We start from the raw sequence: 72,089 nt of genomic DNA, 5'->3' as shown, positions 1-72,089 counted from the left end.
ACTCATATCTGCATCATATCGTCCATCTGAAAGCAGGTGAAGGTGATTTACTACTCATCAAGGAACCGGCTTTACTGATGAGATGCGCATAACAATATCGTGCAATTAATCGTGCAGCCCTACCCTCAACCAGCACTGGCCTTGGCCAAGGCCACTGTTGGAACAACAACTCCCCCGGAAGAGCACTGCAGTGAGCCGCTCTTGTGTTCCTTCCCCGACTCCCCATACACCTGGTGATTGTTGATTCTGTCTGGGACTTGATCAAGGTTGTCTCCATGGCAACTTGCTGTGTATCGCTATGACAATCCTTCGGACTGAGGCACCTAGATCATGATGCCAGCGACTCTCCAGGCCTACACATACATGAACTCTTCCATATACAGATATGCAATCACCCGCCCGCAATCACCCGCCCGCAATCACCCGCCCCACATGTTTGTAAAATATTTTGTTGATGCAGAATAACATTTCTATTCAGTTTTTCACTGAAATATGCGATTGAAGAGTTCAAACAGCGAACACAGCGAGGCCTGTGTCCCCTCTTCCTGATTTGCGTCAGTATATGATATCAGCACATAACAAAGCTGTACAGCTGTCAACGGACTGCATTTTATATAGCGCTTTCACAGACACAATGGCCACCAAAGCGCTTTACATTTTGCCTCACATTCATCCATTCACTCTCTCATTCATACACCAAGGAACCATCCAGCTCGCCGGGAGCAGCTGGGGTTAGGTGTTTTGCTCATGGACACCTCGACACTTGGTCAGGTGGAACCGGGGATTGAACCACCAACCTTCTGGTTTGTAGACAACCTACATGAACCACTGAGCCACTGCCGCCCAATCATCTCACATGATCCGACATGATCATAAACCAGCCCTTCTGTATGACGCAGGTCCTTGTTTACTTTCTCATTCTAACCTTCGTCATAACAAAGCAAAAATAAAGTCTCTTTACCCTAAACAAGAAACTAATAAATGCACGTTTTTAATATATATGGTTTGTTTGTGATTTTGTGTGCTTTTGGTGTATTTATATATGCATAAGGAATGCTTCCAGTGTGCTTGCTAGGTACGGATAGCCCATAGCTTCATATAAAATGCTAAATATAACATATTTTAAAATCTTTTTTTGACTTGAAACCATTTTAAACCGTGACCAGAATGATACAAATACTCGATGGTGTTTTAAAGTGAGCTTTAAGTAAAAGTGTACTATTAATCAATTAAATTGTGTCATTTAGCTTGATGCTACTTGTTGTGCTAATGCACCTGCTGCAGGAGCTTTCTATTCCATAACATAATTGTTTTTAAAGAATTTACATATTCAAGTTTCAAGGATAGTTTTTTTTTTTTTTTTAAGATAATAGGTGGATTATTCATGTATAGTGGGATGACAGAGGTGTAAGTTAGATGGCCAAGCATAATGCCAGAATAAAGGCTATAATGGCTGAATTTAAACAAAAGAATAAGGACAAAAGAATGATGAAGATTAAGTCTCATACCGGCAGAGGTGTGAAATGTTCACCGATTTACATCAATAGACCATGAATGGGCCAGTTCGCCTCGCCAGACATTAGTCAAAGACGGTAAATCGGTGTTTCCAGGGCAATAAAATATTTGATATATGCATCTAATCAGCCTTCTCTAAAACTTATCCAAAATCAACCCCTGACATGGTTTTAAAATAGGCTTTATAGAACACATAATTTTAGAGATATCATCCTCAGATTTGAAAATGAAGCATGACCACAATTGTGCTACACTTTAGTTCTGGTTATAAGTTGCAATCCTACATTATTTTAATACATTTAATAAATATATTATTCATATTTGTTGTCTTTGTTTTTATGTTTGAGCTTATATATCTCAATATTAATAACAGTCTGATTAATTTTGAATCTTGAACTGGAAACTCTCATGGGTTGGCTTTCTAAATATATGTGTTATGTGTGTCTATTCAGAATGAGTTATGAGCAGAAACCTTTTTATTTTAGGTGTGTCATGAATGCATCACTTGCCAAAATTGGGGCTGACTTGTAAGGGGTTAAACAATCTTCTAAAGCTCAGTTAATTTACAATAAGAAATTATGAATAAGTTAGTTGCATGTATAAGTACGGTCAGTAATAACCCAATTTGTTTTCATTTCAATAATCACTGTTTCATGATGATTTATGTCAGCATCAAGATGGAGCTGATAACAGCTAATCTCGCTCTAGCTTGGCTATCTCTACCACACCAAATGTGTTTAAAACACAGAGTTATAACAGCCAAAGAAAAGCTAACACAAGAAGAAAGGGGATCAAGAGCCCAACTAAAGGAAACACTGATCACCACAATGGTGACTTCAAATGAAAAAATATCAATGATGTAGACAATATGTCCACAATGGCCACATAAAAACAAGTTTTTAACCTTGTACGAAGGTTCCATGAACGTCTATATCAGACGTGCAGAACACGTCAAAAAAAGACGTCATAAAAACTTTCATTCTGGCTCCTCAGTGGACGTCTTTTCAACTTTTGTGACAAAGACGTTGAAAAGACGTCTTAGACATCATTTTGCTTAGTAATAAGTGGAGGTAATGCTGTTTGTGGAGTTGTTTAATCCTCCTCTGCTGAGATTTTGAGAGATTTAATGTAGTCTTTTATCATCAGTTGATTTAAGACTGTGGTTGAAGAAAGTTGTAGTTCTTGTGCTTCTCTTTCCTTCAGTGATTCTGCTTGTTATCATCATCAGCTGTCTTCAATAATGCACAATCATCACTTAATTATATTTATGTATATTTGTGGCCATCTCAGGTTAAACTTAATGACATTTACCTTTAAGGAAGAAGGCCTGTTTTTTTTCAGTGGTCTGAATGTCTGTATTTTAAATTTAAATTTAGCAGTTTTATATAAAACAAAAGGGAAATTATTGTTAAATATTACTGCATTTTCTCTGTAAAAAAATACATATGTTTTACAGTGTAGGATTATATCACTTGTATAGTTCAATTGTAGTTCATTGTATAGTTGTTGACCTCACACACACTAGTTTTGTAAACTAGCTGTGTACTGAAAGTTTACTGCTCAATGTAAACTTAAATGTATAATTTTATAAACTAAAAAAGGGGGCCAATTCTGTCCTGAGAATTATTGAAATAGTAGCCTACACTTATAAATGTACTTGTAAGTGTCCAACATAAAAACAATACATCTCCTAGTTATATCCTTTATTGATTATATAGTTAATGAAATTCCTCAAATAAATTTGTAAATGAATATGTACAATCTACTGTATATTGTCTAAAAAAATCTAAAGTTTTAAATACAATATAAAATCAAATTCACAGACACATACAGAAATGTTAAAGATCCAAATCACCAATGAAAATAGTGCAAAAATCAAATCAGTAATAATAATTATAATCATGTGTGTAGCTGTCATTTGGATAAAAATGATCATCCCTCAAATCTTCCTGATCCCAGAAAATCTTCTTTGTTTCTTTGCAAATTCCTGTTTTTGTGAGAATAATGACAACAATGATGACATAAATTATGTCAATGAACAAAAAAAAACAGAAACAGATTTTGTCCAAGCGGTCAACAAACGCCTCGTTGCTGTTTGCCACTTGCTCTTTTTGGTCCATGTTTTCCAAAAAGTTCACTATTTTTTGGAGGGAAGCCACCTCTGAAGGCAGATCGCTGGATTTTGTTGTAGTAATCACACCAGCATCTGCTAATGGAGACACCACACACACACACACACACACACACACACAAACATATACATATATATATATATATATATATATATATATATATATATATATATATATATATATATATATATATATACACACATACATATACATACATATATACACATACATACATATATATATATATATATATATATATATATATATATAGATATCAGTGGTGAAGTCTAGTTTTTTGTATAGTGAGAATACTGTGATGTTAAAAAAATGATGTTTATTCACTGTTTAAATTAAATGTATGAAAACTTGTATAATATTCATTTAAAATTATGTTTTATAAATTTGATTATTATTATTTTAAAAAGTACATCTTACTATGCAATTTCTTTCATAATTTCTTCAAGTTACTTACTTTCTCTCTATTACAACCCACTAAAATAAAAGTTTGTAAATACATTTGAGTTTCTGTGTTTTAATAAACTATTATTATTATTATTAGGCCTACTTGAAGTATACTCTATGACAGAAATAGCTATATTACTATTGCACAGTAATTTCTTCAAGTTATACCAAACTTTTATTTTGACAGGTTGTCATGAAGACTTTAAAGTTTGTGAGTGTAGATGATATGAATGAATGATGATAGTTTTATCAAATGAAATGGTAAAATTCTTGTGAAGTGAGTCTCATAAAAGATTTGCGATGAAGTTCAAATGTGTGCATGTCCTCATAGACGCTGAAAACACCACGAGTGTCACGCGCACTTCAGTGTGTCCAGCAAAATCCTCAGTGTTAAATTAACACTGAGAGTGTGAATTATATAAACTCAGAGCAGAGTGTTAAATGAACACTGAAGCAGTGTTAAAGTTAATGAGACAATTAAGTGAATAATTGAGTGATGATTGAGCATTATTGAAGACACCTGATGTTCACAAGCAGAATCACTGAAGGAGAAAACCGGATTTTTAAGTCACCAATATGGTGATCAGTGTTTATTTTAGTTGGGCTCTTGACACTTAAATAGTTAACTTTACATTTTATTTGGTTGCTGTACCTGAGTTATAACAGCCAGATGAACAAATAGAAAAGGTGATCTGATGGTGTTGGTTGTGTTTTAAGATAATCATTATTTGACCTGAATCACTGATCTCATTGAGAATATAATTATAGTCAAGTTTACCTTATGAATTATAGAGGAACTGTCATTGTAGAGCATACCGTTTTTATCCTTATCAATGAAATCCAAATGATCAAATCAATAAAAATAAAAAAAACTTCCTAAAAATATTTTATGTAGGCACACACAGACATAAAGAACTAGCGTATGAATCTCAGCAATGGTGTCAAACAGATCACCTCTAAACAGAAGCTCATTATTTATTCATACCGCAATGCATGATGGGTGCCATGAATGAGTTTTGATTGGTGCCACCCAGAATGCACTGCAACATGCTTTTTAATTGTCACCATTGTTGAGATTCACAGTCTGATTCTTGATGCCTGTGTCTAAAAATTTTTTTTTTAATATGCAAAATTTAAAAAAAAAGGATTTATTTGGATTACATTGTAAAAGTTAAAAACATTATGTTGTACAAGGACAGTGCTGCTTCAATTATTAAAGTAAACCGAATTCAGAAATTGTTCTTTATATGAATTCAGTGATTCAGATCAAAGATAGAGAAATAACAATTACGTTAAAACACAACCAACACCATCAGATCACCTTGTGTATGTGTTCATCTGGCTGTTAGAACTCATGTACAGCAGCCAGACAAAATCTAAAGTTATTGATTTAAGGGTCAAGAGCCCAACTAAAACAAACACTGATCACCATAACGGTGACTCAAAATTCCGGTTTTCTCCTTCAGTGATTCTGCTTGTTGACATCAGGGGTCTTCTGTCATGATTCTGCCATCATGTTATTGATTATTCCTAGTCTTGTTGCAGGATCATGACAGAACCATGTTTTGTGTACAAGCGCATGGCCAATTGTTTGGCCTTTGGGCATGTGCTTGTGGTGTCTCGTTACGTTACCCCACCCCCTTGTTATCCTCGTCTTGTGATTATTGTCTAGTCAGTTTCACCTGTCCTCGTCATTAGTGTTCCCTTTTTAATCCCTGTGTATTTGCTGTCCTGTGCCGGTTCATTGTTTGATGTTGTGTGATTCTCTGTGAGTATCTCTGTTGAGTATAGTTATACCCTGTGAGTATTTGCCTACTGATTTGTCCTGAGAGAAAGTCATATTCTTTGTTTACCGTTTGTTCTAGTCTAGTTGTTCATTAGTCCTAGTCTAGTTTTGTCATTACGTTTTCTGTTCATGTTTTGCCCCCTTGTGGGTTTTGTTTTCTCCGTTTTCTGTTTATAATAAACTTCATGTCACTGCATCCTGTCTGCGCTTGGGTTCACCTTCCACCCTCATAACAGAATGAACCGGCCAGAACCGAACCCAGCAGACGTGCAGTCCTTGTCTGCTTTTCTTCAGCCTTCCGACCCGGAACTGTGGTGGCGCTCGGCTATCGCTGACAGTTCCAAAGGCAAGCTTCCTTTCCCCCCCCAGGGTGAGTTGACCCTGAGGAGGTACGCACAGGTCGTTGAGGAGAGGAGGTTCTTCCTGCCGGAGACCCTGGTCAACCGCTACCTCGTCGCGGGTCTCAAAGTCCTCCCTCCCCTTGCTGAACGAGAGAGTTTGGTCCGCCGTCCGTTTCGCAACATGGTGGACTGCTTGTCTCGGAAGGAGCAGCCGGGTCCCCCTGTGTCTTCACCTCCTGCCACACTTCCAGTCATCCCTGAGGGTCACATGTTAGCCGTCATGACGCATGAGGACCAAGCTTCTTCCACCCTGACTCCCGATCCACCACCCGTGTCCGTCAGCCCCCGTGGAAAGCGAGGAAGACGTTTGTCGTGGGAGTCAGTGTCGGAGTCGTCCTCCACGGAATCCCCCTTGTCTGTGGTGGTCTCCCCAGTACCTGCTTCGTCTCCCTCTACGCCCCCCTTACCGGTCTCAAGCCTGGCTACGGACTCAGCTCCTCGACCCAGGAGGAAGAGGAGGAGAAAGGGAGCCTCTTGTCCTCCATCTCTGTCTTCCCCTCAGTTCGCTAAGGCTCTCCAACCCGCCGCTGTTTCTGAGAGCGCTGTTCCTGAGCCTGCTGCTGTAAGCACAGTTCCGGACTTTGCTACAGGAGATCCTGTTCCTGTACCTGCTGTAGAGAGCGCTGCGCCCAGGTCTGCGTTGGAGAAGGCTATTCCTGAACCTGCTTCAAGGAGAGCAGTATCTGAATCTGCAGTCGTGAGTGCTGATGATAGAGCCGCGGCTGATTCTGCTGCCAAAGCAGTGTTACAGTCTGTTTCTGCTCGTCAGGAGATGCCCATCTTCATTGCTGCCAAGACCCTGTCAGATTACCTGTCTCATCTCGCCAAGATCCTTGAGGTCCCTGTCTGTCCTGCCTTGTCCTCAGCTCCCAAGCCTGTCCCTGTGAGCGCTGCACCCACGCATGTCTCTGTGAGCGCTGCACCTGATCCTGTCCCTGTGAGCGCTCCACCCGATCCGGCCCCTGTGAGCGTTGCACCCAAGTCTGCCACTGAGAGCGCTGCACCCAGTCCTGCCCCTTCGCCTGCCATGTCCCCCGTCAGGAGTCCCGTTTCCTCACCCTATGTGTCTGAATCTGTTGCTGCCGCCACCAATGCAGTACCCCGGACTGTTTCCCCGTTTGTCCCTGTCACCACTAGTTCTCGGACTGTTTTCCCTGTTTCCACTAAGCCCCGGACTGTTTCCCCCAAGACCTCTCCTCGTGTGTCTCCGTCTAAGCCTGCCCAGAGTCCTCGTCCTCAGCCCTCATCCCGTGGACCCAAGACCCCCAGTCTTCCCATCTTCCCTGGACCTCCCCCCATGAACTTTGTGTTTCCTCCACCCCCTCTACCTTGCATGTTGTTTTTGATGCTTCACCCGAACCCTGTTATAGTTTATTCATGTATGCCATTATTGATGTTCACGTCTGGAAGCCGCTCCTTAAGGTGGGGGTTCTGTCATGATTCTGCCATCATGTTATTGATTATTCCTAGTCTTGTGGCAGGATCATGACAGAACCATGTTTTGTGTACAAGCGCATGGCCAATTGTTTGGCCTTTGGGCATGTGCTTGTGGTGTCTCGTTACGTTACCCCGCCCCCTTGTTATCCTCGTCTTGTGATTATTGTCTAGTCAGTTTCACCTGTCCTCGTCATTAGTGTTCCCTTTTTAATCCCTGTGTATTTGCTGTCCTGTGCCGGTTCATTGTTTGATGTTGTGTGATTCTCTGTGAGTATCTCTGTTGAGCATAGTTATACCCTGTGAGTATTTGCCTACTGATTTGTCCTGAGAGAAAGTCATATTCTTTGTTTACCGTTTGTTCTAGTCTAGTTGTTCATTAGTCCTAGTCTAGTTTTGTCATTACGTTTGCTGTTCATGTTTTGCCCCCTCGTGGGTTTTGTTTTCTCCGTTTTCTGTTTATAATAAACTTCATGTCACTGCATCCTGTCTGCGCTTGGGTTCACCTTCCACCCTCATAACATCTTCAATTATGCTCAATCATCACTCAATTATTCACTTAATTATCTCATTAACTTTAACACTGCTTCAGTGTTCATTTAACACTCTGCTCAGAGTTTATATAATTCACACTTTTCAGTGTTAATTTAACACTGAGGAATTTGCTGTGTAGAGCAGTGGTTCCCAAACCTGTCCTGGCGACCCACCAACACTGCACGTTTTCTTTCTCTCCCTAATCAAACAAACCTGATTCAACTCATCAGCTCATTATCACATGGGTTAATGAGCTAATGAGTTGAATCTAGAGCTGGGCTATATCGCATGACATTGTTATGCGCATCTCTTCAGTAAAGCCGGTTCCTTGATTAGTAGTAAATCACCTTCACCTGCTTTCAGGTGGAAGATATGATGCAGATATTAGTGTTAAATTAACATTCAAGAGTGTTAAAGTTAATGAGATAATTAAGTGATTAATTGAGTGATAATTGAGCATTATTGAAGACACCTGATGTTATCAAGCAGAATCACTAAAGGAGAAAATCGTAATTGGTATGTTACCGTTATGGCGATCAGTGTTTGCTTTAGTTGGACTCTTGACCCTTATACTTTCACTTTAAATTTTGTTTGTCTGCTGTTATTGATGTATAACAGCCAAATGAACAAGGAAAAGTGTGATCTGATAGTGTTGGTTATGTTTTGGCATAATCATGCTTTGATCTGAAAAATGAGATGATTTGGTTTAACTTATTAGCAACAGCTTTGTGATTCTACAGAATATGATTATCAGTATTTTTCTTATAATCCAAAATATTTAATTAACATTGTTCTGATCAAAACACTTTCAAATGAATTTCTTTAGAAACACAGACATCAATAATCAGCCTGTGAATCTCATCAATGGTGACAATAATAATGCATGTTACAGTGGGTGGCACCAATCACAACTCATTAATGGCTCCCATCATGCATTGCGGTACGAATAAATAATAATCTGAATTGTCTATGTAATTTATTCTGCTTGTCACCATTGTTGAGATGCATTGACTGAATCTTGTCGTCTGTGTGTGCCTAAAAGACAGACTTTTTTTTAAACAACTTTTAAGAAATCCTTTATATTATATCTAAAATTCTGGATATTTATGCAGAATCACAGTTATACTGAAACCAACAGCATAAATCACGAACATAAAGTTCAAATGATGATTGTCATAATACAGCCATCACCATTAGATCACTTTTGTTCTTTGTTCATCTGGCAGTTATAACTCAGATACAACACACAAACTAAATCTAAAGTTAATAATATAAGGGTCAAGAGCCCAAATAAAGCAAACAATGATCGCCATAACGGTGGCTTACAATTTTAGATTTTCTCCTTCAGTGATTCTGCTTTAGGTGTCTTCAATAATGCTCAATCATCACTCAATTAATCACTTAATTATCTCATTAACTTCAACACTCTTGAGTGTGGACTCATATACACTCCCAGGAGTGTTAATTTAACACTGGAGTTTTTGCTGTGTACAAAGAGCCGTAGTTAACTGACAAGCTGAGCCATATCGCATCAATTATCGCTGGCGATACGTCCGCGATATTAATGCGATATGGCTCAGCTTGTCAGTTAACCAGAGTTGTATAAAGTAGAAGTAGAAGTACAGAAAAAGTAGAAATCCTGCCATGTGTTTATTCCAGCCATGAACTGATTGACAGTTGATTTCAGCTGATTTCTGTCTCCTGACTGAAAAACTGCTAATAAGCAAATCCAGGTGATTGGAACAAAATACTGAGGCGGACTTTTACTTTCTGAACCTGGACTTTACTCCTCTGAAGAGAACAGAAAAAGAAACGAGCAGAAACACAAGAACTACAACTACACAGTCTTGAAAAGACAGAAAAGAAGACATTCAATCTCTGAAGATCTCAGCAGAGGAGGATTAAACAACTCCACAAACAGCATTACCAGCTTCACTTATTACTAACCAGACTGACTTTATTTCTGTCAGACTTCTACAGAAGATTTTATTGAGAATTAACAGAGGTTTCATTTCAACAGAGGAATCACTGAAGGAGAAAATCGTAATTGTTATGTTACCGTTATAGAGATCAGTGTTTGCTTTAGTTGGTCTCTTGACCCTTACATGATTAACTTCAGATCTTTGATTGGCTGCTGTACCTGAATTTCAACAGCCAGATGAACAAAGAGAAAAGTTCGTATAATGGTGTTTGATGTTTTGAACGAGCCTAATTAGCGAGTTAAATTTATTTGATTGATTATAGCAGCACGGTCCTTGATAATCATAATATTTGTAACTTTTACAATGTAAATCAAATTTTTTCTTAAAATTTAATCACATATAAAGTTTTTTTTTTTTTAATTTTAAGACATGAAGAATCAGCCTGTGAATCTCAATAATGGTGACAATTATAAAGCATTTTGCAGTGTATTCTGGATGCCATCAATCAAAACTCATTCATGGCTCCCATCATGCATTGCTGTATAAATAAATAATGAGCTTATGTTCAGCCGTTGTTAAGATTCATACGCTGATTGTTGATGTCTGTGTGTATCATCATACATTTTTTTTTTTTTGTTCTCATGTTTGTTAAAGTCTACTAACTTATTGTTATAATATTGCTGGATCTCATGATGCAGTTACAGGTTTTGTTTTTTGATAATAATTTGTCAAAATAATTATTAAATTCAAATACCACAGTGAATCAGGCTTTTTCATGATGATTACAAAACCATCACCAGGTAACCTTCATCACCTGATCCCGTTCAATTTTGTTACTGTAAATGTGTTTGACAAACACACTGTCACAGCAGTCAAAAGAGATCAAATATCTAATATGAGTAAAGAGCCTGGCTAATGGAAACACTAATCACTGTTATGGTGACTTCAAATGAAACTGAGTTAAACCTCTGTTAATTCTCAATAAAAACTTCTGTAGAAGTCTGACAGAAATAAACTCAGTCTGGTTAGTAATAAGTGAAGCTGGTAATGCTGTTTGTGGAGTTGTTTAATCCTCCTCTGCTGAGATCTTCAGATTTAATGTCTTCTCTTCAGTTGATTTCATCTAAGACTGTGTTGTCTCTTTTTCTGTTCTCTTCAGAGGAGTAAAGTCCAGGTTCAGAAAGTAAAAGTCCGCCTCAGTATTTTGTTCCAATCACCTGGATTTGCTTATTAGCAGTTTTTCAGTCAGGAGACAGAAATCAACTGAAATCAACTGTCAATCAGTTCATGGCTGGAAGTAAGACATGGCAGAATTTCTACTTTCTACTTCTACTTTATACAACTCTGCAGTTAACTACGGCTCTTTGTAGTAAATGCCGCTCCATCTGAAAGCAGGTGAAGGTGATTTACTACTAATCAAGGAACCGGCTTTACTGACGAGATGCGCACAGCAATGTCATGCTATCTTGCCCAGCCCTAGTTGAATCAGGTGTGTTTGATTAGGGAGACAAAGAAAACGTGCAGTGTTGGTGGGTCGCCAGGACGCGATTTTTTTTTTTGCAGGGTGGTAGGGGAAGACTCGTTAATATTCATTGGGGAACTCGTCCCTGATTGGCTCGCCGTGACGCATCTCTAATGAGATGTGATAGAGAAAACAGACATCGTCTCCTTCGTGACAACAGACACTTTCACGAAGGTAAGTCATACCTGTCAACATTTGGTTATCCAAATCCGGGAGATTTGTGCGGAGACCGCTCACGAACTTCGCGAACTTCTGTATCTTTGCGGGGACACCGTCTTGACCTGCCATGTCAATCTGAGTGACGTGTGACAGCGAACCAATTGCGGATGAGTTCCCCAATGAATATTAATGATTCTTCCCCTACCACCCTGCAAAAAAAAAATTCGCCGCCAGGACAGGTTTGGGAACCACTGGCTTAAATCACCTTTCTTTTTTATTCTGACATTCAGTTTGGAGTTCAGGAGATTGTCTTGACCAGGACCACACCCCTAAATGCATTGAAGCAACTGCCATGTGATTGGTTGATTAGATAATTGCATTAATGAGAAATTGAACAGGTGTTCCTAATAATCATTTAGAGTAGTGTATATATATATATATATATACAGTATATATATATATATATATATATATATATATTAGGGGTGGAACGGTACATGTATTCGTATTGAACTGAAACGGTAAGGGCGTCACGGTTCGGTGCACAAATTTACACATGGTAAATTTAGTTTTTAGTTTACACTTTATTGTCCCCTTAGGGAAATTTGTCTTGGGCTCAGTGTATATGCTGCATTTCCAGAATAAAAAAAATAAAAATAAAAATAATAATAATCTAAATCCATCACAGAATTAGTCGATCACATGATATAGTTCACGAAAACAATCTGTACAGTAGAGCAAAACATGTAGACCATGCAAACGGTCATCATACTGCACATCTACAAAGACCACTATTATCACCCAAATACCGGTACATGAACCTAGGACCAGCAGTGAGTAGGCTACCAACAAATAAAAAAAAAAAAAAAAAAAAATATATATATATATATAATATAAAACAGTAAATAATGTTAAGTAATCAATCCAAACCAGAGACATCATAGGCCTTTGTCCTTGTCATTCAAAAGTCCAATGGAAACAGGCACAAAAGAGTTTTTAAACCGGTTCAATCGACATTTGGGCACTCTGTACCTTCTTCCCGAAGGCAAGAGCACATATTCAGGATGAAGGGTGTGAGAAGGATCAGCTAGTATCCTTTGTGCACCTCTGTACACAGACTGCTCATATAATGATTGGAGCGATGAATGGTCTTTCCACCCCACAATTTTCATGGCAGTCTTGATAATGTTGGAAAGTCTGTTTTTTAATTTTACAGAGAGATTACCATACCAGGCTTGGATCCCATACCTGATTAGACTCTCCAGAACAGGCTGATAAAACACAGTCATGATTTTTTTGTTGACACCACACACTCGTAGTACCCCAGAGTGCAGTCTGGACGATGGGGCGGGGTGACACTTTTAGGCGGGGCGACACGTGTCGCTCCGCCCACCCCCAATTTAATTGGTTTATAATACCGCAATTTTATTGGTGTAAACGATTCAGGTCTGAGCATGCGCATTCCTTTATGTACGATTTTGTGAATGATTTGGCCGTATCAAAGAATTATTAAATGCTAACTGTAATCGTATCTTATTATCAGATTACCATGGTAATTTTTGTTAATATCTATTGGCTAATACTTCATATACTTAAGACACAGTATAGATTAAGTTATTGTTTAAAAACGAACGCTTGGTGACGTTACTTGTAGCCTACTTCAGGGAGATGTTTTACATTAGATTAGTGCGTCATTCACTTCCCACTAAACACAATGATGTCCAAAAGACGTCTTTTCAACGTCTTTGTCACAAAAGTCGGACGTTGAAAAGACGTCCACTGAAGAGCCAGAATAAAAGTTTTTATGACGTCTTTTTTTGACGTGTTCTGCACGTCCGATATAGACGTTCATGGACCCTCTTCGTACAAGGTTAAAAACTAGTTCAAATGTGGCCATTGTGGACATATTTTTTACATAATTTATGGTCTCATTTAGACATAATTACTTTGACTATTGCTGTCAGATGATCTTAGTGAGAATTAGCAGAGGTTTAGATGTTGATATTTGTTTCATTTGAAGTGTCACCATTGTGGTGATCAGTATTTGCTTTAGTTGGGCTCTTGGTCCCCTTTATTTTTACTTTAGCTTTTCTTTGGCTGCTGTAACTGTGTGTTTGTATGACACAAAAGTTGTGGCAGAGAAAGCCAAGAAAAAGTAAGATCAGGTGTTTTCAGCTCAATGTTGATGATGACATAATCATCACAAAACAAGCATCAAATGTTGAGTTTGAAATTGTGTTTATATTTTGGGATTCTCAACCACCAACCTTGTGGAACTGCAATATTGGTGCCAATAGAATAAAAAATATTTTTAAAGTATAAAAAGCATGTGCACATGTTTTGAGCAAATGCATCATGTAGTCACACACAGACATTAAGATTTTGGCTATGAATCACAACAACGGTGACAATCAAAACAAAAAAGCTTGGGAATCAATGATGAGTTTTGAACTATGAAGGCTACCCATCATGCATTGCAGCATGATGATTTTTTTTGTCACCATTGTTGTGAATCATATGCAAAATCTTGATGTCTGTGTGTTACAACATGATATGTTTGCTCTAAACATCGTATGTACATAATTTTTATCCACCTCTAAATAAGTGATATTATAAATGCTATTGGTGCCAATATTGCAGTTCTACAAGGTAGGCGGCTAGAAATGCCAAAGTATCTGACAACATTATATGCTTGTTTTGTGATGATTTCATCATCATCAACATGAAGCTGATAACACCTGATGTTACTTATTCTTGGCTTTCTTTGCAAATAACAGTGTGTTTAACAAACATACAGTTACAGCAGCCAAAGAAAAGCTAAAGTAAAAATAAAGGGGACCAAGAGCCCAACTAAAGCAAACACTGATCACCACAATGGTGACACTTCAAATGAAACAAATATCAACATCTAAACCTCTGCTAATTCTCACTAATATCATCTGACAGCAATAGTCAAAGTAATTATGTCTAAATGAGACCATAAATTATGTAAAAAATATGTCCACAATGGCCACATTTTAACTTGTTTTTAACCTTGTAGGAAGAGGGTCCATGAACGTCTATATCGGACGTGCAGAAACCGTCAAAAAAAGACGTCATAAAAACTTTCATTCTGGCTCCTCAGTGGACGTCTTTTCAACGTCCGACTTTTGTGACAAAGACGTTGAAAAGACGTCTTTTGGACATCATTGTGTTTAGTGGGTATTGGCTTCTTCATATTTCTATCAGGATCGGTGGTGGATCAGCACAAACTCGGGATTTTACGCAAATGATGATAATTGACTGTATAGAATGTAAGCAGCTGATTTTAAATTCTAAAGCATGACCGTTTTTTTGTTGTCATTTTTTAAACGAGATTGTCCAATGCTTGCATTATTTGGTACAAAGTGCAAATAAAATGTTTAATGGCAAACACGTTTCCTGGTTGATTACCTGTTCATACAATATGAGGACCTATTGGTTCTGTAAAGCCTTATGTTATATTTTTTAAAGATTCATGTTTTCTAATAAGTGTCAACGGTTATGTACGACTGTCTATCTGTGACTGTGACATCAGATATATTAAAAATCCAATTGTTTATTCATCCACCATCGCATTGCGTGTTCATGTAGGCTACTGGATAAAAATGGTTACAAATATTAACACTCACATATAGGCTAGCTGCATAACCATAAAAAAAACACACTGCTACAAATCTGTGCAATTATAATAGGCTGTAATAAAATAAATAAAACACCCAGCAAAGAAGTGATATGAACATGTAGGCCAATTGCTTAAATACGCTCTTGAGCACATAGCCTACATTATAATATTTGCTATAGATCAACATAACATCTGTTTTAGTAAAAAAAATTATAATTTTCTTTTTTATATATATATATACATTTATTTTCACATTGCAGCGCTGCACGGATTTTATTCCCATTGTACGCACATAACCCAATGGGCAGGGCTTGCTATTTGGTAGCCTGTCTTATTTGTCACCGTGATTTTGCTTTAAAATAAAATAAAACACACTTTCGGATTTATCCTTGTTTTACTGAAATACAGGGAATTATCATAATTTGTGTAAAATCCCGAGTTTGTGTTTATTCACTGATCCTAATGGAAAAACGAAGAAGCATAAACGAATGATGTAAAATTAAGGAGCTCTGCATGACATGCGGACAAATATTGTCTAAATCAGCCCACATAGAAATTATCTCTCCTTTGATCTGCCAGTAATTTCATGCAGTCATGCTCATTGCCCACCAAAAGTGGGCAGGGTAAATTAATATAGTATAGCTAGGCTAAATCTCAAACAGTGTATTATTTATCAGCAACATATTTAGTGATATCGCCAAGCCATAAAACTGCTCAATATTAAAGCTTACAATATTACTTTTTGTAAAGCTGCTTTGAAACGATGTGAATTGTGAATACATTTTGACAGTAACTTCATCTAACTTGATTCGTAAGTTCATCAAAACATTATCCGTTACTGAAATCGCAATGGTTATCACTTAATACGGCCAAACAGCGTCATAGATAATTCATAAACTCGTACATAAAGGAATGCGCATGCTCGTGCCTCAAGCGTCTATGCCAATAAGATTGCTGTATTATAAACCAATAAAATCGGGTGTGGGCGGAGCGACACGTGTCGCCCCACCTAAAAGTGTCGCCCCGCCCCATCGTCCAGACTGCACTCTGGGGCTACTCTGTGAGCATGTTATCAATGTAGATTCCGAGGTATTTATAAGAACACACCTGTTTGATTTGGGTATCATGAATGACAACAGGGCTGTGAGCACCGACTGCTGGGGTCAAACACCATCTCTTCCGGTTTTTTTTTTTTTTACATTTAAAATCAATTTGTTGGCATCACACCACTGTTCAAAGATAAGGATCTTTGAACAGTGGTGTGATGCCAACAAATTGATTTTAAATGTTAAAAAACGGAAGAGATGGTGTTTGACCCCAGAGCAGTCGGTGCTCACAGCCCGACTACACGTAATTACACGGAGAATACATGGTATAAAAATAAATAAAACTCGCGTGCAAATTAATTAATGTAATGCGGAACTTCTGTTAGATACGCGGGTTCTTTAGGGACACATAATCTGTACCATCGGCTGAGCTCTGAACGCGCGTTCACTTCAAACGCTGGCTTTATACGCGCGTCCTATTCGCTTTGGACTAGCGTCGAACTAGACGCGATAGACGCGAATTTGACGCTCTATTCGCGTTTGGTGTGACCGCATAATGAACAGGCTGCGATGTCAAGATTGCAATGCTGGTGTGTGTGTGTGTGTGTGTGTGTGTGTGTGTGTGTGTGTGTGTGTGTGTGTGTGTGTGTGCGTGCGTGCGTGCGTGCGTGCGTGCGTGCGTGCGTGCGAGAGAGAGAGAGAGAGAGAGAGAGAGAGAGAGAGAGAGAGAGAGAGAGAGAGAGAGAGAGAGAGAGAGAGAGAGAGAGAGAGAGAGAGAGAGAGAGAGAGAGAGGCGCGGGCGCGATCGAACAGTGGAAACATAAAAAACATACTCCGTCATTTTGTTCATACAGATCATTAAACCTGCAAAGTGTTTACTTATATTTGTGTATACTCGCAATAAAACACAAAATTGTGCTTTTGTCACACTCTAAACTCTTGTCAAACTGTAACCTACAACTGTCACCCAACCAAATCACACACACACACACACACACACACACACACACACACACACACACACACACACACACACACACTGTTTTAAAAGCAAAACATATTTATCCAACTCCATTTCAAAACAGTCTGTGGGTCCCATCTTTTGGACATTCATCATATTGCATTGGTTTTCATCTCTTGTCCTCGTGGCACTAATCTTACACATTCTACATTGATTAAAAAAGAAAATCGAATGTGTTTTTAATGGTAGTATTATTTTATACAGAAATCAATTATTTATAATTCAGATGAGAATAATGTTATATTGTTAATTAATAATGTTAATTAAAATTAAGGAAAACAAATATTGATCTGAAATATAGCAAAATAATTTAAAATTAATTCAGGTACAATTACCAAACATATCGCAAGGTCTTTTTGTCTTTTTATTAATTTAATTAATAAACTAATTATATTAAACTATTGTCAGTGCTCTACAAATAAACTGGTTCTATGCCTTTATTAATAAAACTTATTTAAAAAATACAATGCCTTCTGCATTTTTGTTTTGCTTTTCCCTCTATTGTACCGAAATCGTACCGAACCGTCTGAACCGAGGTATGAACCGAACCGTGACTTCTGTGTACCGTCACCCCTAATATATATATATATATATGCATGAACACACAAGCTATTTATTCTTTATGTTTGCTGTATTTAGTATTCTCTTACCTTCATCCTGACCAAGGCTGGCAGTTTTTTGGGTTTTTTTGATGTTTTTTGAAGGCAGGAATCTGTTATCTAATGTCAGACGTGTCAACACAATAGACACCACCATGCTCAACACCAGATTGACCAGACAGAAGCAGAAGTGATAATCTTTGGAACAAAATCCAGAGCAAACAATAATTTACCTATGCAGAGCATAATTGTAGATGAATAAAAAATAAACTGTACAGTATTATAAGTTATGTAAAAATCAGTGTCACATCAGCTAACCATCAGCTAACCACTGGGGTACCTCAATATGTACATGTAGCACATAAGACCTATCATCTGTTCACAAAGTTCTTACCACTGTTATGCTAACAACAGTACCACCACTGATTCCAGAGTGCACACATTTATGAACGCCTTTATGAAACAAGACAAAGCTCCTCATCGTTCCAACAACTAGTTCAGGAATTCATCACAACAGTTCAGCAAGACTTGTAAACCATACAGGTCAGCCAAGAACATCGTATGGAAGCTTGTTTCCGCCACAGAATATATATATATATATATATAAATTCTCACAATTGTTTACATCTCGCAATTCTGACTTTTTTTTAATCTCAGAATTGCGTGATCTACAGTCGCAATTGTGTGTTATAAATTCAGAATTAAGAAATAAACTCACAATTCTGACTTTTTTTCTTGTAATTATGAGATCTAAACTCGCAATTGCGAATTATAAAGTCATATTTCACTAATTGTGCTCACCTGGTCCTCGTGTGCTTTCCTCCCTATTCACTGTTTTCTCTTCCCACATATCTTTGCCGGCTCGTTTTGTGCCACATATCCGTAGACGGTTTGTTGAGCTACATGCTATAGTCGTGTCTAACTCTTTGTTGCAGTTACCTGTCTATCCCTAAAAAAGTTTTGCTCTTTTTTCTCTGTTAATCTGTTTATTCTAGGATAATTTAGCATTTGTAGTAACTTTAACCATCCTAAATGTGTCCTAGACAGCAATAAAATGTTATTTCAGTTGTACTGCATCAGCTGACTGTTGCCCATGGCTACACTAACATGTGTGCAAGAGGCCTGTTGTTTTGTTCTTTCACTTACGAAGGATAGGGCTACATTGTCCACCACTGCTTAGGTGATCATTGAGGATGAGGAGGAACATGGTGAAGCTCAGGACTAAGGTGACCTTAAGGCTGTTGCGTTCTCCTCCTTGAACGGGCAGAGAAAAGGTCACCAGGTCAACCAGCATTATTAACACACTGGGCAGGATCAGGGTCACAATAGCACTGAAAGGACTGATGGATAAAGAGACCTGTTAACAGATGACAGAAGTAAGAATACGTATCAGTTTAATATTTAATTCTTCACTACACAGATGAACACCAATATTCTTTAAGAATGTGGTCCTTCTCTGCTTTAAATGGTAGCGCAGAGAACATTTTTAATTGTATACATATGTATAATATTTGTTCAAAACATTTAAAAGTCCTTGTCACAGATAGACTGTGACCTCTTATTTTGAAAGGACTGCTGAAGTGCATGTCCACCCATGAACAGTTTACACCAATATACATACACACACACAGTCTAGATGCCAGCAAAATAACATCATATATACTAGATGTGTGGTTATTTTTCTGTTTAGGTGGTGTAATAGGCCCTCTGCTTAATTCCATGGTTTTGTTTATATAATTTTCTTTTCTTTTGTTGGTTGTTTGTTTTTCTCTCAATGCTTAAAGTTTTGTTTTGTTATATAATTTAACATTCAAAGAAACCACACCAAACTCTTTTACAAATGTTAACAGTTTATTTCCCCGTAACAAACTAACATATACACATAATATACTCTTGTACTCACATTGTGGGTCACTTCTCAACTGGCAAACGTACTCGGTTACTAGCATAACCTCGGTTCCCTGAGAGTAGGGAATGAGTATTACCTAGCTAATACGCAGTGGGGAAACTCCTTTTCCTCGAAATATTGAAGCTTTAATTTAAAACGCATTTCAGCTGCACAGTGAAACCCAGCAGAGCATCTAGCTCGCTCATTGACTGTGCTGCGGCAACTGTACCTCAATGGCCGAGCGCCTCTGAACGCGCGACCAATAGACTGACTTGGTGCCGAATACATCAGAGTGCGCCTAAATGGGCGTATAAATATCGCGGGAGCATAAGTCGGGACGAAGGTGCCAAATTGTCCCGTTCGCCTGTGTGAGGAGGTCTTTCCTCATTGCCACTGGCCAGGGAACAGTGTCCGTCATCTGAGCCAGCTCTGGAAACCATGCTTGGGTTTTCCAGAGGGGGGCTACTAGGAGGACTGAGCATCCACTTTCTCTGACACGTCTGATGACCTGAGGGATCACAGAGACTGGTGGGAACGGATACAGTGGTAGACTGGGCCATGGGTGGGCCAGCGCATCCTTGTTCTTGCATTGCGCAGTGACCGTTGTTCCTGGAGGCGAAGAGGTCGACCTCTGCCCTGCCGATCACACTCCATATCAGACGAACCGTCTTTGTGCTGAGAGACCACTCGCCTGGGGGAGTGTTGTCTTGTGATAGCATGTCCGCACCCACATTTTGGACTCCTGGGACATGCGCAGCTATCAGGGAGTGCAAGTTGGCATGTGACCAAAGGAGAAGCTTTCTGGCCATGACATACAGGCTGTCTGACCTGAGGCCGCCCTGGCGATTTACATAGGATACCACCAACATGTTGTCCGTGCGGACCAAGATGTGGTGTCCCCTGAGGTCTGGCAGAAATTCATTCAGGGCTAACCAAACTGCTATCATTTCCAGGCAGTTGATATGTAAGCTCTACTCCAGGCTCGACCAGAGGCCAGAGACAAGCTTGCCCTCGTGCAGCGCTCCCCATCTTGGTTGGAGGCATCTGTGAAAATCACTTTTCTCCTGGAGGCCACACCCATAATTACACCTGACTGGTACCAGTTCTGGGATTTCCACAGGACCAGAGCCTTCACACAGCACTGGTTCACCATGATGTGCAGGCGGCCTGACTGCCATGCATGGGTTGGCACATGGCGCTTTAGCCAATGCTGAAGAGGGCGCATATGGAGTAGCCCCAGTTTGAGTACTGACGATGCGGCAGCCATGAGACCAAGAAGCCTCTGAAACTTCCTGAGAGGTGCGCGCGTGCCTGCTCTGAAGGAGGTTATCAGCTGTTAGATAGAGAGGACGCGCTCTGGTGTGAGCTGCGCTCCCATTATTACAGAGTCTATAACTGTGCCCAAAAAGATTACATTCTGGCTGGGTGACAGTTTGCTCTCGGAATAATTGATTCTGAGACCCAGACATTCCAAATGGCTGAGTATCATGGATCTGTGTGTTAATAATGCGGTCCTCGACTGAGACATAACGAGCCAATCGTCGAGATAGTTCAGCACGCTGTTGCCTCAGAGGGAGAGAGCGCTGCGTTCATGCACTTCGTAAATGTACGGGGTGCCAGGGACAGACCGAACGGCAGGATAAGCCCGGTTATCGGGAGGGACCGGTTTGATCGCCCTTTTGCTAGTAGATTTTGCACTTCGGTGCGAAGCACGTGAGCCACGCTGCTTCTCACCGAGGTCTCGATGCCTGCCTGAAAACACGGGGGTCTGCGAGCGAACTGGAGCGAGTAGCCTCGCTTTATAATGTTCATAACCCAGTTCGACACATCGGGGATGGCTTGCCAGGCCTGGGACCTTGTGGGGTTGGATCGCCTAACATCGGGGAGCCTAATACCCTTGGGTTGTGTTTTGTGCACATGTTCTCTTTTAAAATAGAGAGATAGAGTGACAACTCGCCTAATGCATGGGGACCGGGTACCCGGGTGTTGTGTGTTTGAAACATACTCTTTTTGTGCTTTACTTGGGTCGCTGTAAAAACAGCGTTTGTTTGTAGGGGCACGTGCAACGCGACGGGCCCATTGACTACATAGTAAAAAACTACAGCCGCCTGAGCTGAACAGGGAGCTGTGAGTTTCAGATGAGCTCTTTTCGAGGGTGATCTGGCATGTGCGAGGCTCAGACCCTCTCTTTTTGCCCCCGCAGCAAGGAGGGCTTCGGCGGCTCAGGGTCCAACACAATGCGGGGTCGGGGGCCCTGGCGCCGGCACAGTGGGTAGCGCTTAGCTGACCTTGAGCGGTTTTGCTGGCTGAGGAGAACGGCATGCTCTTGTGGCGGCTCAAAGCAGATCTGGAGCTTTTTGATAGGAAGTGTCTAATGGCCTGAGAAGACTTTTGTGCCTCAGTGAACCTCTCAGAGAATCCTTTCACCTCCGGGCTGAAGAGACCGGAGCTGGAGATAGGTGAATCGAGGAACGCAGTTCTGTCCGCTTCCTTAATATCAGTGAGGTTCAGCCAGAGGTGGCGCTCGAGCACAAAGAGGTTAGCCATGCCTCTACCGATGGCCTGGGCAGTAAACTTTGTATCACGCAGCGCTAGATCTGTGGCGCTGCGCAGGTCACGGAATCTCTCAGGGTTTGGGCCAGACTTGTCCATTGATTGGAGAAGTTTTGCCTAATACACTTGTAACACCGCCATGGTGTGTAGAGCCGAAGCAGTCTGACAGTCTGAGGCAGTCTGAGATGAGAGCGTATGAGAAGCGGAAGGACTCGTGCGAGCTGAGTATGGCACGCACCACGACTTCGTGAGTTCGTCGTAAACGTCCGAGAAGGAGGACGCTGGTTTGTGGCAGGGGCCTGCTGACTCCCTTGCAGAAACCAACCATCCAGCTGACTCCTGGACGACTTCTCTGGTGAGGTCCATTCAAGACCAAGGTCTGAAACGGCCACAGTGAGGATGCGCAGCATTTCAGCGTTCAAGTCCTCGTGGCGTTAGCTGTAGCGCTAGCACAGGACTGCGAGAGGGCGGGGTCCACCGAGGTTACAGAGGTTATAACAGAGGTTTAGAAGTTGAAGTCGATTTATTGAGTTTCGTTTAAGAAACTCCATTCGTCATCATGATGGAGATCAGTGTTTGCTTTAGGCTCTTGACCCTTGACTTTATAACATTAATTTTTGTCTGGCTGCTGTAACTGAGTGTTTATAAAATTAATTTGTTATGGAACAAAAGCTATGAAAATATATGATCTGTTTTACAGTGTAACTTCTTAAGTCATTATAGTAACCTGCTGCAACAAGAACAACCTCTGAGAGAAAGGGTCATGATCTTCTATATATACCTGTGAAACACTCTCTACCTGATTTAGGTTGCTTTAAAATCATTTTAGTCTGGGACTAGCTTAAGCCTTGTCTGTGAAACTGGGGGTAAAAGCAAGAATCAGAATGAAGTCAGTAGTTACCGAGAGACATTTGCGGTTTTGTTCTTCTGTTATTTTCACATCCACAGTTGTCCACTCTCCTTGAGTGCTTTTAACCACAGATAGGTTTGTAGCTTGATTGATAGAAAGCCCACAACCTAGATCAACACAAACCAAAGAACATTTAGCTGTTTAGCAGTTATTTAGATATCTTTTCCATGTTTTCCATGTGGCAACATTTAATCATTTTTTCTGGAAGAATGGTTAAGAACAAATGATGAACTTAATAAACTGTTCACTTAAAATGTCATCTTACCTCTTTGGCTCCATCCATTGATCGCCACACGACAATCGTCATTCACAAAGGGATAGGTGAAAAGGCTGATATCATCACAGCTCACTGCTATGAACAAGATAAGGGCATAGTCCACAGTTCCATTCCTCGACACCATTACATCATTAGTGTACGGCTTCATGGTTACATCTATCCTGAATTCATAAAGACAGGGAACATGTCATCCAGCTGAACCATTCATGAGTCCCACTAAAGTGAACCATCCAGTAAAGATTTTAATTAACCCAGCTGTCTTATGTTGTCATGTTTAGCTTCAACTGTCCTCATGTCCAGTTCATTTATATACACTCCATATTCTTCATGGTGACAGTCATTTTTATAGCAGTTGTGCAATCAGTGGCTATGCAGGCAGTTAGGGGCAGTTATGATTAAGTAATCTTTAATTAGTTCACCCAAAAGTGAAAACTCATTTTCATCACGTTGTTATGACTTTCTTTATACTGTGGAACACAATAGAAGATGTTTTGAAAAATGACAAAACAACACTGGACCTGTAGTTGTATTTTGCATAATATTTTTTTTTTAGCCACAAAATTTCATTATATGCTTACAGGTTTGGAACAACATATAAACTGTACTGAGAAATTCATACAGCCAAACTATACCCTCAGTTTTGCAGTTTGTATTCACAGATCCATTAAAAAAAAAATCTGTCCAACAAATCTGTTGTTGTTATGTCTGTTTCAGCGATACTAAACAGAAAAAAGCATGCCACAAAAAAATCTGTTCTGAGGTCACTTACGCATTGTCCAAAACTAACACAGGAGTCCAGATTTTGTCAAATGGTAACAAAATGTCTGAAGCATTAGATGTATTTCCATTCCACCTTAGTTCCTGATCATACCACATCTATAGAGAGAAAATATACTTCTAAAACACTTTCACTGAGCTAACATTTTTCCCATTGTAAAATCAAATCATTGCAAACATTTGTTAGAAGTTCAGGATTGCTGCTTTGAGAGTTTTTAGAGAAAAGATTTATTTAATTTTTTTGGAAAGGGAACATAAAAAATGTATCTACTTACCATGTTTACCTTGACACGGCAGCTTAATTGCATGTTTTTCGTATCCTAAACATGGTGACAGAATTCAGTTTTGTGCATGAACATTATTACACTGAAAAAAATTATATTGATAACAAATAAGTTTGTCATATTATCACATTTTGATGTTCGACCATGAAAAAATACAAAGAAATGATAAAAACACTGATACTTACAAAAGACATTGTCTCATACTGCATTGAAGTGATGGTTACATTGACAGAACAATCATTACCCTGTGGTGCGCTCTTCAATTTCTTAGCAATTATCATATTTGCCAGACATCGATTGTTACATTGTGAATCTGTCAAGACTGTTAGACCAGATAAACATGTTAGAAACATTACTTTTTAAATTAAAAGGCATTGCAGACGTCAACAAAACATTTGAAAATTCTCAAAATTACACTAAAACGTCTATAGAAATACACTATTACCAATCAGACATGAAAAGATGATGAACAACAAAGGGATCCTGCGTTGAAGAACCATTTTAGACACTACCAAAAAAAAAGAGAGAAAATCACTTCTCTTATATTCAAACGTCTCTTATATGCATACTGTATGTATATAGTCTAGTTTAAGAAACAATTAAGAAACTGATAAACTTTACCTTTGCTTGCCAATGTGAATTAATTATTCTATTCTATTTCACAAACATCAGCTGCCACCTCTTTATATGAACAAGCATCAGTCGTCTTTTAAAAGGAGCTCTTTGAATACTACGTCAAAGTACAGAAGAACAAACAAAATTGTTTTTGATATGTCAGCTCATATTAAATTTCATCCCACATTTTGTGTAAACTTTAGTTTTTGAGATTCTGATAAGCCCCTGAAAGGGCTTCAGGGCTATGAGAACAAAAGCAGTTTTCAGTGCAGCATCAGTTACTGTACCTCCAGGCCCTTCATTCTCCTCTCAGCCAAACACACCAATTTTCCCTTTAGCTCTGTACAGATCAATCTATTAGCAGCGTCATGAAAGAAAACTCATTCAGAAGAGTCTGTAATCCTCATTTGCAAGCTCTTTGTTTTTGCCGGAGCTTTTAGATGTGCCTGATGTTAACAAAGACAATAATCACGGAGCCAGATACTTGTATATAAATCCAACTGTTTTTAAAAGTCAGGAGAGGTTTAATTACCTGAAGATGCTTAAATTGCCTGATGAACCATGTTACATAGATTGGACAGATGCAGAATCTTATATTTTCAATTCATACATTTGTAACTCTACGGGAATTAATGCAGGACAAATGAGTAGTAGATATTAACTAATCAATTACATCATATTGATGAGTTCACACTTACAACCCCCTTCATTTTTTCATATTTTGTTATGTTGCATCATTATGATTACATGCGTTAATATTCATGTTTCTGTAGCATCAATCTACACACCATAATGACAAAGCAATAACGGCCTTTAATTTATATGAAACCATTTTTTTTACATTTATAAGAGCCACATGTATGAAATCTCTGCATCATTTCAGTGGTCTCATGATTTTTTAGAGGTTAATATTATATCACACAAACATTATTCCCGCAAACGAGTTTAAACATTCTGCACAAAGCTAATCTATGTGAAGCATGATCAACTTAAAGTTAGAGTTAAATTTACTCTGCTCAGAGTACATATGGCCCCACTGTAGCTCCTCAGACCTGGTTGTCCACATACGTGGACATCACAAAGTCCAGGGGTCAGAAAGTAAAAGTCCTGCCACATTTTTATTCCACCCACAGCAAAAACTCCAGTGTTAAATGAACTTTACTGGGAGTTTATCTGGATCCAGACTCAAGAGTGTTAAAGTTAATGAGATAATTAAGTGAATAATTGAGTGATGATTGAGATATTATTGAAGACACCAGATGTTAACTAGCAGAATCACTTAAGGAGAAAATCTATATTTTAGTCACCGTTATGGTGATCAGTGTTTGCTTTAGTTGGGCAGGTGACCTTTAAATGTTTAACTAAATATTTTGTTTGGCTGTTTTAACAGCTGGATGAACAAAGAGATCAGATCAGATCAGATCAGATCAGATCAGATCAGATCAGATCAGATGTTGTAGATCATGTTTAGACATAATCATCATTTGACCAGAATCACTGAACTCATTTAAAGCCTACTCTCTGACTTAAATGTATAATGATCATAACAGCATCACAGTGATTCTATAACATTATATCCAGATTTTTCAAAATAAACCAAATGATATCTTACACGTTGTTTTGATAAATAAATAATAATCTTTCTTTTAGGCACACACATACATCAAGATTCAGTGTATGAATCTCAACAATGGTGATAAACAGAATATTCAATTAGGAAAAGGAAATTACTAAGACAATTCAGATCATAATTTATTCATACCACAATGCATGATGGGAGCCATGAATGAATTTTGATTGGTGGCACCCAGAATGCACTGCAACATGCTATATAATTGTCACCATTGTTGAGAATCACAGGCTGATTCTTGATGTCTGTGTGTGGCCATAAAGTAATTAGAATAGAATAGCTTTTAAGAAATCTTTCGGATATTATTTAAATTTCTGAAAATGTTATACTGTGTAATCAAAAGATTAAACTCTACAAATGATGATTATGTCAAAACATAACCAACAGCAGCACATCAGCTTTGCTTGTTGTTCATCTGGCTGTTATAACTCATGTACATCAGCCAAACAACTTCTAAAATGAAAGAATAAAGGGTCAAGAGCCCAACTAAAGCAGACACTGATCACCATAACGGTGACTTAAAAAATGTGACGTTCTCCTTCAGTGATTCTGCTTGTTATCATCAGGTGTCTTCAATAATGCTCAATCATCACTCAATTATTCACTTAATTATCTCATTAACTTTAACACTGGAGTTTTTGCTGTGGGTGGAATAAAAATGTGGCAGGACTTTTACTTTCTGACCCCTGGACTTTCCACCTCTGACCAAAACTCGGGTCTTAGGAGGTTAAAGACTGTTAAAGTAAAGCTCAATTTATACTTCTGCTTCGAACTCACGCCGTAGCTACGTCGTAGGCTGTGTGTAGCACGTGTACCCTTCAGTGTACCCTGACGTGCACCTCTCCAAAAATGTAACAACCAAGCGTGCCGCACAAGCCCTCAAAAGTGAAGCCAAAACGAGACGCCCCCCAGTGACCGGTCCTAGTATAGGTCATAAACCCCGCCTCCCCATGTTATTCAACGGGACGTGAGACCAACTAAATAATTAAATTACACTTCACATATCTTTTTTCTAAAGATAGTTTCTGTCATTTACTGTAGTTTATATCACGTTGATTTAATTTCAAGAGTTTGTTTTTAAAATAAGTTAGTTTTTAGTTAGTTATTTGATGCTATAAAAACGGTGCTGTGACATCATGATTGACAGCTGTGATTGACAGCTTCTCTGTGCGAAGAAGTCACTGAAGTACTAACGGACTTTTTTTCATAATGTTGACTATGTGGTTAGTAGTTGTATTTACCTTATTTTAACGAGGTACTGCAATCAGCAGACATCATTGGAGAGGAACGGAGCAGACAAGGCCACGTAAGAAAAGTGCAGGGCGTGTGCTTACGATTGATTCAGCGAGAGTGAGGGCGGGGCCTTGATTTCGCGGCTTTACTTTCTGCTCACGACTGCGCATGACTGGTCCCGAGATCGCTACTGCGCAGACTCAAGTTCCAATATGTCAGCGCCATATCGGGACACTGGCGGCTTCAGTTATCTCCAATGGAAAAGAGCGAAGGGGCGCCGTCCATCTTTGTTTACAGTCTATGGTAACAACGCTTCCATTCTACGCAGACACAATTAAGCGCGGGTTTCACTTGCTCCCTCTGCATGTGTAATTGCGTCAATGCGGACAACGACGTAGAAGTATAAATCAGCCTTAACTCTAAGTCCGAGTTAAAGTTAATGAGATAATTATGTGATGAGCATGAGTGATGAGCACCTGCTTTTAACAAGCAGAATCACTGTTCAGCCACAAGAAATCAACTGAAGATAGACACATAAGGGGCTGTTTACACAACACGGTTTTCAACTAATAACGTACAACTTTTTGTGCGTTTTGACTGCTCGTTTACACGAAACAGCATTTTAGGTGACTGAACAAACAAACTTTTGAATACAGTTTCAAAGTGCAATTTTTGGAAAACGGTCTTTCGTGTAAACAGCAAAAACGTGAATCTCTGAAGACGATGACGTCATGCACACGTGTATTACGTGTTCAGTTTAAACTGTTTCATCGCCTATGGCGTTATTATCCTGTCCAATGTCGAGAGCGCATTATTGTAGCGCGAAAGTACATTAATATTATGCGCGAGCGTGAATCTCTCTGCTCGCGCGCGGAATATGATGTGCCGAGCGTGAATCTCTCTGCTCGCGCGCGGAATATGATATGCCCAGCGCGAATCTCTCTGCTCGCGCGCGGGAACTGGGCGCGCGCTCTCAGATACACTTCTCTTGTAAGAATTCTCTCTCTGGGCTGAGTGCACAGCAAAACCCCCAGTGTTAAATTAACACTCTGAGTGTGGACTCATATAAACACTGAAGCAGAGTTAAAGTTAACACTGAAGCAGTGTTAAAGTTAATGAGATAATTAAGTGAATAATTGAGTGATGATTGAGCATCATTGAAGACACCTGATGATAACAAGCAGAATCACTGAAGGAGAAAACCATAATTTTAAGCCACCATTATGGTGATCAGTGTTTGGTTTAGTTGAGCTCTTGACCCTTAAATCATTAACTTTAGATTTTGTTTGGCTGCTGTACGTGACTTATAACAGCCAGATGAACATATAGAAAAGGTGATCTGATGGTGTTGGTTGTGTTTTAACATAATCATTATTTCACAATCATTTGACCTGAATCACTGAACTCATATATAGGCCAATTTCTGAGTTAGGTTTACTTTATTAATTATAGCAGCACTGTCCTTGTATGGCATCATATGTTTAGCCTTTTCAATGAAACCAAATGATCAAAAAAAAAACTCAATAAGTATTTATGTTGGCACACAGATCACCTCTGAACATAAGCTCATTATTTATTCATGCAGCAATGCATGATTGGAGCCATGAATGAGTTTTTATTGGTGGAACCCAGAATGCACTGCAACATGCTTTAATAATTGTCACCATTGTTGAGATTCACAGAATGATTCTTGATGTCTTTGTGTCTAAAAATTTTATCAAATAAATAAATGTTTTTTTTTTTGTATATGAGGCGTGTATAAAATAAATTTCTGTGGATTACTTTGTAAAAGTTTAAAACACTATGCTATAATTGATAAAGTAAACCTAATTTGGGCTCTATATGAGTTCAGTAATTCAGGTCAAATGATTGTGAAATAATGATTATGTTAAAACACAACCAACACCATCAGATCACCTTTTCTATATGTTCATCTGGCTGTTATAACTCACATACAGCAGCCAAACAAAATCTAAAGTTAATGATTAAAAGGTCAAGAGCCCAACTAAAGCAAATACTGATCACCATAATGGTGACTTAAAATTACGGTTTCCTCCTTCAGTGATTCTGCTTGTTATCATCAGGTGTCTTCAATGATGCTCAATCATCCCTCAATTATTCACTTAATTATCTCATTAACTTTAACACTGCTTCAGTGTTAACTGTAACACTGCTTCAGTGTTTATATGAGTCCACACTCAGAGTGTTAATTTAACACTGGGGATTTTGCTGTGTGGGCACGATGCCTCGCTCAGAGAATATGCCTGCACTTAAAACGTGTTCAGTGCAATCGCGAATTGCTCCTCTTCCCCAGCTAACAATTTTAGGTTATAAGAACGTTTTCATAACGTTCCCATTAAGTTATAAAAACGTTATTTCTGAATGTTCTAGGGAATTTCAAAAAGTCCAGTTTTTTAGACGTTGTATTAACGTTATTTCTTGGTTATAAGACCGTTCAATTCTCCCGTTATGTAAACGTTGTATTAATGTTATTTCCTGGTTATAATAACGTTAGAACGTTCAATTCTCCCTTTATATAAACGTTGTATTAACGTTCTTGCTTGGTTATAAGAAGTTATTCAAACGTTCAATTCTCCCATTATATAAACGTTCTCTTAATGTTTTTCTAAGATAATGAAAAACGTTTCATTCATAACAAGGTAGCCTATATAATAGGCCTATATGAAGAACCTAAAACAAGAACTTTCAGATTTTAAAATTAAGACAAAAATAAATAAAAAAGACCCATGAATCATGTCTATAATATGTGTAATGTAGTCCACTGAAGTCGAGTTGAATTGAACCCAAGTAGGCCTATAGTTTATTCCAATAAACCGATTTGGGTTGAAGTGACCATATGAAATTAACATGAACATAAACTTGGAAATTGTTGTAAAAATGAGCTATATAAATTAAATTAACTTTAACTTGTGGATGTCATTGGTTGTTTTTGGTCATAATCCTTGTCCTTGTGTTCCCATTGTCTCTTGTCTAGCTTTGTTCCCTGTACCATTGTTGGTGATTCTATGTTTAGTCCAAGTTTATGTTCATGTTATTTCATATGGTCACTTCAATCCAAATCGGTTTACTGGAATAAACTATAGGCCTACTTCGGTTCAATTCAACTCGACTTCAGTGGACTACATTACACATATTATAGACATGATTCATGGGTCTTTTTATTTTATTTTAGGTTCTTCATATAGGCTAGGCCTATTATATAGGCTACCTTGTTATATAAAAAACATTAAGAAAGGTTTTAATAATTATTAAAACATTTCTTAATGTTTTTTTTATTGAATGAAACGTTTTTCATTATCTTAGAAAAACATTAAGAGAAGGTTTATATAATGGGAGAATTGAACGTTTGAATAACGTTCTTATAACCAAACAAGAACGTTAATACAACGTTTATATAAAGGGAGAATTGAACGTTCCAACGTTATTATAACCAGGAAATAACATTAATACAACGTTTACATAACGGGAGAATTGAACTTTCTTATAACCAAGAAATAACGTAATACAACGTCTAAAAAACTGGACTTTTTGAAACTCCCTAGAACATTCAGAAATAACGTTTTTATAACTTAATGGGAACGTTATGAAAACGTTCTTATAACCTAAAATTGTTAGCTGGGGAAGAGGAGCAATTCGCGATTGCACTGAACACGTTTTAAGTGCAGGCATATTCTCTGAGCGATCGTGCCCACTCAGCCCAGAGAGAGAATTCTTACAAGAGAAGTGTATCTGAGAGCGCGTGCCCAGTTCCCGCGCGCGAGCAGAGAGATTCGCGCTCGGCATATCATATTCCGCGCGCGAGCAGAGAGATTCACGCTCGCGCATAATATTAATGTACTTTCGCGCTACAATAATGCGCTCTCGACATTTGATAGGATAATAACGCCATAATCGCCATCTACTGGCCTGGAGCAGAATACAGTGTTTTTAGCCATTTTCACAGATCTGTGTGAATGGGGATCGTTTTGACAAAGGTGTCGTCTGTACGCGGAAAACTCAAAGGAAAAACTTCTTCATTTTAAGCATATTGACCTATGTCATGTAAACGCACCCTAAATCTCTAAAGATCTAAGCTCAGTATTAAACAACTCCACAGCATTACCATCTTTACTTATTAATAACAATTTTGACTTTATTTCTGCCATTCATCTGCTAGTTCTTATTGAGTTTTAGTTGATGATGATTAATGTTTACCATTAGGAATCCAGAAACCAAGATGATCAGGTGCTATAGCTTTTTATCATCATAAAGTAGAATAAATCAAATTTTATCCCTGACCAAAAGTGGTTCTTTGTTATTAATAGACTATATTTACCAACAATACTTTCTTGCAACAGACCAGACATTCTCAATTTTTATAACATGCTTCATGCCGCAATGCATGCTGGGAGCCAATATTTTTATACTGTGGTGGCTTATACCGTGCATTGCAGCATGAAACATGTTACCATTGTTGAGATTCATATGTTGATTCTTGATGTCTGTGTGTGTCTAAAAAAAATTTACCATTGTCTTTTTAAAAATCAAAATTCAGAATGTCTGGTCTGTTTACAAGAAAATATTATTCTGGAAATCCAGAGCTCTCGTGAGAGCACAATTTGAATTTGCTCAGCGATTCACTCTGGCATTGAGTAGTGATGCTCATAGTAAACATTGCAAGATGGCTATGGATGAACAGCAGTTGTTTGAAACGGCTTTGGCCGCTACAATGAACGAGTTAGACTTGGCTTTGTATCTAAAAGAGGAACAGAAGACAGCGCTCGAGTCGTTCCTTTGCAAGAAGGACTTTTTTTTGTTTTTGACCGGATAAGGCAAGAGTCCAATCTAACAGTTAGCTCCGCTGGTAGCGAAGCATATGGGGCGTATTGTTGTGATTGGTCGAAGTGTTATCCAATTGTGAGCAGTGAGTTTTAAAACCAATTGTTTTAAATGTATGCTTGATGCCGCCCCTCGAGCTGGGCGATTTACATTACTCAATGCCAGGCCCTTAATCTTTCGGATTTGGGTCTGGATTTCCAGGCTAAAAAAAATATTGTTTCGTGAATATAATCTTTTAAAAAGGAACAACCTCTTTTGGTCAGGGATAAGATAAGTGATTTATTCTATTTTATGATGCTGAACACTATTATCACCGGATCATCTTTGTTTCTGATTCGGTTTGCAACAAATTATGTGTTTTGATGAACACTATTACAAAGACCACAAACTCACATAGCAAATCGAGAGTCAAATAGCCCAACTAAAACAGACAATGATCACCATAATGGTGACAAAATATTTTCAATAAAGCATCAATTTCTAAACCACGGTTAATGCTCAATAAGGACTTCTGTAGACATCTGAAAGAAATAAAGTAAATCTGGTAAGTAATAAGTGAAGCTGGTAATGCTGTTTGTGGAGTTGTTTAACCCTCCTCTGCTGAGATCTTGAAAGATTTAATGTCTTCTTTTATCTTTAGTTGATTTCATCTAAGACGGTTGAAGTCAGTTGTAGCTTTTGTGTTCCTCTTTCCTTCAGTGATTCTGCTTGTTAACAGCAGGTGTTCATCACTAATGCTCAATCATCAATTCATTAATCACTTAATTATCTCATTAAAGGGACACTTCACCCATTTGCATTAAGATTTGTATCTTTAGAAACCCAGTCATATTTTTGAATGGTCATGGTTTATTCCCTTATTTTCCCCTGAGATGGGAGAAATAAGGATTTAAGTGTTCCACTTTCTGCTTTTTATGACGTAAAAATCGTCATTTTGCGACATAAAAAGCAGGAAGTCCTATTTCTTTGTATAAGGGTTGAGACTACAAACACAAGCTCATCATTTATTCAGGGTGTGGAACCCACTCGCGCTACAGACCTATTACAGACCAGTGGGTGGGACTTCACTTGCAGATACAGAAAGCAATATCAGCCATCTTGTTTGGAAGCTAAGCTAACAAGCGCTGTGGAGATAGGAAGTTACGACAATGACGGAAGAAACTAAACATGATATGGAAGAAGAGGATTTTGAAATTCTGCTGCTTGAATCCGATGTTCGTGGCTATCTTTACGAGCCGCAATATAGTGAAGAGCAGCTGAGGCTGATGGAGGAACAGGAGGCGGACGAGGAGCCCGGACTGGCTCGAGCTGAGGCTGATGGAGGAACAGGAGGTGGACGAGGAGCCCGGACTGGCTCGAGCTGAGGCTGATGGAGGAACAGGAGGTGGACGAGGAACCCGGACTGGCTCGAGCTGAGGCTGATGGAGGAACAGGAGGTGGACGAGGAGCCCGGACTGGCTCAAGCTGAGGCTGATGGAGGAACAGGAGGTGGACGAGGAGCCCGGACTGGCTCGAGCTGAGGCTGATGGAGGAAGAGGAGGAGGACGAGGAGCCCGGACTGGCTCAAGCTGAGGCTGATGGAGGAACAGGAGGTGGACGAGGAGCCCGGACTGGCTCAAGCTGAGGCTGATGGAGGAACAGGAGGTGGACGAGGAGCCCGGACTGGCTCGAGCTGAGGCTGATGGAGGAAGAGGAGGTGGACGAGGAGCCCGGACTGGCTCAAGCTGAGGCTGATGGAGGAACAGGAGGTGGACGAGGAGCCCGGACTGGCTCGAGCTGAGGCTGATGGAGGAACAGGAGGTGGACGAGGAGCCCGGACTGGCTCAAGCTGAGGCTGATGGAGGAACAGGAGGTGGACGAGGAGCCCGGACTGGCTCGAGCTGAGGCTGATGGAGGAAGAGGAGGTGGACGAGGAGCCCGGACTGGCTCGAGCTGAGGCTGATGGAGGAAGAGGAGGTGGACGAGGAGCCCGGACTGGCTCAAGCTGAGGCTGATGGAGGAACAGGAGGTGGACGAGGAGCCCGGACTGGCTCGAGCTGAGGCTGATGGAGGAACAGGAGGTGGAAGAGGAGCCCGGACTGGCTCGAGCTGAGGCTGATGGAGGAACAGGAGGTGGACAAGGAGCCCGGACTGGCTCGAGCTGAGGCTGATGGAGGAACAGGAGGTGGACGAGGAGCCCGGACTGGCTCGAGCTGAGGCTGATGGAGGAACAGGAGTTGGACGAGGAGCCCGGGCTGGCTCGAGCTGGGCGGACTGCTGGTGCCTGTGCTCTCGCCGTGCGCTACGGACACAGATAGAGTCCGTCTGCTGCAGAGAATTTCAACGATCGCAATTTCTCCTGGACGAAATCTCTGAATCAGACGAGCACACGGACATTTGTGTTGTGATGTGAACCATCTTAGTTTCGCCTGACTGAACATCCCGGTATCATGCAATAATTCACCACATAGAAAGAAATACAAATGAGGAGTAATTCACTAATGAGTTTGCCAATGTAACGGGGTTCGTTGTTATGGGAAGAATGAGGCGGGAACCGGCGAACATTTAAACATTTTAATACAAATACAAATACAAAAGTATAAGCCAGCAGCCACACACAACAGAAACAAAACACAACATAAAATCAGGCCTGTTCCTCTCTCGATCTGCCCTGTCGTCGCTCCTCGGTGAGAGATGCCAGACCGGTGCGTTTCACAGGTGTCGTTTATTATCACTCACGCCACCGGCACCGCCTCGCGCCGCTCTCACGTCCCTCGCTCTCGTCCTGCTCGCCACAGCCAACTAACTAGAAATTTTGTGTGAAATGAATTTCTAACTCTGGTGGCAGCTAACGTTATCCTTGTAGACGAAAGAGTGATTTCTCTGATGTTTGTGCTGTTCTGGATTAGTGGGAGTGGCTTGCGGAGCTGTGCAATGTGGTGCATTGTGGGAGTTGTTGTCTTACATACAAATGCGCCCTAAAGTTATTTTCTGTCTTTTCTCGGTCAAGAGGGCACCAAATTCAAAAATTATTTTCCATTTCGACTACATATATGACCCACTTTCAATAAAGATTAATTTTGAAGTGGGTGCAGTGCTCCTTTAACTTTAACTCTGATTCAGTGTTATTTCAACATTCTGTAGTGTGGGACCATATGTACTCTGAGCAGAGTTAATTCAACACTGGGGATTTTGCTGTGCACATTCTTAATCTTAATTAATACTACACCGTTTCATGGTAGTTTCAGGTCTCTGCTACATGAATATTTCACCTAAAAAATAAAATAAAATAAAAACATGTATGCCTCCTTTGAATGCAAAAGGAGAAAATATGTCTATATTAATTGTAACTGCAAGGGGGGAAAAACAGAAAAAGTTTGGAACGACATAAGGGTGAATCTTCCCAGCCAGCACAGCCATGTGGGGCCCACATGGGTTTGACGTGGGCTATCTAACTGGGACCCAGACAGTTTTGCTCCCGGTTTCCATGTAGGCCCCACATGGGTTTGCCCAGATAAAATGAACACTGCTCAGTGTGCACACTACAGGCTGTTAAATGTAACACTGATCAGTGTTGGAGTTAATGAGATAATTAAGTGATTGAATATGATTGAGCATTATTGAACACACCTAAAGCAGAATCACTGAAGGAGAAAATTGTAAGCCACCGTTATGGCGATAATTGTTTGCTTTAGTTGGGCTCTTGACCCTTATATTATTAACTTTAGATTTTGTTTGGCAGTTGTTTCTGACTTATAACTGCCAGATGAACAAAAAAAAAAAAAAGTGATGTAATGGTGTTGGTTATATTATGACAGTCATCGTTTGAACATAATCATGCTGTGATCTGAAAAATGAAACTTATTGAGATTATCTGGTTTAACTTGTTAGCAACAGCTTTGTGATTCTACAGCAAATGATTATCAGTATTTTTTTTTATCCAAAATATTTCATAAACATTGTTCTGATCAAAACACTTTCAAATAAAATTATTTAGAAACACATCAATAATCAGTCTGTGAATCTCAACAATGGTGACAATAATATTGCATGTTGCAGTGGCTGCCACCAATCACAACTCATTAATGGCTCCCATCATGCATTGCGGTATGAATAAATGATGATCTGAATTGTCTATGTAATTTACTTTTCCTAGTTGAATATTCTGCTCGTCACCATTGTTGAGATGCATTGACTGAATCTTGACGTCTGTGTGTGCCTAAAAGAAAGATTTTTTTTAAATAACTTTTAAGAAATCCTTTATATTATATCTAAAATTCTGGATATTTATGCAGAATCACAGTTACGCTGTAACCAACAGCATAAATCACTAAACATAAAGTTCGAACGATGACTGTCATAATATAACCAACACCATTACATCACTTTATTTTTTTTGTTCATCTGGCAGTTATAAGTCAGAAACAACAGCCAAACAAAATCTAAAGTTAATAATATAAGGGTCAAGAGCCCAACTAAAGCAAACAATGATCGCCATAATGGTGGCTTACAATTTTCTCCTTCAGTGATTCTGCTTTAGGTGTGTTCAATAATGCTCAATCATATTCAATCACTTAATTATCTCATTAACTCCAACACTGATCAGTGTTACATTTAACAGCCTGTAGTGTGCACACTGAGCAGTGTTCATTTTATCTGGGCAAACCCATGTGGGGCCTACATGGAAACCGGGAGCAAAACTGTCTGGGTCCCAGTTAGATAGCCCACGTCAAACCCATGTGGGCCCCACATGGCTGTGCTGGCTGGGTTGCTTTTACCTCAAATGCAAATAACGGCTCATTTGACCACATCCAAAGGCCAGCCAAGCAGTCGTTTCCTCCAGGCCTTCCACCAAACAGCCGATTCACAGGAAAGATCAGAACAGGTGATTGATATTTGCTAACTCTTTGTATCAGTGAGGTATGAATTGAACCATAATAAATAATGATAATGAAGGGAACACTAGTCCATTTAATCTTGTTATGATAGCTGCTAGCAGAACAACAGTCAGTCTTCTCAGATTACACATACTCTGGTAAGACAACATACTCATCATTGGGGAGTTGTGTACATTAGATTTCGCTTGAAGCACATTTATACCTGATAAAGCTGTGGTTGGGATAGGAATAATGTCCTCAGTTTGTTGAAATGAGTTCATGGAGAGAGCGGGGAAAAATCAAACAAAAAAAGCTTTCTACTTCCGCAATTAGGCTAATTAGACATTTAGGCAATTATTTCCCACAGCCCACCAGAAACCAGGGTCATAAAAGCACACAAGTCACAAGAAATGTGGGCCGATTTTAAGAGAGACAGCTTTTTTATTTAGTTTTTTTAATCAACTTTATCTACATTTAAAGAAACTAACAGATACAGTTCAACAATACCCTGTTACAAGTCTTCTCTTAGCAATCCTGAAATTCATTTGGAATCATGCACTGATAAAACATACATAATTTTGATTTTAATTACATCAGTAGTACGTCATGGTGTCACAAATTACCCAATTTCCTCATGCCAGTTTAGATTAAGACATTAATAACAGTTTGAAGAGGGGATCATCAAAATAATATATTTGTATTAGTTGTTACAATTCATGCTTCTATCTTTGAGTGGTTTAATACAATTACAAAGGTATCTCATCTCATCAAGCATGCAGAAAGTTTACTTAATTGGACTGTGAGAATTACAAGTTATGCTATCTTGTATGGTTTGCCTTGTTTTCATCCCCAAGCTTTTTAAATGTATTATATATGAACTTATTCCAATCATTGCCAGTTTTCTACAGATGACGTGCAGCAATCAGAGCAGATCTGAGATGTTCTGTTCAAACTACAGTGAGTAGTCATAGCTGTCATCTCCATGGTTAAAATTATCCCAGAAGTCTAGATTATTAACCTTACAAATATCTGTCTGGGTGATACTAATAATGATTATGACATAAACTATGTAGATGCTTTGAAAAAACCCAAAGCAGAATCGGTCTAGGCGGTAAGCAAAGGCCACTTTACTCTTTTTCTCCTCTTCTCCTTTATCCAAGTTCTCCAAAAAGTTCGCTATTTTCTGGAGGGAAGCCACCTCTGAAGCCAGATCACCAGACTTTGTTGTAATCACACCTGTATCTGTAAATGCATTCCATATTATTCATGTTATTGCAATGTTGATCTAATAGAGCTTCAATTAAAGGGGCTGCGTTTCATTTCTGTGCCTTTACTGTCATCAAAAGGAGTTGAAAAAATGATTCACTAAACATTTGCAGCACTTTTGCAGTAGAGCTTAGTATGTTTGCAAAGTCCTGTCTTAAAGTTGCCTTAAAGAGCTAGTCGCATGTTTGTTTCTTTACGTGCATGAACAATACCTGGACCAGCCTAAAAAAAACTTTTTTTTTTGTTAGTGATTTGAGCAGAATAAGCACAATTCATGACTGCTGTTAGATTTTAATCCTGATAGTGACAATTTAATTTTGTCAATTAATTCTGCAGATTTCGATCAATTTCCCCATTTTAATAGATAAAAGCTTAATTAGCATTAAAGGTGGATGGATATGAATTGCTGTTGGATAAAATTATTTTTAATGCTGAATATCCCGTTTTGCCCAGAAACAGGTCAAATTACGGTAGCAAAATGGGTTGCAAATGGCAATACATGTTGACTTCAAGCCAGTATAGGAGAAAGTCGGCATTAAAGAGAAGTTGCGAGAGTCTTTTGTTCCCTATTGTGATGTATGCAGCTTCTTTAAATGAGAACAAATATAGGGCGGGGCTTGATTTTGTCCATGTGGAATTGATTGGATAGTTTGCACAGCATGAATAGTTTTTTAATGGTCACCATTGTTGAGATTCATATACTGATTATTGTTGTTTGTGTAAGTCAGCATGATACCATAGAGGTTTTTAAAATCTGATTGTAACAACAATGACTTGCAACAGAATCAAAGTTATTTTATAATATATGAATTCAAGTTATATATCACCTGTTTAATCAGAGATTATTCTCTAGAAAAGATCAGAGAATCAAGACACCAAATGTTGATTCATCATTCCATAAGTCATCATCAAAACACAACCACATGCTCAAAGTCAGTTGTAGTTTTTGTGTTTCTCTTTCCTTCAGTGATGTTAACAGCAGGTGTTCATCACTAATGCTCATTTAAGAATCTTTTTTAAGATCTTTTTTAAGATCTTTTTTCACCATCTTTTTTAAGAAGGTGTTTGTGTCTTAATTGGTGTATGTTAATGTATCTTAATATTTTTTAATTTATTTACTTTTGTACTGTACTTGTAGCGCTTTGGGTACAAGAAAAGCGCAATATAAATAAAATGTATTATTATTATTATTATTAATTATCACTTAATTAATCACTTAATATCTTGACTGCAATATCTACTTTAAGTGAACTCAACTGAAAAAAATTCATCAGAGTACTCACTGAAAAAAATTCAGAGTACTCACTATTGTTTTTTATAAACTTAAATGAATTGAGGTAATCGGTTTCCTCAAATGTAATGAGTTAGCTTAACTCATTGGATTTGACTTTGTGTGTGATATTGTGAGCTAGCAGTAACTGCAAGTGCTCTGAGTTCATTTAAAGTTTGTCATTTCACTGTTTTTACTCAATAAAGTGAAGTTTCAGCTATATACAGTATTAAATGCAGTGTAAATTGTGTTTTAAGAAATATTATTGTTTTAGTGAACTCGATTAAAATAAGTTCAGGGTACTCATAACTATTGTTTTTTGTAAAATTAAATTAATTGAGGCAGTCGGTTTCCTCAAATGAAATGAGTTAGCTTAACTTGTTGGGTTTTACAGTGTACCTTTCTCCTGATCCAGACTGTCATGTTGTGTTTTGCTGTTGTTTGATGGATGAACCTTGGCGGAGCGTCGTCTACACAGAAGAAAGCTGTCCTCTACAGACAGACGTGTCAACACTATAGACGTCAGCATACTCACAACCAGACACACCAGACAGAAGCTGAAGTGATAGTCTTCAGAGGAGGAAACAGAGAACAGGCCATTCACATCATAGTCTATCAAAAGAATGCCTTTTCAAAGTATGCTGTAATGCGCATAGACAGTGACATAAACAAATGTATCATAAATGCAGGGTGGAAAAAAGGTCCAATCTTCATAATATACAGTCAAACCAAAAATCATTCATTATTAAAAATGTAATAGTCCATATTAACCTTTCAAATTTCACTTCCAAAATATTCATTCTGTTTAAAAGTACAACCTTTAATATTCGACAGGCAATTTTCGGTCCATTTCATTTCGCTTTACAAATTAGCTTCCACAAATTCAGTGGTCCAAATTCGACAGAAAATTCAACATTTCACATCTGGGAACTGCAGGAATAGCAGTAGATTACCTATTCATATTTGCCAATGCAAGCCCAAAAAATAATGCATAGACAATGCATGAAAATGCAAGCAGGGTTAATGCAATGCAACATGCTTTTTTTATTTCAATTACATTTGGCATTAATTTTATTCCATAATACCACCAAAAAACTGTGTTTTGGAGCCGATTTTCTCTCTCTTTCTCTCTGTTGTTTCACTTACGGAGGAGAGGACTGCAGTTGCCCCCGTTGGGCAGGTGTTCGTTGAGGATGAGGAGGAACATGGTGAAGCTCAGGACCAAGGTGACCTTAAAAGAGTTTCGTTCCCCTCCTTCAAATGGCAGAGCAAAGCTCACCAGGTCAGCCAGCATTATTAGCACACTGGGCAGGATCAGGGTCACAACAGCACCGAAGGAGTTGATAGTCAATTCCACCTGTTCAAAGACCAAAATACATTCATTAACAAACAGTTATAGGGTAATGTCCTCACTTCACAAGCTAAACCAGTACTGTATGTTTTCTTAGACTGGCATCCCAGTAGCTGATTTTTCAGCTGTTTTTATTAGCATTTACACTATGTAGATTGTGTAATCCCCCCCCCACCCCCCCCCCCCCCCCCCCATCCCCCCCCCCCCCCCCCCACACTCTGCTTTTAGGGTTCAATGTAACATTACTTCGAGATAAACACGCTCTGATGAATCCACACTTTTGATGACGTTCAAAGCCTGCCATTCTCCTCCCGAACTGGGAACCAAAGTCACATTATCAGCAATCCGGAGTTTGAGATCACAAGCTAGATCAAACAAACAAGAGGACATATTCATTACAAATATAACTCCCACCGGGGCCATTGACTAAAGAGCTGCAGATACACCTTAATCAGGCCGTGAAATATTTAAATTAACTCACTGTCATTCTTATCAATGCAAACATGTCTCCTTTCTAAGTAAACTAGGCTATTATAGACCATATTTACATAACTCTAGGTCAGGGATGGGCAACTTCGGTCCTGGAGGGGCCACACATGAAGAGTCCTACAGAGTTGAGCTTCAACCCTATTCAAACACACCTGAACAAGCTAACCAAGGTCTTCAGGATTACTAGAAAGGTAAAGGCAGGTGATTTTTTCAGGGTTGGAGCTAAACTCTGTATGACAGTGGCCCTCCAGGACCGATGTTGCCTATCCCTGCTCTAGGTGCTTGGGGCAAACCATGGAAAGGCAGGCACATAATTAACTTCCCAACAATTATTTTCTTACATTTCTGGCTCCATCCATTGATGGCCACAGGACATGTTCCAGTCACAAAGGGGTAGCTGAATAGGTTGATTTCACAGCTCACCGTCGTGAACAAAACCACTGCATGGGTCACAGTCCCATCCCTCCTCACCTGAACGTCCTTAGAGTATGGCTCCACAGTCGTTTCGACTCTGAGAGCATAGAGAGAGAGAGAGATGATGATGATGGCATCTTAACTGCGAGAGGAATCAACCAGGGCTTATCCCACATTTAAGATTTTTAAAACCCTCAACAGGTAACCATCATCACCTGGTCTCACTTCACTTTAGCTTTCTTTGCTGATGCAAATGTGTTTAATAAACACACTGTCACAGCAGTAAAAAAAACACACATAAAAGATAAAAAAAATTGTTAAGAGCCCAACTAATTGAAACACGGATAACCATTATGGTGACTTCAAATGAAACACATTATAGTTAAACCCCTGTTATTTCTCAATAATCACTCCTGTAGAAGTCTGACAGAAATAAAGTCAGTCTGGTAAGTAATAAGTGAAGCTGGTAATGCTGTTTGTGGGGTTGTTTATTCCTCCTCTGCTGAGATCTTCGCAGATTTAATCTCTTCAGTTGATTTAATCTAAGACTGTGGCTGAAGTCAGTTGTAGGTCTTGTGTTTCTACTTGTCTCTTTTTCTGTTCTCTTCTTTCCTTCAGTGATTCTGCTTGTTTGCAGGCTTATTAAGGATGAGATGACTCCATATTTAATATACACAGACTTTGTGGCTCAGATAAGGTCCAGTTCTGGTTTATTTCTTTGCTCTTGGCTGACATGTGGCATTGCTATGGCCTGCTTGTGGCCCAGATCTGGCAAACAGGAGTGAGCCACCCAAGGGCCGTCAGTCCACGCTGCATGTGGGCCAGATCCGCATTCTACATGTGCCAGATGTGGGCCGGATATGGACCGAAACAATATGTGGGATAACGCCACAGAATACTGTTTCTAAATATGGTGGCAAAAGGTATCTGCCATCTAAATATTTCCAAATATTATATTCCAGGCCATGTTGATGAGTGTGGAGCTCAGTGTCTCTTAACCCAAAACTGGTATGATTTCAGCTATCAGCCATAGTTTTCCAGACTGAAAATGTATTTCATGCCTCTTAATAATAGAGTACATTTCAGACATTTTATCTCAACCATGCCAGAACTGAGTTCAGTACTGAATCAGTCAATGAATGTGTGTCTTTGACCTTATCATTAAAACAGGTCAATTATTAGAATATGTGCCATAAGTCTTGAGTTCAACTCACGAATTGTCCAAAACTATCCCAGGAATCCAGATTTTATCAACAGGTAAAATAATTGTTGGAAATCTATATCTTTTATGCATCCATCCAAGATCAGGGTCCATCCATTCCTGTTGGGCAGAAAATTTGTCCAACAGTTTTAGTGAAATAAACAGCCTCTTATTTTGTTTTACAATATAACACAGCTCTTTTAAATGCTTGATTCTGATTGGTCAATTACAGCATGCTACATATTTCTTAACACAGTGGTTCCCAAACCTGTCCTGGCGACCCACCAACACTGCACGTTTTCTTTGTCTCCCTAATCAAACACACCTGATTCAACTAGGGCTGGGCGATAAATCGCATGACATTGTTATGCGCATCTCGTCAGTAAAGCCGGTTTCTTGATTAGTAGTAAATCACCTTCACCTGCTTTCAGATGGAGCGGCATTTACTACAAAGAGCAGTAGTTAACTGACAAGCTGAGCCATATCGCATTAATATCACGGACATATCGGCAGCGAAAATTGATGCGATATGGCTCAGCTTGTCAGTGTTAAATTAAAACTCCAGTGTTAAATTAACACTCCTGGGAGTGTATATGAGTCCACACTCAAGAGTGTTGAAGTTAATGAGATAATTAAGTGATTAATTGAGTGATGATTGAGCATTATTGAAGACACCTAAAGCAGAATCACTGAAGGAGAAAATCTAAAATTGTAAGCCACCGTTATGGCGATCATTGTTTGCTTTAGTTGGGCTCTTGACCCTTATATTATTAACTTTAGATTTAGTTTGTGTGTTGTATCTGAGTTATAACTGCCAGATGAACAAAGAACAAAAGTGATCTAATGGTGATGGCCGTATTATGACAATCATCATTTGAACTTTATGTTTGTGATTTATGCTGTTGGTTACAGTATAACTGTGATTCTGCATAAATATCCAGAATTTTATATATAATATAAAGGATTTCTTAAAACTTGTTTAAAAAAAAGTTTGTCTTTTAGGCACACACAGACGACAAGATTCAGTCAATGCATCTCAACAATGGTGACAAGCAGAATAAATTACATAGACAATTCAGATTATAATTTATTCGTACAGCAATGCATGATGGGAGCCATTAATGAGTTTGTGATTGGTGCCACCCACTGTAACATGCATTATTATTGTCACCATTGTTGAGATTCACAGGCTTATTATTGATGTCTGCGTTTCTAAAGAAATTCATTTGAAAGTGTTTTGATCAGAACAATGTTAATTAAATATTTTGGATTATAAGAAAAATACTGATAATCATTTTCTGTAGAATCACAAAGCTGTTGCTAACAAGTTAAACCAATTCATCTCATTAAATTTCATTTTTCAGATCAAAACATGATTATGCCAAAACATAACCAACACTATCAGATCACACTTTTCCTTGTTCATATGGCTGTTATACATCAATAACAGCAGACAAACAAAATTTAAAGTGAAAGTATAAGGGTCAAGAGTCCAACTAAAGCGAACACTGATCGCCATAACGGTGGCTTACAATTTGTGATTTTCTCCTTCAGTGATTCTGCTTGATAACATCAGGTGTCTTCAATAATGCTCAATTATCACTCAATTAATCACTTAATTATGTCATTAACTTTAAAACTCTTGAGTGTTAATTTAACACTCATATCTGCATCCTATCTTCCATCTGAAAGCAGGTGAAGGTGATTTACTACTAATCAAGGAACCGGCTTTACTGAAGAGATGCGCATAACAATGTCATGCCATATAGCCCAGCTCTAGATTCAACTCATTAGCTCATTAACCCATGTGATAATGAGCTGATGAGTTGAATCAGGTGCGTTTGATTAGGGAGAGAAAGAAAACGTGCAGTGTTGGTGGGTCGCCAGGACAGGTTTGGGAACCACTGTCTTAACACATTAAAATATTTTTAAAATTTAAAATTAAATATATTATTTCTTATTATTTATTTACTTTGTAGGGATGCACCGAAATGTCAGGCACCCATTATCACTGTTTATGTCTGAAATACTCAATTAGGGATGCACCGATATGAAATTTTTGGCCGATACCGATGATTCTTTATATTTGAAAGCCGATAACCGATATATTGGCAGATAAATCTAAATCCAAATTTACATATTATTTTTGAGAGCCTGATTACAAAAACAAAAGTCTCACCATTAATGTCCCAAACACACAATTATAATGTTGTCATTATAATTGTATGTAGCCGATATATGACTGCACGTTACACTTTTCTGTATTTTCTTTTTCAAAGTGATTCCAATCATATTTCAAGCAATTCAAAACCATCATGTTGAACAGTGTGCATCTGTAGTGTCTCAGCTGAAGGAAATTACACATTATTTATCGGCTTTAATATATCAGACAAATTTTCTTATTGGGCCGTTAACAATAACATTAAAAACGAACATATATCGGCCGATACCGATATGGTGACTGATATATCATGCATCCCTACTCAATATTATGTTCTTGTTTCTAGAACTGCTGAAAATAAGAAATATCACACTCACAGTAATGCCGTTGCATTGAATATCAGCACAGCTGCTGCTGTGCTAAAACTCAGTATAACAGCACTCTTGCTTGCGTGATACTTTATACTGTATAATATATTATAAATGTATTCAGATAACTGAATGTTTACAGGTGACAATCACTGTGCCAAGCTAAAAGGTTTTTGAAGGAGATTTTAGTGACATTCAATTTTCGTATTTCATTCAAGAACTTGAAATTGACTACTAATGAACTTCTCACCATGTTTATCTTGATACGGCTGGTCATTTCCATGCCCTTTGTATCCTAAGAAATGGTGACAGAATTATGATATACAGTTGCTATGCAAGTATATATTTGTGCTTTTCAAACAGAAGGAGATCACCAAAACGACAAACGTGACACTCACGAAAGACAACATCTGATATTGTATGGAAGTGATGTTGACTACAATGGTACAGTTATCGTCCTGTGGCGCGCTGAACAGTTCTTTATCAACCAGAGCGTTCGCCAGACAGCGACGGTCACAGGCCTCTGTGGAGTTACCAGCAGCGAACACTATAGGACCAGACGAACATGTTATCAGCCACAGGAAAATGAGGAAGTTCACTCATTTAGACATGCGAAAGGAGAACAAAAAGAACAGGTTTGATACAAATTTTTTTTTTAAATCGTAGGATTCTGCACTATTTGTGTCCCTGTAATAGAATTAGAAAATTTGTGACAATGAGCCTGTTACTAAAAGCCTTGTTCAGACTGTCTATCCAAATCCATTTTTATGTATATCCTATTGGAATCAGATCATATTTAGCAAGTGTTAACAGCAAAAAAACAAAAACAAACATGCTATACAATTGAAATACGAGGAAATCCGTTTCAAGCTCCATCCATAAGTGGCTTGAAATCCTTGTTTGTTCAGACAGTCAGTCCAAATCCGATTTAGTGCACATCCGAATGGAATCAGCAAGTGTGAATGGCAAAAAAACACATGTGGTTTGAAATCCTATTCAAATCACATTTCTGGAAATCCCCAGTCTCACAGCTCTGCAAATAATTTTACATAGCTCTTTTGCCTATGTGTCACTTTCTCACGCCACGTAAAACATAAACATGTCAGATGTAAACATACTGAAAGTTGTTGTAGAAACACGGTTGTGTTGTTGACAAGTGCAGGTTAAGTGGAAAACTACACTATAGGCTGATGGTTGAATGTGTACCAGATGTAGGCCGGATCTGGGCCGTGTTGAATCCATGTGTACCAGATGTGGGCCGGATCTGGGCCGTGTTGAATCCATGTGTACCAGATGTGGGCCGGATCTGGGCCGTGTTGAATCCATGTGTACCAGATGTGGGCCGGATCTGGGCCGTGTTGAATCCATGTGTACCAGATGTAGGCCAGATCTGGGCCATGATGTGTACCAGATGTAGGCCGGATCTGAGCCGTGTTGAATCCATGTGTACCAGATGTGGGCCGGATCTGGGCCGTGTTGAATCCATGTGTACCAGATGTGGGCCGGATCTGGGCCGTGTTGAATCCATGTGTACCAGATGTGGGCCGGATCTGGGCCGTGTTGAATCCATGTGTACCAGATGTGGGCCGGATCTGGGCCGTGTTGAATCCATGTGTACCAGATGTCGGCCGGATCTGGGCCGTGTTGAATCCATGTGTACCAGATGTGGGCCGGATCTGGGCCGTGTTGAATCCATGTGTACCAGATGTAGGCCAGATCTGGGCCATGATGTGTACCAGATGTAGGCCGGATCTGAGCCGTGTTGAATCCATGTGTACCAGATGTGGGCCGGATCTGGGCCGACATTATGTTGCTGTCTGGGCTAGTTAACACACCTCTTTGGATTTTGAGACTAGCGGAGACGACAGCTCGTGTTTCTGCCACTTCCCACACAAATCTGATCTGAACATCTGCGATACACAACTTCAATTCACTGTATCGACAAAGTGAATATGCGTAAAAAAAGAGATAGCAAAATTGGCTTGCCTCCAGCCTGTTTTTACTGATAAAATGTTGTGCATAACGACGTCATCCCTTGCTGTATCGCTAAAAAATTCTGCCCTTGAGTCGTTTCCTCATAATTTAGCGTATTCCACAAATTATATTGTATCTTTTGCATCCCGAATATTTGTAAATACAGAGAGTAATGAGACAGTCGAAATTTGTTTACTGCTTACTATTTTCACAAATAAAAAGCCTATTAGTAAGTTAGATCACGGCGAAGTGGGACAGCTTGTCTGACAGACTGAAATAATGCTTGGTAATATTATTTTTACAATGGCAGCAATAACTGCCTATAACTTAAATATCGCATCAGAATAACCTTTTTCAGATTTAACTAACTCAAATAGTTGTCGCTTAATACTTTTTAAGTCGGCTAAACTTAACATTTTAACGCAGCATGAACATTTATGTTGAAACCATTTTTTAATGCAATTTGACTTTTTCACCTTCAGAACAAAACCAATAAATTTTAACTTGATATAAAATAAAAGGAACATCAAATTAAGATGTGTAATCAACAAAACAAATATTAGACAAATTTACAAAAATAAGGATGAATGAAGTTTGAGAGGTAACGCGTCTTTTTCTTAGCAATATTAATAAAATAATTGTACATACAATTAAATAATATGAATATAATTGTTTTGATGCACTTTTGGATATTACAGAGAAACGGTGCTTTAACTGTAAGACGGACGTAGACACTTTAGCTATTCTGTCATGTGACACCAGATTTATTTGCGTTAAAAAATGTTTAAAAAAAATTTGCGACATTTGAAGTATCAACAATTTATGTGCTAAAGTTAAACGGAAAAAGATTGTGTCGACATTTCCCAAATATTATCGACAATTGGCAAAAAAAATTATTGGATGGAAAGTTGGAAACCTCCTTATAAACTGTAAAAAAAAAAAAAAAAAAAAATGTCAGTAAAAATAGAATATCAAGGAATTTTCCGTATTTTTTCAACAGGTGTTTTACCTGTATTTTGAATTTGCATTGCATTAGGTTGTGTTTTAAAGGGTTACCGGAAATTTCCGTAAAATTACTGGAGAATGTCCCGGCAGAAAATTACCAGTACATTTCCCATTTTTATTTTTTACAGTGTTCGTGTGGACAATCAATCATTTAAATCAGATTCCAATCGGATGAACAAATGATGGGATTTGGACTGACAGCCAAACTCCAGTCAGATTTTCCTGCTTCTATGGAACAACAAAACTTGGACTTACAAAATACTAAGACATTCTCCAGTGAAAATTAAAGTCAAATTTTCAATTATTTCACTCCAAAACTTATTCTGATAAAAACATCCGTACTGAAAAAAATATGCATTTTCCCTAGTGGTCTCAGACTTCCCTCTGTATTCATCTATTAAAATCAAGCTCATCGTTTTGAGAAGGCTTATTTATCACATAATAAATATAAGCACATGGTATTTAAATCCCAAAGTGTTTTAAATGGAGAGTTTACCAAGTGGAGATGAACAGAGGAGCATTAGCAAAGAGATGCTGCGCTGAACCATTTCAGCTCCTACAAACAACAACAAAAATGAGCAATTACACATTAATTTAGCTTTTGATAAGAATGTAAAACTGATAACATTTACCTTTGGTGGCAAACGCTGAAAAATTAGCAAACTTGGATCCGATTCCGACAAACTTCACCCGTGACTTTTTATAGTTTCTGAGGGAAACGAGGACATTTGGCTCTTTTAAAGGGTCACGGTTCTTTGAATATGAGACGAATGTTGTTACGCAAGGCAAACAAAATATCTGAGCCTGAAATGTCTTATTAAATTTGATCCTATATTTTGTGTGAGCTTGTCTTGTTATAGGACTATAGATAATGAGATTTTTAAAGATCTCAGCATTCATTTCATTGTTAAACATCACAACAGAGCAGTAATTACTTGCAGGGCTTTGACCCGTCGCACAGGCAAACAGGAGGCCGATCTAAAGTGCTTCACAAAGGCACAGGCCATACATGAGGACAATCACGGCACATCAGCAGACAATGTGGGGTTTAATTACGTTTGATGGCATAGAGGGAGACAACGAGATTATTAAAAGAATAGCCTCACTTTTCATTGTCCTAAAGGCTAATGTTTTCATGATGAAAGCTCCACATAGAGACCTAGTGCGTTTTGCTTTACTATTTTTTTTAACCCAAGTAACTTAATATAATTTTTCATATCTATCTGAAATAGCAAAAAGTTGGGTTTTCCTTTAGCCCGTTTTTTTGTTTTGTTTTTGTTTATGTATATTTCCCCATGATCAAACACAGATTAACAATAAAGGGCACATTTGGTGGTAGTCTTTGTCTATTCAAGTAAAAAAAGTAAACTTTTAAACATTCCAAATCTATTGCAATTGAAAAATAAGTGGACAACATTTTCTTAGTCAGTCCCACAAAAATAATATTTAACATCTGCATCAGTACGAAACCTAAGAAAATGAGTTTTAACAGGGTACGTCTCTACAGTGACCATAGACAATTAAGCGTTCTGATTGGCCGAGAGTCTACAGTCACTGACCGTAGACTACCAATCAGATCGCAGAATTTCGAGTGTAGACAACCAATCGCAGAAGAGAGACCCTGCATATATTAGTTTATCCACACGTCGATAGCGAAGGCAAGGTTTTGTATTGGAGAGTAGCCCCAGAGTGCAGTCTGGACGATGGGGCGGGGCGACAGTTTTGGGCGGGGCGACACGTGTCGCTCCACCCACACCTGATTTTATTGGCTTATAATACAGCACTCTTATTGGCGTAGATGCTTAAGGCATGAGCATGCGCATTCCATTATGTACGAGTCTATGGTAGGAGTTTATCTACGACGCTGTTTGGCCATAGCCTACTACAGAAATAACCATGGCGATTTCCTATTTCAGTAAACAACAATGAAACATGAGTTTGCCATTAAACATTTTATTTTGCACTTTGTAGCCTACCAAATAATGCACGCATTGGACAACATCTCGTTAAAAAATGAAACAAAAACGGTCGTGCTTTAAAAATTTAAATCAGCTGCTATCAAGCTACATTCTTACAGTGAATTGTCATCCTTTGCGTAAAATCCCGAGTTTGTGCTGATCCACCGATCCTGTAACCTGACTCCGCCAGATGGATTTGCTCCGCATATCCATCTGGAAACCTTCCGTTGAAGTAGTTTTGGTAAAGGGCGAAAATACTGGTTAGCTGATTGGCCTATGTTGATGATAGACGGGCCAAATCAACCAATCAGATCAACGAAGCATATGACGTACTAACAGAGCGTATCTTTTCCTCTGAGAAAAGCCTCCAGAGCTGTGTTTTGCTCTTCTTTCAGTGAAGAAATACTCTGTAATTCCGATAAAACTGGCTCGATAGCCACGCTGATGCTAGTTTCATCCGCTGAAGCCGACATGTTCTTTAGACTGAACTGACGCGCTTCTCGTTGCGTCACACCTCAACCCGCCTCAAAGCCAACGCTGATTGGACGTTCGTTTGGTGAACTGCTCCCAAATTTTCTTTAACGGAAAGTATCCAGACTGATCTGCGAGTGAAACCTTTAAAAAGCTCGCGAGATCAGGATGGTCTCACGAGGCTACCGATCCTGATAGAAGTATAAAGAAGCCAAGTGAATGACGCGCTATAATGTAAAACATCTCACTGAAGTAGGCCTACATGTGCTGTGTCACCAAGCGTTCGTTTTTAAACAATAACTTAATCTATTCTGTGTCATAAGTACAATAAAACAGCAATAGATCTTAACTAAAATTACCATGGTAAACCGATAAGATAGCCATACGATTAAAGTATTTAATAGTTCTTTAATACGGCCAAATCATTCATAAAATCGTACTTAAAAGAATGCGCATGCTCAGACCTGAATCGTCTACACCAATAAGATTGCGGTATTATAAACCAATAAAGTTGGGGGTAGGCGGAGCGACACGTGTCGCCCTGCCCAAAAGTGTCGCCCCGCCACATCGTCCAGACTGCACTCTGGGGTACTACGTATTGGAAGTCACACGATCTGCATAAAACCCCAAAAAACGAGTGATTCGGAAGTAGATTAATATCTATTATGATTGTGCCCCTTAAATGACACGTGATTAGCTCGATTAGCCTAGCTCACCTTGTGGAATTGATCGCTGCAGAAAGTTACAGTCCGTACAGTATATAACCTAATATATCATATCTGACTCATACTACTCTAAATTACATTGTACCCCTTATTAAAACTTAATTTATGCATTTAATCTGACATACCACATTATTAAGCAATAGCATATTCCTCAACTTATGAACAAAAACATACAATGCATATTTTCAGAAGTTAAATATGATGATATGAATTAACTTTAATCAACTAATCATGGCTTTCATTATTCTCATAACTTCTCATAACTTCTATGAACAGCACAGAATTGTTACAACTGTAGTCTGTCGAGACTTTGGTCAATTCATAAATCATGTTACTTACACTCACCCATATTAGGCCATGCATCGTCTAATGTACAATGATGTATTTTACATAATGAACTACATAGTAAAGATACATTGGTCCTTTATTAATCTATGCAACTGGGATGCTTTAAAAACACTGAACAATACATAAAAAAATGTAAAACATAAAAGTATTTTGTATATAAACTCAGTAACCAGTTGTAACAAAATAAAGTCACTACAAGAATATTGATTTCAAGACAATAACAGACTGAAAGACATTTCAAGCATTAAGAAAACTAAGCAGTGTTTACAGTTCAGAGCTGTATTCCCGTTATTGGGGAACAAAATAATGTATACACTTGACAGCATTTTATAATCATAAATGCATGGGATAAACCGCTGTTTTTCAATTATGTATTACATTTGTGTGACGAGTGGAACGAGTGATTATTATAGTGACATTTTATTTAACAATTTCTGTTAGTATCACTGAACCAATAGAAATGTCCATATCCATTCAAATAATCAAATAGCTATTCATAATTATGCATATTCATTTTTGCAATAGAAACATTTAATAATAATAATGATAGAACTGATACCCAGCAGATTTCACATCATTACAGTTCGATAATGTTGCAGAAATTTAACATTACACGGTTAAACAGTCATAAATCAAATGTAAACAAGAATAGTTCTGCTAATCAAAATCATACCGCTCTGTTCTTGACCAGTATATTAGGGGAGAGCGCGATCGCAGTCCCCCACTATCATAAATTCTACAGTCGAGATTTCCACATTTGGGGATTTCGTAAGGGTCAACAAAGTCAAGAGTGCAATGGCTGAGTCTCGCCTTGGGAGAACCATCGTCACGATCATGGAGTCTCCCCTGCTCGGTAAGTATGAGTTCTCTAGCGAGACTGAGGGACAGTGACTTCAGCAAACACGAGTCTCGGTGACGGTGAGGGACACGTCGCGCCATACGAGTCAACGGCAACTAGATGAAGATTCATGTTAAAGTTTCGCTGTTAATCAAGCTTTTAATAGCAGCAGCAACAGAAACAAAAAATTATCGCTTATTTTGTGGCGAACAATTTCCGTGATGCAACACAAGCGTCCACCAGCCAATGGAACAATAGATGTTCAAAATCATATTTTAAGAACTCAATAATAAGAGTATTGGAACCTAATTCGAAAATTAGAAAGAAAGGGTTAAACAATTCACCTTTTTGGGGTACACTATTTGAAATATATTGTTTTTCATCGGTTTTATTATTAAAAAGCAACCATGACGTAAACCACGCATCATCGTCTACATCACTTCCGGGAAATTAAAACAAGGGGTGCGCAAACCGCAAACAAACTCGTAGTAGCAATATAACTGGAGAAAGATTTACAGCCTATGATCGAAACAGGTTTCTGCTCAAAAATATATATTTTAGTATATTCTACTATTAGAACAATCATTATAAATATGAACGTGAGCGTGTTGTTTTAAGACATCCGCCAGAGGGCAGCAGAAGCGCTCATTCATCCTAAAACCAACGAGGAAGAGTCTCAGTCAGCTGGTGTGTTTGATGAACTGTCTGTGTAACACACATACGAACTCGAGTTACAACAGTAGAGTTTCTTAAAAGATTTTCTTGATATATCTTGACTTGAGTCACTTCAGCAACGATATATGACATATATAGGCGGTTTAGCGCTTCTCTATGAGAGTATAATATAGTAGCTATATGAGAGTAAACAGATAAATGTTCTCTGTAAAAAGTGGGATATGAGCAGAAAACGAGCGCTGATCGCAGACACTTTCTGCTTAAAGAGACGCAGATCCGCAGCTGACGCTGTTGCCGGAGACAGTCACGGTAAGATCTGTCATTTACCCCCTCATGCAGATCAAAAACACTTAACATTAAATAGACATTATAAAGTAATGTGTCAGTTGACGTCTGTCCTCCTTAAAATATTACTTCTGTTAGGCTCCAGATATAAATATGGATTCATGCAATCAATGTCACTGATTTAGTACACCATTACTCGGCCAATGTTGTTTAATCTCCAACTGCTTTAGTGAAAATGTGAGTGTGACGGGGAATACAGCACCTGTCACTCACACGAGATCCACCAATAGCAAACCACAACCATCCAATCAAAAATCAAGCCCCGCCCTACTTTAAGTAAAATTGTAATATAATGTAAGAACGCATATGACTTTCTGAACAGTAATTATTTGAATGATTTTTGAAGCATCTTAAAGTATGTAAATATATTAATATGGCACGATACACATGCTATTACAGGCTTAAAATACTACTCTCCGCTCCGGTTTCACAGACAGGGTTTAGATTAAGCCAGGATTAGGCTTTTGTGCAATTAGGGCATTTGAGTAGTTAATATAAATCTGCCTTAGGAAAAAAAAAAAAACATAACTGATTGGCATCTTGAGATAAATCAATGCTTTCAGTTAAAGGTACAATATGTAAGAATTTTTTAATAAAATATCCAAAAATCACTTGCACAGTGTGATATATTTCCTGCAGTTGTGTACAGTACTTATAATATCCCAAAAGTCTCCAAAGATTTTTTATTTCAGAGAAATTCCAATTTTAAATAAGTGGCTGTCCTGGAAAAAAATGTGACGCAATATCAGCGCTATCCTCGGTTTCCGCCCGTACTGCCATAGACACTTTCAACACACATTTAAATGCTGTTTAGTGTGATAGTGTAACGTTAGACCAAGTGAAACAGCGCTGCGTTACCTCAAGTTTAAAAATTACGGAAAAAAATTACATATTGTAACTTTAAAACAGCTCACTTTAGTGTGGGACTATCTTAATCCTTTGTCTGTGAAACCTATTTCTGAGTGAAATGAGGTAATACACAAATGTGTGAATCTGATGTATGTAATGAAATAAGGTGTGTGTTCAGCAGAAGGAGCAGCTGATATCCGCTCAAGCTTGCAGAACCTCATGACACTGTTCTCACGCAAACTCTTCAACGACAGCCTCCCTCCAGTGGTGCTGAAACACCAGCTGTACAGTTTACACAGCGACAGAACCTCCGTGGACAAGCAGCTGGTGAGATCCGCTTGTGCTAAAGTATTCATCCTCGCAAAGCGCTGATGATTTAATAACGACCTTAGCACAGTCATGATGAGTAATGTGGCCTGTAGCACATCTTTCTTTAAAAACTGGTCATAACTTCAACCTTCATCCTTCCCTCGCACTTTGTAACACATCTTTCTCTCGCGGATCAAATGACCCGAAAGCCCTAAAATTATGTGTTGTTGTTTGTTTTTTCCAGAAAGCTTATTTTATTTCATTTTGGTAATATTTTTTTGTATTTTTTAATCCAATTTTTTGGGGAGATTTATTTTTTATTTGTATTTACCTTTAAATTACTAGATTTGATAGTAGGGGTGTAACGGTTCACAAAATTCACGGTTCGGTTCGATATGATACAGCAAAAAGAAAGAAATGCCAGAGAAATATCCTTGATTTAAAAAATAAATTATTTATTAAAACTAACATCATAAAGTCTGATCTGTTTTTACTTTGAACAATGATAGAGCTACTTGACCCACCTCCTGGGGTGTCTTCTTAGCATATAAAACAAAAACAGCTCCTTATCATTTTTAAAAAATATATATTGTAGTAGGCTAGTTATAAACAAAGGTTTATTTTATATCAGTATTATTTTAAGTTTGCAAGGTTCCGGATTAACATTTGAGGGCAGCAATTTTATTAATAATGTCGATCGAAATAATAATTCAAAAGTAAAACGATTAAAAATAAATATTTGGGAGTGGAAATGGCAGCCACCGACCGGTTACAATCATAATTTAAATTTAAAATATATATATTTATGAGCAAATTCCTCACATTCTTTCGACTTAAATTCAAAATAACACAATTTCATGCATAACCCTTTTAATTCAGCTCAAAATATCTTACATTGGGTGTCTTTGCCGACCTCTTGTGGAAAATAAATAAATAAATAATATTTTAGTAACATTTTTAGTTTGAATTTTGAGCATTTTTAGGGTTGTCTGTGTGTACTGAAGCATTCCTTGCATCCCATTTATTCCTAAGGGGGTCAAATTGACCCGAGAGTCAATGATTTGTTACTTTTTTACATTTCAACCACAAAACTCCTCGAGTCCATTTAATTTTTTTGTGTGTATTCGTGGTTTAAGTGCGACAAAAGTCCAAGGGTCTTGGACCCCTCTAATGAACAATTTTTAAAAGCTTTTTAAAAAAATTGTTCGGGTTCAAAAGGACCCAAGGATGAGGTTTGAGTAAGTTACTCTTTGATTTGTCAAATTTGAATCCGAAAAGTAACCAGATTACCCCTTGGCTAACCGCTAGCTGGTCATGCTAGCTCTTAACAGTGTTTCTGCAACTGGTTTCTCCTGCTCAGAATGAGTTGCGGGTGAGCGGCGAGCTGTTGATGTTCCAGCTGGGCTTCGACTCAGAGGCTTTCGCTCTGGTGTTTGCTGAAGACTACAGAGCCAAAGTCCTGCAGGGCGAAGCCGGAAGAGAAACACTGGAAACTGTGGAGAAATTCCTGGATAAACTAATTCCCGGCTGCTCCGATCTGAGCTTCAACAAAGAAAAGATGATGAAGGAGTTCCTCTTCACGGACTCTGAGATCACGTAAGGACACAAATGCTGGTTTGTTGTTCATTAGCCGTGTTTCCACTGTCGGGCCAGTGCGAGCCGGGGCTGTAAACGGGCCGGGCGGGGCTAATAGCCTCGGACCTGGAGCACCGGGCCCAAAACCTGCTGCATTTCCACCGTCGGGCCTGAAGCTCCTCAGCGCTTCACTAAAACACGCCCGTAACACACCTCTCTGGAACAACGACACACAAACCCTTCATTTCACCAACAAATGGAAGTTTTATCAGAAAACTAATCAGAAAGAAATCACTGGAAACAGCGAGATCGCAAGACTGGACTGGACTTTCACAAAACCGTAGCTACTTATTCAGTCCGTTTCTGTTTATTTAGTCACAGGACAGTGTGTTTATATCACATTTAGAAAGAATAATCATTTCTACAAATATGCCACCAAAAATATGACCTGAGGAGCTTTAGCACTCTCTCCCAATATAGTTATATTTTCAATCAGAGAAACAGAGGAAGCTCTCGAAAAACCGGAGTTGGTTTATTTTATGACATGTGGAGCTAAATGTGGATATCAGACAGTCCGGTATAAAGAGACGAGACGTTCTCACAGATAAAATATATACACCATTGTGATAGCCTATATGATTTGTCTGATTTCTTCACATGTTTACTATGGTAATGGTTATTGCCCATAGTCTTTTACATCACACATAAATATTTATGCGGTGATCAGAATCCACATCGGGTATACACAGAAGGTATTCAAACATGAAAGTTTTGAGCTAAAAAGATTTTAAAAGTCTTTAAAGCTGATGTTAGCTGGTATAATGTGTGTCCTAGTGGAGAGGGTTCAAAACTTTAAATTCCTGGGAACCCTCATCTCGGACCGACTCACATGGACGGACAATATCACAGCAGTGGTAAAGAAGGCACAACAGCGTCTGTATTTCCTCAGACTCCTTAAAAAAAACAATCCATCTGAGAAGCTGTTGGTGCATTTCTACCGTTCCTCCATAGAGAGCATCCTGGTATACTGTGTAACTGTGTGGTACGATGGATGCTCTGCAGCAGACAAGAAAAGAATACAGAGAGTGATCAACACAGCACAGAAGATCGTTGGTTGTCCCCTACTCTCATACAGGAAATTGCTAATTCAAGACTGCTGTCTAAAGCCACCAAAATTGCACTTGACTGTTCTCACCCTGGTTACCCGCTGTTCGAACTGTTGCCCTCAGGGAGACGCTACAGATGTCAAAAAACAAGGACTAGTAGATTTAGGAATAGCCTTTTTCCTGAAGCAATAACAGTCCTAAATGAAGCCAAACTTTTTATTTTTTTATTTTAATGATGCAGTTTGCACAGCTACTCAGCACTTTGTTACATTAGAATATTTATTATCCCCTTAGTAGGAAGTGTAGCCTGACTTTGTCATACTCATATTCTAGTCAGAATGTGAGTCTGATACTGCTCCATAGGGCTTTGAGGCCATCCTTAAAAATATTTTGGTTTGCAGTAACAGCAAAAAAAAAAAAAAAAAGGGTCGGTAGGTAGGTCTATATTTTTTTTTTTTCAAGATTCAATGTAAAAAAAAAGGATAATTTTGGTCATGGTGATTAGGTCGGTATGAATTTAAACAAATTTGCATATCGTGACGTCACTGACTGGGTCTTCAACCCCCATGCCTTCGGGCGCACCATTGCGAACCTCATTCTGATACAGGTTATAGACCACAAACAATTTGAAATCTTTGTAAAAAAAAACATATTTATTGCATTAATTCCAGCTGCATTCATTTGGAAAAAAATAGGCAGAATAAAAAAAAAAAAAAAAAAGGAGCCACTAGATTTCAATGAAAGTGGATTTTCAGAGGGAAACAAATAAATTAAAATGACTAATCTCACCAGCGCCGCACCGACCAATAAAACAGCGCGTTTGGCACCATTCGTTTACATTTGACCCATACTGTTACAAGCCCCCTTTCTGGTCTAGGGGCAGGAAAGGAGGGTAACAAAAAGTTGCAGGGAGAGAGTGAGAGATTTGACCCATAAACATCTGCTATTATTAACGGAAATCAGTGTGGTCAAATGGCTAGGCGCATTGTAGGAAACTATAGGCCGATTAAGTAGTCCTGACATATTATGGAATGGTCGATTTTCTTTTGTGCAATTTAGTACATTTCGGTATGGGATGTGCTGTTTTATTGGTCAGCGTGCCGCTCTGACCATTGGCTGGCGCAAGCAAACACTTCTCTCTGCGCTGTCGAGTCTGTCGCGCTCGCGCGTCTCGGTCCATTGAGCCACGCAGATTACAAGTCAGCGCAGCGCGAACTCTGTAACACACCGCGCTGTTTCGTCCCCCTTTCGGTGTGTTTGGCTTCCCACACTTATGTGTGTTTGTTTGTCAGAGCCTGCAGTTGCTGTGTGACGTGCGTTCGCGGTGGGCATGTCATGACGAGCTGGACGCGCTCCGAGGAAAGGCCGTTAACATCGATTCCCTATTTGAATTTCGAATAATGAGCGACTAAATGTAGGCTCATACAGACGTATTTCACAAGCAGCCGCGCCGCAGCCATCATCACCGAGCGCGAACCATTGACCGTGAATGAAACGAAGCGAACGCACAGGCCATAGTGTGACATGCGTAAACCAATGGTGTAAACATAATCATAATAGATGACGCCACGGGTTTTTATTTAAAAGAAAGAACGTAGCCTACGCAATTTATATTCACAATACTTACTATAATAAATGTATATTATTTTATTGCATTTGTATTAGTTGTTTGAAGAGTAAAAAAAAAAATCGGTCGGTCTTAATGCAAGTTTACAACCGGCAAGTCGGTCGGACTAAAAGGGGAAAAAAATAAAAAATTGGGTCGGTCCTAATTTGACAGGGTCGGTCGGGTTACGGCAAACAAGAATATTTTTAAGGATGGCCTGATTATGAGCCGTGTCTTAACCAAACCAGGAAGAAAAAAAACTCTGCACTCAATTGGATAGACCTACAACCAATGAGAGCAACGCAGTAAGTCAACTACTTTGCATAGCACAGTTGTCAACTACAGAACTCAAATGCACGCACGCTGGAAGAAGTAAAATAACGAGTGTTGCTTCTTTTACTTGGCCCTCTATGAGTGCGACCAAAGGAGAAACCACAACGACCACAGGGTTTTCATTGCGTCCCATCTTCTTAGTGACCATCGGAGCCAGCTGATAAATTAAACTTTTGCCGAATCCCGTAGGAAGGACGGCAAACACATCTTTCCGATCGACAAATGCCTTGATTGCAGTTCTATGTTCGTCTATTAAAATGAATGCGCTGTCGATTTCTTTTACAACAGACGCGATGCTGAATCTATACATCTCAGTTCTCCAGCGGCAGTCATCTGTGAGGGAAACCAGTTCAACCCAAGCGCTCTTTGATAACGTGATGATTACGTCCCTGCAGATCATCTGTCCATCATCGTATAAAGCCCGCCCTGGCAATTTGATTGGCCCGAACATTTTTTGACTGATCATAATTACTCCTCAATGGAGCGAGTCCAGACCGAACTTCCCGACCAAAAAATGTTGTGGGCGGGGTTCGGGCTGGCATCCAGGCTATAGGAAGTGGGTAAATTGGGTTTTAAAATTAATATGTTGTGTGATATGTTTTATATATTGTATGTGTTTTAATGATGCACCCTACTAGAGTGGCTCTATAATTTCATTGTATTTAAATGCAATGACAATAAAGGCATTCATTCATTCATATATGGGATCATCCGTCACTGCCGTCTCCTGACTCAGGTAAACTCCGCCTCTGTTTGCAACCACTCCTCAAGCCCGCTTTGGACCAAGGTATTTGGCAGGCCAAAACCCCCTGGCCGTTGGCCCCGAGGAGCCCTGACAAGGCTAGGGCTGGGTCCGAGTTCGGTACTTTTTAGGTACCGACCGAAATGCCTCGATACTACCGAGTATCGAAACATGTCTTGTTTTTCGGTACCAAATTTCAGTACCTAAATGTTGTTAATCTCGTCAACGTCAGTGAAACAATAAGCATGCAGTATGATTGGCTGTGGCGGAAAAACACTAGTTTACACGGCTGCCCAGAGACGTGGCTCGTCGCACGTGAGGCTGTAGTGTGTGTGTGTGTGTGTGTGTGTAAGCGTCCCAACCCAGATAGAAAATATGTGGAAATGACCCAAAGTGTACCTATGTGCCAGACTCGATGCCAGAAGCACGCGATGCAATATTTACGACAAGATAATTGCCGCCAAGAACGGTAACACGGTAAATCTGATAAGGCACTTAGAAGCACACAGAATACACTTGAGAGTAATGGTGTGTTCACACCGAACACGAATAGAGCGTCTATCGCGTCTAGTTAGACGCTTGAATCTTCCGCTCGAGTTCAAATTTTTCAACTTGCGCCCGGCGAATGATGCGTCTAATCGCGTCTTTGCATTGACTTTGTATGTAATCTACTCGCACAAATAATTAAATTCGCGTTCGGTGTGAACACACCATTAGTAAACACTTGTTCATTAATAAACAATTAAAATCTCCTTGCTATTGTTTCCACATCCATAATCATTAGGCTACTTTTGCCAGTGCTTTGCGGCAAGCTTCACGTGCTGAGCGCGAGGCATATATCCCGCCCCCCAGTAGCCTATATTTAATTTAATTCACATTTATTTGTATAGCATTTTTCACAATACATATCGTTTCAAAGCAGATTTACAGAAAATGCATGTGTCTAAATTACAATTTAGAGTGATCTGTTATCAGAGGTGACAGTGTAATGCATTTCAATAAATTTTCATTCAGTTTCATTGTTAAACAATGCATTAGGTTAAGGCAGAAACAATGAGCTCATTGAAGTAAAGAATACATGTTGTTAAATGATTAGGAAACATAGAAAACTTTAGCATTGGTGCTTTTTTACATACTCAAAATATGAGTGTAAAAAAGTCAACAAACTGAAAAAAAAAAAAAAAAATTAGGTAATGTTATATTGTTAAAACTGGTTACATAAATTTGGTATCAAAAAAAGTATCGTCAAGGTATCGGTATCGAACATTTTGTTACGATACCCAGCCCTAGACAAGGCCCGATCAAGCCCCGGAAGTTAAAGTGCAAACTCGACAGAGTTTTGAGCTTGGGTTCGCGAATGCCCCTGGCATCCCTGCCCCTGGCACCCCTGCCCCTAGAACGCCCGTTTTTGGCCCGACAGTGGAAACGCAGCCATTGTCTCAGGCACTTTATCTAAAGATGGTTTCTGGCTTGCAGGCAGCTGGTGAAGTCGGGCGTCCTCACGGTGAGGGACACGGGCAGCTGGTGGCTCTCAATCCCAAACTCTGGCAAATTCATTAAGTACTTCATCAAGGGTAGGTGTGTTTACCACAAGACTCACGATCAGCGCTTTAACTATTGCTACTGCATTATATCCGATTTTATAACAGGGCGCAAAGCTGTTCTTGGCATGGTGAAGAAATCCAGATACGGTGAAATCCTGAAGACTGAACTTGAGGGACGCCACACAACTTCACATGTTAAATTTCAGATGAAGTATCACATTCATGATATAGTTGGAGCAGAGTTAGTAGAATGGTAAGAGCACTGTATGAAACAATAGATTTGAGTTGTAATGTGATGACTAATTATTGTTTTGTGTGTGTGTGTGTTTGTTTGTAGCATACAGACAACATCAGGGACATTATTACGATACGTGGACGGAAACATCAACTAACAGCTTCACCCGCTTGCCTTGGATTGTACAGAATTGAATAAACTGTATAATGTATTTATTGCCATATTATTTTGGTTACAAAATGATGAACAGCAGAATGAATGGTGCACAATATATTTAATAAAAGTTTGCCGAACCGCAATTGTCAAATGGACTTATTTTTTCTCTGTTTGCTGTCTTTGGCAAAATCAAAGTTAAATTAACTCTGTTTAGAGCACATATGGTCCCACTCTAAAGAGTGTTAAAGTAACTCTGAATCAGGGTACGTTTACACGACAACGAAATGCTTAAAACTAATGCTTAGTTTTTCCTTTGAGTTTGCCGCGTACAGGCGACACCATTGTTAAAACGATCCCCATTCACACGGATCCACGAAAACAGCTAAAAAGGCTGTATTCTGATGCCAAGCCAGTAGATGGCGATGAAACACTGTAGACTGAACACGTAATAGGCATGTGCATGACGTCTTGTTTACACGGAGACCGTTCTCAAAAAACTTGCACTTTGAAACCCGTTTTCAAAAGTTTCCGTTTCCAGGCACCCAAAACGCCTAAGCGCATAAAATGTTTTAAATTTTTAGTTGAAAACGGTGTCGTGTAAACAGGCCCTCAGAGTTAAAGTTAATGAGATAATTAAGTGATGATTGTACATTAGTGATGAACACCTGCTGTTAAAGGGATAGTTCACCCAAAAAAATGTATTAGCCCATGATTTACTCACCCTCAAGTCATCCTAGGTGTATATGACATTCTTCTTTCAGACGAATACAATCGGAGTTATATAAAAAATGTCCTGGCTCTTCCAAGCTTTATAATGGCAGTGAATGGCCGTTTCTGTTTTGAAGTCGATCAAATTGCATCCATCCATCATTAAAGTGCTCCTGCTTGATCGATTGCTCCTGTCTGCCTCGCTGCCTGCTGTGTGAGTGTGTTTGCTCCGAGGCTGTAAGCGCCGTCTAAGCCTCGTATTTCTTTCTGTTTTGAACCATAATTTACTATCATTTCTAGTTGTTTATACTACTAATTACAGTTTACCTAACATCTCAGACTAACCTAACATCGCTAGCTTCCGTTATTGTTAGCACAACACGCTAGTATCTCGCTAGCCTGTTAACACGCCGCCCTTGCGCTCAGTTGTTTATTTATTTTTCTCGTGCGCGCCCGCGCCTCTGAGTTCATACACTCAAAAAAATAAATTGTTGAATGAACGTGATTTAATCAAATAAATTGTTGAATGAACGTGATTTAATCGTATCACCCATTATGCATCTAATCAAATCAAGTAAACTTGAACTACTTTGAATATTTTATATGAACACAATATACATTTGTAGATTCAACATGATTGTAATATGTCAATGTAACTTCTTTACAACTAATTGAATCAAAATGTTTGTATTGTGTTAGTCTAATCAAATGTATTCTTATCCACTCAATAGCTGCGTTTACATGGTTCAATCGGAATGAAATCAATCCGATTGATGAATTCGAACACGGTGTTTACATGAACGATAAATAAAGTAATCGGGTTGATGTGCGCGTTTATATGTCACAAGATTCAAATCGGAATTGATTTTTTGACATGCGCACTGCACGAATATGCTGCTGTTCGCGCATAACTATTCTCCTCTATTTTGGTGCTTTATTTGTTTTAAACAGCAGACTTAATATATTTATCCGCCTCTGGTCATGATTTGTAGACGATGAGCATGAACCGTTTTGTCGTGCTGCTTATATTAATCATGCAGTAAAACCCCGCGCCCAAAACCAGTCGTCCATGGATGAGAGTCTGAAACAAGCACTGCTGGGACGCTGTCCTGCTCCACTTCACAGACGCTGAGTGAAATGAGAATTTTTTAATAACGGAACACTCATTTATATTCACTTTATTCACCAGGAAGAACAGCTCGTTCCGTGCGTCATACGTCATTACGCTATTTCAACGTCATTGCACATGCGCAGTCCTTTTAGTTTCGGTTTTCAATCCGATCAAGTGTTTACATGTTCTCTCGAGCGGATTACAAAAGGAGTAAACCACCCCTTTCAATCCGATCAAAATTTCAATCGGATCGAGCTCAATCGGATCGATTAAGGTGTTTACATGAAGGTTTTTTAGTCCGATTGAGCCGTCAATCCGATTATAAGTGTCCATGTAAACGCAGCTAGTGTCAGTAAAGCACTTCAATTCAACAAAATTCTACCTTGTTACATAAACTAGTTAATGTCTTGTTTTGGTAGTTGATTGAGCATTATTGAAGACACCTGATGTTAACAAGCAAAATCACTGAAGGAGAAAACCATAATTTTTAAGTCACCGTTATAGAGATCAGTGTTTGCTTTAGTTGGGCTCTTGACCCTTAAAACATTATCTTTAGAATTTGTTTGGCTGCTGTTTCTGAGTTATAACAGCTAGAAGAACAAATGATCATGGTCATCTGATAGTGTTGGTTGTGTTTAAACATAATCATTATTTCACAATCATTTGACCTGAATCACTGAAGTAATATAGAGCCCATATGTTTAGGATTAATTTATTAGTTATAGCAGCACTGTCCTTATTCAGCATCATATTTTATCATTTACAATGTAATCTAAAGATTTTTTTTAATGTGTCTTATATACAAAAAACCTATTATTTTGATTCTATTTAGTTTTTTTAGACACACAGACATCAATAATCAGCCTGTGAATCTCAACAATGGTGACAATAATAAAGCATGTTGCAGTGCATTCTGGGTGCCACCAATCAAAACTCATTCATGGCTCCAATCATGCATTGCTGCATGAATAAATAATGAGCTTATGTTCAGAGGTGATCTGTTTGTCACCATTGCTGAGACTCATACGCTAAATATTGATGTCTGTGTGTGCCTATATAAAGAATCTTCAAAGTTTTCTTTTTATTGACTTGATCATTTGGATTTCATTGAAGAGGTCAAAAATATTATGCTGCACAAGGCCAGTGCTGCTATAATTAATAAAATAAACCTAAATTGGGCTCTATATTAGTTCAGTGATTCCGGTCAAATGCTTGTGAAATAATGATTATGTTTAAACACAACCAACACTATCAGATGACCATGATCATTTGTTCATCTAGCTGTTATAACTCAGTAACAGCAGCCAAACAAATTCTAAAGTTAATGTTTTAAGGGTCAAGAGCCCAACTAAAGCAAACACTGATCTCCATAACGGTGATTTAAAAATTATGGTTTTCTCCTTCAGTGATTCTGCTTGTTAACATCAGGTGTCTTCAATAATGCTCAATCAACTACCAAAACAAGACATTAACTAGTTTATGTAACAAGGCAGAATTTTGTTGAATTGAAGTGCTTTACTGACATTGAGTGGATAAGAATAAATTTGATTAGACTAACACAATACAAACATGTTGATTCAATTAGTTGTAAAGAAGTTACATTGACATACGTATTACAATCATGTTGAATCTACAAATGTATATTGTGTTCATATAAAATATTCAAAGTAGTTCAAGTTTACTTGATTCAATTAGATGCATAATGGGTGCTACGATTAAATCACGTTCATTCAACAATTTATTTTTTTGAGTGTATAAAGCCCAGGTGAGTAAGAATCAGTCAACAAACACGGTGAGTAATGTCTTGTCCTGGTATTGTTGCTACCTGCACCTCATGCCACATGTTTATCATAGCCTTCCCCGTCGGCAATATAGGGTTTATATGTGATAAATGCAAGGAGACAGTCAGGCTGCAAAGAAGATTTCAGAACTAGAGACACGCATCCAAACTTTAATTAAGGATAGTAAGTGTTCTCGAGCCTTAGATACTACTTTGGATGCGCCTAAGTAGTATTAACATAAACCATGTGTCAAAAAAGGTGTTTTATGACTTTGATTTATGGTTCTGAGGTTCCCCTGTCTCTGATTTATGATGGGTCGCTGACAGGCTCCGGTATGTCTAGGCTGCTCGACGCCATGTGACATCATCCGTGCCGATGTCCGGGTACTTTTAAAAGACAAACAAACAGATCAAACAGATGTTAAATTTTTGACTGTTTTTTACGACTGGGTTAATGAACTCACACCTCGCAACTTGCCAATGTAGTTTTTATGGTATGAGGTGTGCCTTTTTTTACAACTACGTCACTACCTACGTCTTTTGTTGCAGTTTTAAATAAGGTTAGGGGTTACACTGTTGAACACAGAAGACATTCTACGACTTTCCTGATACAATGGCTAGTCCGAGAACTCCTAAAACCCCTAGAAAGGTTATGTGTATTTCGCCGACAAGAGGGCCTGTTGAAATGAGAGAAGATCTAACTTTTGCTCCAAGGAAAAAGCTAAATGTTAGCTTGACAAGATTTCTTCATGAAGACAGTGCTCTTGTGAAACAGGATTTCTCAATGTCTGGTGGTCGTGTGGTGAGGTATGTGTTTGACAAGGTGATGCGTACTGTGAAACTCTACACAGGAGACGTTGAAGCCGATTTTACATCACAGACCCCATGTGTGATTTTCCACAAGAAGGACTGGTTTCTCTTTTTCAACTACGTTTGGAGAGATTTGAATGACTGTGGTGATGATCCATTGTACGTAGCCGAGTGGGATGGCTCAATTCCTGACACAAGATTTCGTGTGGTCGGGGACCATAGTAAAAAGTTACCAGACGATTGTGTTTATATTTTCTGCTGCAACGACAAGACAAAGCTCTGCGAACGTGCGTGGCCTGTTCGTGAATCTGAGCATCACTTGTGCTACGACATGAAATTTTTGTTTCAGTGGAAAGATGTTCGTACGCTTGACAACGTATTTACATGCATTGACAAGATGTTTAGATGGTGCGACATGTATGACCGTTACAGTTCTGTAAAGATTAAATTGTTTCACCCTGAGCAGGGCGTTACCAAAGCTGAAGACCGCCTCTTAACCCCACCCACGTATTACAGCCATTAAAAACGCCTGCAGATCGGTACAATTGCTACATTCATTCACCATGTCTCAAGAATCTACAACAGTCTACTGCTACACCAACAACCCTGAGGCTCCCCCAGCGATGCCTGATGACAATGCTACGCCGCTGGAGCCCCACCCACAAACTTGCGACAACAGTTGGTTGGATAAATTTTGCATGGATCTTGGATATCACAACATGACCTTCCTTACAACACCATACGGCAACACTGGTGCAATAGCTGGAGCTGCGGCCCTTGCTGGAATCGACAACACAGACAGTTGTATCCGCTCGGACGGATTCAAAATCATAAAAGCGACTGTTGTGGTCCTTCTGGAACACGTCATCAACAAAAAGCTGAAAGAAATCTGTTTGGGTTGTGAAGTGGATCACCCCAGTCAGATTAGACATTCCTGCCTGTTTGAACCGGGTCCCTATTTCTTTGACGCCTACTTTGAGGAACTGACACGTAATCTGGTGAAACCGGACCTTAAGCACATCGTTGCTCAAGCATTGAGCCGTTGTGGTTTAAGGGTTCACCCCCAGAGGATTCAAGGTTCAGTGGAGGCTATTTTACATGAACTGCGTGACGAAGTTTTCATTGTGGAAAAGCTTCGTGAAGTCAGAGAGAAAGTTGTGGACGTCAGCAGCGAACAAATTGTCTATGACGCTGTGGACAGCTGGAAAGGTATTGTCCAAGTTGAGTGACTGTAACACCGACATGGGGAATACGTGTTTTGCAACAGGTCTGGCAAAGTGTCTACTTAAACAACGTATTAGATGTGAGATGACCGGCTTGTTGTATAAGATTATTAATGAATGTGCCAATGTATCTGTTACTGTAAACAGATGTGCCGTAGATACCAATCGTTTTACAAACCTCATGAAACAAATGTCTGTTGTAAGAACTGTGTCAAATGAATGGACAGATTTGATGCGTTTATGCTTTAATGCTGGTGAACCAATTTGTGTGACTATCAGAAAGATTTTAGACCTGATGACTGAATGCGGCAGCTGTATTAGAATAGCTGATATATTGTGCTTGTGTACATATGTGACTGATCTATGTGTAGACATATTGACAAGAAACAATCAGGCTGATGTTTGTGAAATTATTGAAACCCTGGTTGATTACATTCTTGAAAAAAACATTGTGATGTGTATAAATGTTTTACACTACATTGATGCTGTATGATACCTTTGTTTCCTTTTACTGTTTAAGAAATAAAAACCCAAATTACTTAAACCATCTGTGTTATTCTTTTTGTGGAGCGTGAAGTGGAAACATGTCAGAAGAAATGAAAAAGACTTATTACACACCTTCTAACCCTGGTTCTTTAGGGGGGAAAAAACGCTTAAAAGAAGCTGTTTTAAAAAAAAAGGGTGTTCGTTTAACCGATAAAGAGGTTTCAGACTGGCTCGCTGGCGAGGATGCATATACACTACACAGAACGGCCCCACTAAAATACAAAAGGAATCGGGTTTTTGTCTACGGTATCGACATGGAGTTCCAGGCCGATCTAGTCGATATGTCTGCATATGCCCCGGTAAACGACAACAACCATTTTTTGCTGACATGCATCGATCTCTTTAGTAAATATGCATGGACAAGGGCTTTAAAAAACAAGAGTGGTGTAGAGGTCTCTAAAGCTTTTGAATCCATACTGAAAGAGGGACGCGTACCACAGAAATTACAGACAGATAAAGGAAAGGAGTTTTTTAACAAACATTTTCAAAATGTAACAAAAAAGTACAATATAGCCCATTTCGCAACAGCCACAGAATTAAAGGCATGTGTTGTCGAGCGGTTTAATAGAACCTTAAAAGGTAGAATGTGGAGATATTTAACTGCTACAAACTCCAAACGTTACATCGACATACTTCAAGACATTACACAAGGATATAATGCGAGCCATCACAGAAGCATCAAGATGAGGCCGATTGATGTGGGGAAAGAAAACGAGTCTGTGGTGCTGCATAACCTATATGGTGATACCAGACCTCATAGTGTTAACCCCGTATTTAAATACAAGATTGGTGACGTGGTTCGAATTTCTAAAGTCAGAGGACCGTTTGCAAAAGGGTTTGAGGAAAACTACACACAAGAGTATTTTACTATATCAGCGTGTATCCCACGAGAACCCCCTGTTTACAGATTGAGTGATTACGACGGGGATGTTATCGACGGCGTTTTTTATGCGGAAGAATTGCAAAAAATATTTGTCAGTAAAAACAAGACATTTAAAGTTGAAAAAATTTTAGATAAGAAGACAAAGGGTCGCAAAACATTAGTGCTGGTGCAGTGGCTCGGATGGCCAGCGAAGTTTGCATCATGGATCGACCAGAAAGAATTAGTTGATGTACAGAAGCCATAAATACAATCCACACACACAGGATGCATACAGTTGTATAAAAACCAGACATGGCTGAAGAGGGTGGATTTTATGTCACACTACCCTGCAACGCTTCGCAGTCTGTATACCCTAATAATAAAATCTCTAATTATAGAACAAGACTGGCTACCACTATAAATATAAAAGGAGAATGGGAGGTGGGGCTTGTTCAAATTGAATATCCTAGAAGCTGGTACACCTTTAACAGCAACGACGCCGTTTTCGAGATAAACATTGGACCCACCACGACCGATGGTGAAAAGTATACTAACAGCTTACGCCATGGTGTAGATGTGAAGAAGACCAGCTTATCGAAACTACGCATACCAATAAAAACAGGGTATTACGACAATTTCCCATCCCTAGTTAGTGTAATAAATGATTTAGTAGCGCCTCAGGGGGAATTCGGTTATGACCGCGTAAAAAACAAAGTATTTCTGAAAGCAAAACCTAACATTTCAATGACCTTCCATGGAAAACTAGCCATTATTTTAGGATTGAAACCAGGCGTCCCTATAGGAGATTCTATTCTGCAAAAAACAAACCCTGAAAAAACTAATTATGAAAAGGATATTGTAACATATGCAATGCATCAGTCAGACATACACGGTGGTTTCTATACTCTTTATATCTACACGGACATTATCCGTTACCAGTCCGTGGGTGATGCTTTTGTACCGCTCCTGGAGTGTGTACAAATAACAGGGGACAACAATAGCACAGTCAGTGTTCGATACGACAAACCTCACTACGCGTCTATCAACAAATCAGTCATCGCAGATATCGTTATAGAAGTGAAGGACGATCAGAACCAGCACGTCCCATTTTCTTACGGGAAAGTGTGCATCAAACTTCACTTCAGGCCTGTAAAACACTTTGTTTAAAATGGCATATTTCAACAATCACAATGTTGACCCTATGCGTTACGTTGCCTATTACCAGAATCAGGCAGGCAGCGGGCTCCCCGGGTATGCAGGAGGTGGAGTCATGTATGGGGCCGGTTTGGGGGGGATTTTTCGGGGGCTCTTTAGAATGGCTATACCCCTACTAAAACGAGGATTTAGCATAGCCAAGCCGCATCTTAAATCAGCTGCAAAAAACATACTAAGCGACGTTGTTAGTAATACGTTATCAAGATCTTTTAACAACAACTATGATGCTCAAGACGGATCCGGACTAATGGTAATGGCTCGCAAAAGAGCATCTAGGCCGCCAGGGGTGCGGAGGAGTGGCCAGAAGCAGAAGAAAACAAAACAACCTCCCAAGAAAACATCAGTTGTAAAACGCAAGCGCAAGGAGACAGCTAAGCGTACTGCTTCAAAAAGATCAAGGAGCTCTGTTAAAACAATATTTTAAATCATGGCGTTACTACACAACATGTCAGAAGAGTGTTTAAAGACTGAACTGGATCTGT

At 39.0% G+C, this 72,089-nt stretch overlaps 2 protein-coding genes and 1 non-coding gene across 3 annotated transcripts; 1 reads left to right on the top strand and 2 right to left on the bottom strand.

The window, feature by feature from the left end:
- Positions 1–38,873: 38,873 nt before the first annotated feature.
- On the bottom strand, positions 38,874–50,112 carry LOC130084994 (5-hydroxytryptamine receptor 3A-like). The gene is made up of 9 exons (XM_056250541.1): positions 50,034–50,112; positions 46,957–47,105; positions 46,809–46,853; positions 44,043–44,149; positions 42,756–42,925; positions 42,172–42,290; positions 41,721–41,931; positions 40,974–41,144; positions 38,874–39,280 (listed from the first exon to the last, which is right to left on the bottom strand). The coding sequence occupies exons 1-9, from the start codon at positions 50,083–50,085 to the stop codon at positions 38,991–38,993; spliced, it is 1,314 nt and encodes a 437-aa protein (XP_056106516.1). The 5' UTR covers positions 50,086–50,112; the 3' UTR covers positions 38,874–38,990.
- A 3,623-nt stretch (positions 50,113–53,735) lies between these two features.
- LOC130085007 (U1 spliceosomal RNA) lies at positions 53,736–53,900 on the bottom strand. Its single transcript, XR_008807093.1, has one exon. It is a non-coding gene; the product is annotated as a U1 spliceosomal RNA (small nuclear RNA).
- Positions 53,901–54,773: 873 nt separating this feature from the next.
- On the top strand, positions 54,774–63,435 carry LOC130084977 (serine/threonine-protein kinase 19-like). Its single transcript, XM_056250518.1, has 6 exons — positions 54,774–54,861; positions 55,925–56,073; positions 57,416–57,651; positions 62,894–62,991; positions 63,067–63,214; positions 63,299–63,435. Exons 1-6 carry the CDS (start codon positions 54,774–54,776, stop codon positions 63,351–63,353), a joined length of 774 nt encoding a protein of 257 aa, XP_056106493.1. The 3' UTR covers positions 63,354–63,435.
- Positions 63,436–72,089: the final 8,654 nt, after the last annotated feature.

Source organism: Rhinichthys klamathensis, unplaced genomic scaffold (assembly GCF_029890125.1).
Source record: "Rhinichthys klamathensis goyatoka isolate OS25496 unplaced genomic scaffold, OSU_Roscu_1.1 h1tg000070l_1, whole genome shotgun sequence".
In the NCBI taxonomy this organism is placed as follows: Eukaryota; Metazoa; Chordata; class Actinopteri; order Cypriniformes; family Leuciscidae; genus Rhinichthys; species Rhinichthys klamathensis.
The sequence above is the reverse complement of the archived record's forward strand: the minus strand, read 5'-3'. Positions and strand labels throughout refer to the sequence as shown.

Coding starts and splice junctions, on each gene's coding strand:
- LOC130084994 (XM_056250541.1), bottom strand. CDS start 50,085: ATGGTTCAGCGCAGCATCTCTTTGCTAATGCTCCTCTGTTCATCTCCA. Junction 47,106..50,033: donor CCTCTGTTCATCTCCACTTG/GTAAACTCTCCA, acceptor CTGGTCCTATAG/TGTTCGCTGCTGGTAACTCC. Junction 41,145..41,720: donor CAACTGCAGTCCTCTCCTCC/GTAAGTGAAACA, acceptor CCTCCTCTGAAG/ACTATCACTTCAGCTTCTGT.
- LOC130084977 (XM_056250518.1), top strand. CDS start 54,774: ATGAGCAGAAAACGAGCGCTGATCGCAGACACTTTCTGCTTAAAGAGA. Junction 62,992..63,066: donor CATTAAGTACTTCATCAAGG/GTAGGTGTGTTT, acceptor ATTTTATAACAG/GGCGCAAAGCTGTTCTTGGC. Junction 63,215..63,298: donor GGAGCAGAGTTAGTAGAATG/GTAAGAGCACTG, acceptor GTTTGTTTGTAG/CATACAGACAACATCAGGGA.